Source organism: Hemiscyllium ocellatum, chromosome 4 (assembly GCF_020745735.1).
Source record: "Hemiscyllium ocellatum isolate sHemOce1 chromosome 4, sHemOce1.pat.X.cur, whole genome shotgun sequence".
Lineage (NCBI taxonomy): Eukaryota > Metazoa > Chordata > Chondrichthyes > Orectolobiformes > Hemiscylliidae > Hemiscyllium > Hemiscyllium ocellatum.
The window spans coordinates 129,081,858-129,142,805 of record NC_083404.1 but is presented as its reverse complement, the minus strand read 5'-3'; the positions used below and the strand labels follow the sequence as shown (position 1 = coordinate 129,142,805).

At 43.4% G+C, this 60,948-nt stretch overlaps 1 protein-coding gene across 2 annotated transcripts; it reads left to right on the top strand.

Moving 5' to 3' along the window:
• The first annotated feature begins 1,909 nt into the window (after positions 1-1,909).
• On the top strand, positions 1,910-52,422 carry mppe1 (metallophosphoesterase 1). 2 transcript variants are annotated; one of them, XM_060824489.1, is made up of 9 exons: positions 1,910-2,487; positions 8,557-8,665; positions 14,245-14,348; positions 29,309-29,389; positions 35,762-35,870; positions 41,679-41,753; positions 46,926-47,048; positions 49,404-49,544; positions 51,741-52,422. In XM_060824489.1, the coding sequence occupies exons 1-9, from the start codon at positions 2,096-2,098 to the stop codon at positions 51,792-51,794; spliced, it is 1,188 nt and encodes a 395-aa protein (XP_060680472.1). In that variant the 5' UTR covers positions 1,910-2,095; the 3' UTR covers positions 51,795-52,422. The 2 variants fall into 2 exon arrangements, with proteins under 2 accessions (XP_060680472.1, XP_060680471.1); XM_060824488.1 differs by having other exon boundaries at positions 51,656-52,422.
• The last annotated feature ends 8,526 nt before the right edge of the window (positions 52,423-60,948 follow it).

Sequence of the window (60,948 nt, the reverse complement as noted above, 5' to 3'; positions counted from 1 at the left end):
ATATTAACTCAAATTCCCAGACATTGCAGAGAGCTAAAGTCCTCAAGTCACTGAAAGTACAGAAATGTAACACTATTTCTCAACAATTTTCATCATTTCTTTTGTAAAAGATATCAAGTTGGATTGTCTTACAGACTGTAAAGAGATGTTTCACACAGCAGCCGCCAAAGCTGTATTTGGTCTCTGTCATGTCAAGGAGACTGCAATGCTAAACATTGTGACTGAAAGAAGTACAAATGGTTTGCTGTTTCATCTAAATGGAGTATTTTGGGCCACGGAGGGTGAAGGTAAAAGAGCAGATGTTTAACCTGCACTTGCCTGTTGGGGTGATTGAGAAATGGACCAGGGAATTCAGAGGGAACAGTCCTTTCAGAATACTTAAAGAGCAAGAAACGTGAAGGTGTGTTCGCAAGAAAATGATTCACCAAACAGGAGGCTGGTGGACTAGAAGATGAAAACAAAGGAAGCCCTGTTATAGATCTGAATGGGGAGAGGGGGCCGTGTTGAGAGTGGAAGTGCAGGAAATGGAACAGTCATGATACTGTCAGTCTCAGTGGAAGAGATACTGGTTGAAGAAAAAAGAATGAGTATCAAGAGCGATTGTAATGGAAGCAGGTGAAGCTCCCCAAATCCTGAAAGACTTGAACCCAGAGATTGTGATGCAGAGGTACAGATGTTCCATTGTGCTGTGATGTTCAGGCAGTGATAGGAGCACTGTCTGGCACCAATGCCAATGCACTCGCATCTCAGTATTCATGCTTATCACCCTTCTCCTCCATCAAAGTATGAGCATAATCAGCAAAGCTGGTTTCTGACCTTACCCTCTGGAGAATTGGCACATAAATCCTGCTTTCTTCTTGGCTTGTCTGCTGCCCAGTAATGCCCAATGACAGCACATGTTAATGGGTACCCAATGCAACTCGTTAAAGTTTATGTGGCACAGTATCTGAGCTAGTGACTGGGTTTGCCAGGTAAAGTGATAGTGTGTGTTTATTCATGCATTCTCCATGGCTGAGCAGGCCCTGTACTTGGCTATCTGAGAGTAGAAAATGCGAAGGGAAAGGCTCATTTGAAGGAAATGGACAAGTTGGAAAACAAGAGGTCATACCACCTGCAGGTTTCCAGAAAGCTGGATGAAATGGGAGCTGAGATGGTGTACACTGTCATCCAAAATGTTCCTGCTGATGCTGGAAACAATTGATTCTGTTACTGCTGAAGACATAACATAGAGTGCCATCTCTTTGACAGGGCTCAGCGATTGTAGTTTCGCCTGTTCCCTACTGTTTCTGTTTCTGATCTTGGCCACCTGTATAAGCTTATTGAAACTGTTGTGGGTGCTGTTGGCATATCCTTGGTACCCTGAAGTGACCTGCTCTTCAATTTGCTCGCATTCCCTTTGGAGGTCTTGCATTGAGGGCTTCCTGACATCCCTTCCTCCTGCATCTTTTCCTCCCAGGGCCGTGCAATTTTAAAAAAACCCTGGTGTTCCCTCTGCTCTGGGCGCCCTCATGTCTGCCCTACATCTCAATCTCCTTTTATTTACAATTGCCTTCTCTCATTCCATCGGCAGCAACTTGCTCTGAGCCGGTGTAGCTCCCCTTTAAGAGAGGTAGGATATATCCTCGAGAAGTGGACCCCTGCATTCCCCTCGCTTTCTGTGAGTCTCTTTATTGATTCTCACTGAAGACTGCAACCAAGGGGGAGGTGGGTGTGAAGTTTGTGAACACTCTGCCCGGATTGGAGCAGACATGAGGGGAGGGGGTGGGGGCGAGATTGTGGGGAAAACGTGTGCAGATCAATGTTCAGACCAGAGTCCGTGAGTTCGGAGACACAAACCAGGCGTGAAAGAAATGCAGTTTCATTCTTACACCAGCCCAAATCTCTAAACGTCAAATGAACGAAAGGAGGTGACAGAATAAATCGACTGTGACTGCGAGTCTTTTGTAATATATTGGGGCTTTCTTTGCACACCGAATCTGGACGGATCTCTCCAAATCTCAAGTTCATTTCGTCTTTGCTTTGCATTTTAGCAAACTTGATTCTTATCCCCGTTGCAAGGGATTTGCTTTAATCCGTGTGATTTAATTTGAATTGAATGGTGCGTGGGAGAGAGAGAGAGAGAAGGGGGCAAGGAAGGCAGCCAGAGAGCGGAGCCAGCGCCGGCCTTGCTGGGGTGCTCTGTCCCAGTGGAGTTGGTCACCGAGTGATGTTCGGGCTGTCTGTCCATCCCATATGGACTCGGACATTGGTCAGGAGGTGGCTGCACCAGGAGGTGCTGCTGTGGCCCTTCCTCAAGCTGCTGGCTCTGGGGAGCGTGGTGGCCTTGTTCTGTGAGCTGGGCATTTACTATGCAGTGATCCTGAGATGTGACTGGCCTCCGCTTCAAGAACCGCAAGGATCCTCCGCACCAGTGCTGAAGGCTTTGTTTCTGGCTGACACACATCTCCTGGGAGCTCTGAGAGGACACTGGTTCGACAAACTGAGAAGGTGAGGCACGCACGCAGTGAAATCAAACGTGCCAAATTTCAATTTTATATCAGAGGCTGGCCAGAGAGGATCAAAAAGTGGGTTTGAACCCCCTTTGCTTGAAGTTGAGCATTGCAATGGTCAGAAATGTGCCTGGCTTCAATCTTGATTAACAAGCTTTGTTGCCAGGGTTGGAGGATCTGAGCTACAGGGAGAGGCTGAACAGGCTGGGGCTGTTTTCCCTAGTGCGTAGGGGGCTGAGGGGTGACCTTATTGAGGTTTACAAAATCATGAGGGGCATGGATAGGAGAAATAGACAAGGTCTTTTCCCTGGGGTCAGGGAGTCCAGAACTAGAGGGGAAAGATATAAAAGAGACCTAAGGGGCAACTTTTTCATGTAGACGGTGCGTGTATGGGATGAGCTGCCGGAGGAAGTGGTGGTGTAATTGCAACATTTAAAAGGCATCTGGATGGATATATAAATAGAAAGGGTTTGGAGGTACTGGCAAATGGGAGTAGATTATGTCAGGGTATCTGGCTAGCATGGACAAGTTGGATCGAAGGGTCTGCTTCTGTGCTGTACATCTCTATGATCCAAAAACAGAAATTGCTGAAAACACTCAGCAGATCTGGCAGGATCTGTGAAGAGAAATCAAGGGTTCAGAATTTCTGCTTTTGTTTCTGTTTTCCACCATCTGCAGTTCTTTCTAAACTATAGAATCAAACTAGGCAGCGTTTCAGATACATCCTATTTGAGATGGTAGTGTGAGCAGTAATGCCACTAATAATCCAGGACCCCAGGTTTATGTTCTGGGGACAAGGGTTCAAATCCTCATCCCCCACCACCACAGATGGTGAAATTTGAATTCGGTTTAAAATGGAATAAGTAGCTCATCTAATTCATGTTCATTGGAGTAAAGAAAAAGACATTAGTTCACTAATAGAGAAGGAAATCTGCCATCCTTACCTGGTCCGGTCAGGTCTGCACGTGACACCAGACCCGCAGCAACGTCTCTTAGTTGCCCTGAAGACAGCCAATAACTACTGGCCTAGTTAGTGACATCCACATCGCATACACAAATCAAAAAAGTCAGAGGTCACACCAGATTATACCCCAACAGTTTCGTTTGAAATCACAAAGGTTTTGGAACGCTGTTCCTTCATCAAGTGACTTTGTCCACCCCAGTCAACACCAGCACCTCCACATCAGGAATGAAAAAAAAACATTGTTAAGAAGAAACAGCAAGGGTCTTGCACAGAAAAGGTATGGAAATAAGAAGCAGATTGCTGTTCCCGCTTTAAATAAAGATGGAGATGTTTTAATTTATGTAGACTGTTGGAGCTAAGGAATGTCATGTCAGCCATAGGAAAGAGCCAATGAGTGGTGAACTCAGAAGATATTATTAAACTGGAGTTTACTGGTGGAAATGAACCTGCAAACTGACATGAACATATTGATTGTTGATCGCAATGTATTCCCTCACAGCAGGTGGGGGGGTGGATTGAGGTGAGGTTTAGGTTTCCATTAGTAACATAAATGCATTCTGGTCAGAGTCAGGGAACTTTTAATGGAAGTTTACACTCAAAACTATTTGCTGCCTGGTTTCTACTATCTGACAGAACTGGTCATATTCTCAGGCTCACTTTGTGGATTTAACCTGGTTCAAATTGTGATCATTTCCTGAGACACACAGGAAGTAGTCAGCACATTTTGGAATTCATTTCATTCCCCCAAAAAAGAAACTGACTCTAAAGGAGCACTGTTTTCTCCCTCTGTAACGTTGCTCAACTTTGCCTCTGTCTCAGCTCATCTGCTTCAGAAACCCTCATTGATGCCTTCAGACTTAACCACTGGCTGGTTCACTCCATGCTTTCATTCCATAATGTATGCTGCATAACCTTGAGGTCATCCAAAACTCTGCCAATGTCCAAACTCCCAGCAGCTCCATTTCCCTGCCATTCATGCTAATTAAGTGCTGACCTACACTGGCTCCTGATCAACAAGTCCTTTGATTTTGAAAATCTCAATTTGTTTTGGAAACGATTTGCAATCATGTAACCATTCTAGCACAGGCTAAACAGAGACACGCGTGAGAATTCCTTGAAGCCTGGCACTCTGACTCCATGCACGTTGAACTGGACCCCATATACAAACCACTCAGATACAGAACAGGAAGTACCAAAAATCAGAGATGCATAAATAGCAGGTGGGGGCAGACCACCAACACCGTATTGAAGACGCACTGATGATGCCACCTAGCGAGGCGATGAAATGTCTGCAGAAAATCACACCAGCTCGGCAAACAAATCTACAACCTAATCTCATCTTGTTTGAACCATCTATGTTAACAACGCCAGCAACCACCCCCACCCTCAACCGAGGTTAATGGGGGAATAATCATACCTTGCTTTGCTAACGTGGTCATTGTTGAGCATGGACAAGGCATCTCAAATCACATTCATTGATTCAGGGTTTAGCAGGTTTGATGTCTGCACCCAGAGGGCATTGCTGACAGAGATCACAGTTTGCCAGCCCATTATAGAAACAGAGTGCTATAGGCAGCTGGTGCTTCTTCACAGTGATGCTTTCATAGCTCACACAGTGTGGATCTCGACACAGATCAGTCATTTAAATGCATTACTGATATTTCTTGACTATCCTATCGCTATAAATAGTTGCATGGGGTAACTTATTTAGGAAGATCCCTCTGTTTTAGAGAAAAGCTAATGTACTTTGACCAGGTACTGGACAAGATTTGAAACCCAGTTAATAGCACTCGCAGGCAAAGACCTTCTTCCAGTGTCACTGGTGTCATGCTTCGAAAAGCAGCTTACATAATAAGAAATGGCTGCATTTTGCCAGTTAGCTCAGTGAGAAAGCCTTGCATTTGTAAAGTGCCTTTCACAGCCTCAGCGCGCAAGCACTATATCGCTGATTAATTACTTCTGAAGTGCAGTAGCTATTGTAACGTAGGAAGCGTGGTAACCAATTTGAACATAGCAAGTGGCCACCAACAGTAATCTGATAATGGCTGGATAATCTATTTTTTATAATGACATTGACTTAAGGATAAATATTGGCTGGAATACTTCTGCTGTTTGCAAATACCCCACCAGGGGATTTCTTTTACATACAACTGAGAGAGCAGAAGGGATTTGTGATGCATTCCTTCGGTACTCCACAGGAGAGTGTTATGCTGAGGGGGGTGAATGTTTAAATCTTTTAATTTAATACAATCCTGCAGACAGAATCTATCAGGCTACTTCATGTTTCCCACTGTTCTCTAGGCACGCCAGCGTGCGACACTGTTGGAGCTGCTGCTAAGGTTACTAACACAATCATGTTTAGATGTAGCAAACTACAGGGTCCAGTGTGCTGCGGAAGACCACTTCTAAAGAAGGGAAGAATCTCCCAAATCTCCTGTATTTAACAAAACCTATTGCATTCTTAACAGTTAATTACAGGCTACGTTAGATATTGTACCAGAGACCTCCGGCGAGCTCACCCCTTTGTGATCCTGAACTATTCTGCCCACAAGTCCATACAACGTCACCATCGTGGGTGGAACTTAAGGCAGTCCTCAGTATTAGACCCTTTTAGACACATAGAACATCAGACCCTTAGTCTCAGCTGTTTGGAAGCTGCTAACTCTCCATTTTATTGCTGGTTTGCAGAATAATGTTTATCTTTTTAATTATTGACCTATTTTTCTAATGAATCTGTTCAGACATGTTATTATACACCTCTGGAGCCGGTGGGACTTGAACCCAGACCTCTAGGTGCAGGGGTAGGGACACTTCCACTGTGCCACAAGAGGTCCACTCATATTTACATCGTGTCACAGAGCTGTACAGCACGGAAACAGACCCTTCGGTCCAACTTATCCATGCCGACCAGATATCCTAATCTAATCTAGTCCAATTTGCCATCGGTTCGCCCATACCCATCTAACCCCATTCATAAACCCATCCAGATGCGTGCAATTCTGGTCTCCCTCCTATCAGAAAGATGTTGTAAAACTTGAAAGGGTTCAGAAAAGATTTACAGGGATGTTGCCAGTGTTGGAGGATTTGAGCTATAAGAGAGGCTGAACAGGCTGGGGCTGTTTTCCCTGGAGCATCAGAAGCTGAAGGGTGACCTTATAGAGGTTTATAAAATAATGAAGGGCCTGGATAGGGTAAATAGACAAAGTCTTTTCCCAAGGATTTGGAGTACTGTGTGCAGATCTGGTCTCCTCACTTTAGGAAAGATGTGGAAGCTTTGGAGAGGGTGCAGAGGAGATTTACCAGCATATTGCCTGGAATGGAGAATAGGATGTATGAGGATAGGTTGAGAGTGAAGGATGAGGGGTGACTTGATAGAGGTTTATAAGATGAACAGGGGAATAGATAGAGTAGATAGTCAGAGACTTCTTCCCCGGGTACAACAGAGTGTTACAAGGGGACATAAATTTAAGGTGAAGGGTGGAAGGGATAGGGGGGATGTCAGGGGTAGGTTCTTTACCCAGAGAGTGGTGGGGGCATGGAATGCGCTGCCTGTGGGAGTGGCAGAGTCAGAATCATTGGTGACCTTTAAGCGGCAATTGGATAGGTACATGGATAGGTGCTTAAGCTAGGACAAATGTTCGGCACAACATCGTGGGCCGAAGGGCCTGTTCTGTGCTGTATTGTTCTATGTTCTATGTTCTAGGTCAGGGAGTCCAGAACAGAGGGCACAGGTTCAGGGTGAGAGGGAAAAGATATCAAAGGGACCTAAGGGGCAACTTTTTCACACAGAGGGTGGTACGTGTATGGAATGAGCTGCCAGAGGAAGTGTTGGAGGCTGGTACAATTGCAGCATTTATAAAGCATCTGGATGGGTATATGAATAGGAAGGGTTTGGAAGGATATGGGCTGGGTGCTGGCAAGTGGGACTAGATTGGGTTGGGATATCTGGTTGGCATGGACGAGTTGGACCGAAGGGTCTGTTTCCGTGCTTTACATCTCTATGACTTTTGTAATTTTGTAATTCTACCAGCCTCCACTGCTTTCTCTGGTAGTTCATTCCATACATGTACCATTCTCTGCGAGAAAACATTGCCCCTTAGGTCTCTTCCAACTCTTTTCCCTCTCACCTTAAACCAATACCCTCTAGTTTTGGACTCCCCTACTCTGGGGAAAAAGGACCTTAGCTATTCACCCTATCCATGCACCTCATGATTCTGTAAACCTCTGTAGGTCACCCCTCAGCATCTGACATTCCAGGCTAAATAGCGCCAGCCTATTCAGCCACTCCCTACACCTTTAGGAGATAAACGGTCAGCATTTAAAGAAAATACATCCTACATGGTGGCATATCCTGATTTCAAAATTGTAATAATCACCTCATGAACAAAATTTATTTGTGTTCTTAGCATTGGAGCAAATTGTCACGATGAGTTCTGATCAGAATGCAAACATGCAGTGGTGCAAAATTAAATTTTATCCAATGCAGCAGTGCAGGAGGTGATGAAATGCAAGCAGCAAGTTCAACAGCATTTGGAAAATCAAACGTCAGGCTTATGTTTTGGTGCAGATTGCTTCCTCAGAATTTCCTGTAATCTCAAAGCTAGTTTTTCTCTTCACATCTAGTCATGCAAGTTCAGCAATTTTCACTCAGCACTAAAACTGCCACAATGCATCAAAGCAGAAATCATATGGTCAAAACTCTAGCCGTAAGTAAATCTGCAGTCTACAGATCAGTCATTTGTAAAATATGGAAAAAGACTAAATAAAATTGACATCCTGCGAAATGGAATGGTAAATGCAAAGTTAATCTGACATCAGTGTTGTACTCAGGAGAGGATTAAATTGAATTCCTTCCTGGTGGAGTTGAACTTTGGAGAGGTTCTGGAGCAGGAATAACCTCTGTTAGTTTTCCTTCAATCCTGCAGTTCCAATTAACATCCCCTTATTTTGCACGTCACCAAGTATTTAAGCGTTTGACCTACTCTGAGGTTCACTGGCTGCAGTTATGTAAGACTGGGGGGACAAGTTACAAATTTGTAACATTTCTTGCACAATGCTGCAAACAGTAATGCTAGAAATTCGTGCTGTTCTGTTCACCTCCAGGGAATGGCAAATGGAGCGGGCTTTTCAGACTGCTTCATGGTTATTTCAACCGGATGTGGTATTCGTTCTTGGTGACCTGTTTGACGAGGGCAAGTGGAGCTCACCAGAGGTACTGTGTTCTGATTTGTACGTCCCTCCACTTTTGATAAAATGCCTGGGATATGCACAAAAAAAAAGTCTTTCTCAAACCGTGGTGCACTGAAAGCAGTACAGGTCTATATGTTTCTGCAGAAATGTATGCTGAGAACAACAACCTATTTACAATGTGGAGGAGCCGGTGTTGGACTGGGGTGGACAAAGTTAAAACTCACATTGCCAAGTTATAGTCCATCAGGTTCCAAAAAACCTATTGGACTGTAAGCTGGTGTTGTGTGATTTTTAATCTATTGACAGTATGTTCCCCCACTTCACTCACACACTGTTAGCAGAATATGTACCTTTAGTGGCTTTGGGAGAATCCTGCGCACTATACTTTGCTGAAACTCAGTTTATTAAAACAGTATGAACATCCTGTTAACAAATCATTAAATAAAAACTGGAAGAACTGTTGGATGCTGCAAATCAGACCCAAAACAAGAGAGAGATTGCTGAAAAGCTCACAGAACTGAAAAACGTGGCGCTGGATAAAGCACAGTATTACAAGATAATACATGGCTTGGAAAGGGTGGACGCTAGGAAATTGTTTCAGTTAGGCGAGGAGACTAGGACCCGTGGACACAGCCTTAAAATTAGAGGGGGTCAATTCAGAACAGAAATGCGGAGACATTTCTTCAGCCAGAGAGTGGTGGGCCTGTGGAATTCATTGCCACAGAGTGCAGTGGAGGCCGGGACGCTAAATGTCTTCAAGGCAGAGATTGATAGATTCTTGATGTCTCGAGGAATTAAGGGCTACGGGGAGAATGTGGGTAAGTAGAGTTGAAATGCCCATAAGCCATGATTGAATGGTGGAGTGGACTCGAAGGGCCGAATGGCCTTACTTCCACTCCTATGTCTTATGGTCTTATGGTCTTAGGTCAGGCAGCATCTGAGGAGCAGGAGAATCAATGTTTTCGGACATAAGCCCTTCATCATGAATGGCATCGGGAAAGGAATCAAAGTTAACGATTCCGCTCAAGTGACCCTTCATCAGAACTGAGTTTGAGTTCCGAGGAAGGGTCACTAGACTCGAAATGTTAACTCTGATTTCTCTCCACATGTGCTGCCAGACTGGCTGAGCTTTTCCAGCAAGCTCTATTTTTGTAATAAATCATTATGTGGTCTCTTTTAGAGTCATACAGCACAGGAACAGGCCTTTCAGTCCAACTTATCCGTGCCGACCAGATATCCTAAATTAATCCAGTCCCATTTGCAAGCATTTAGCCCATATTCTTCTAAACCCCTCTTATTCATCTACCCGTTCAGATGCCTTTTAAATGTTGTAATTGTACTCGCCTCCATCACTTCCTCTGGTGGAACACAGCAGGTCAGGCAGCATCCAAGGAGCAGGAGAATCGATGTTTTGGACAAAAGCCCTATCCTTGTACCAGTCTAAACATAGAGAATGACATAAACAGAAACCAAAATTGCTGCAAAGATTCAGCAGGTATGGCAACATCTGTGGAGAGAAAGCAGAGTTAACATTTCAGAACCAGTGACCTTCTTCAGAACTAATTGTAGCTAGGAAAAGGTTGGGCTATCTGCTGAAGATGGGGTGGGAGAAGGAAGTGACAGGTGGAGTTAAAGCCCAAAGAGAGAGAAAAGCACTGGGCAGATTGGGGTGGAAAAGTGTGGGGCTGGAAAATCACATCCAGTCAGGCAGCATCTGAGGAGCAGGAGAATCACATTTCGGGCAAAAGCTCTTCATCAGGCATCCTATAATCCTAGTTGATTATAACCTTACTGCGAAGCCTTTTCCAAGGATACATCAGCTCTAATCACCAGCATCTACAGTCCTCACATTGTCTTAGTCAGAGGAATAGGTAAAGGTCAGTCTGGGAGAATCAATAGAGGCTAATAGGGACAATTAGTGACTGACAATGGGTTGTTTGTAGTAGCAGCCCATATGATGACAAGGCCTGGTGCATGGGTGTTGGGGTAAGGACATGGGAGATGCTGCTCAGGCCCTAAAATTATTGACAAAAACAGAAATTGTTGAAAAAGCTCAGGAGTTCTGGCAGTATCTGCTGTGCTTTTCCAGTTATTTCTGTTTTTGTTTCTGATTTACACCATCTGCAGGTCTTTTGGTTTTTACCTAAAACTATTGAACTCTATATTGAGTCCCGGAGGCTGCAGGGTCCCCAAACGGAGTACTTTCTCCCATGATTTGTTCCTCTACATCCTTTCCACTAGTTGATGATCAATAGGCTACACCTAACAATCTAATTGCACCTTCCTTTGCTCCTTAGCTCTGTCCTCGTTAATTCTGTGTTTGAACTATCTGAGACACATTCTTTCCCCAACACCGCAATGCTCTCCTTAACCAATACAGACACCCCTCCATTCCTTCCTTTTCTAAATACCTTGTCCCCAGAAATATGTAATACCAAGTCTAGCCCTTCATTGAGTGAAGTCTCTGTCACTCCCACATTATAATTCCACATGGCAGTCTGTGTCTGTTACACCCCAACCTTGCAAGAACTTTAACAAACACTGCATTGAACAAACAGGCAGAAAACTAGCCACCAGGATACATGAATATCAATTAGACACAAAAAGACATGACCCTCTCTCACTAGTATCCTTACATACAGATGAGGAAGGACACTACTTTGACTGGGATAGCACATCCATCCTAGGACAAGCCAAACAGAGACATGCACGACAATTCCTTGAAGTATAGCATTCCAACCGGAACTCTATCAACAAACACATTGACTTGGATCCCATTTACCACCTCTTGAGAAAAAGAACAGGAAATGACATCACCATTGTAATCATGTCACCACAGGAAATGATATCACCAAACCAAGGAAACCTAAATACATAAATAGAAAGTGGGCTACACCACCAATGCTTCATCTGAAGGCTCACTGAAGGTGTTACCTAGTATGGTGACGCAACATCTGAAAACGAATCTTCCAGCTCAGCGAACAAACCTACATCCAGAACCCCAACTTTATTTACTGTGTGCATTCAACTGGCTGCACTGTAGTAACCCTGATTTAGAATTCACTACTTTCTCCCACACTCTGACTATTCTCTCTGCTAGTGCTACCTATCTTTCCAAGTATTTTTTGAACCTCTTGTCTAATATTTTCTCTTGGTTCCTACACCCCTGTCAAATTAGTTTAAAATCTATCCAATGGCAGTAGCTTTCAGAAAGCCCCACAAGGAACTCAGTCCCAGGCCTGTTCAGATACGACTGGTCCTCCAGCAACTCCAGATGCTATAAGTTAGTCCCAGGAATCTAAAACTCTCCCTTCTACTGTATCTTTTGAGCTACACATTCATTTGCCTTATGTTTGTATAGTTACTTGCACGTGATTGGGAGTAATCCGGAGTTTATTGCATTTGAGGTACCTGCTTGCCAAGTTTCTACCTAGCTCCCTAAATTCAGATTGCAGTGCCCACTTCCTAACTAAGCTATTGGTAGCGACATAGACCATGACCACTGGCTGTATACCCCTCCTATCTCCTGCCAGTCTCCTGCAGCAACTTTGTCACATCCTTAATCTTGAGATCAGAAATAAAACATGCCAATGTGGAGCTGTGACTGTCTTTTCCCCTCACTAATGAATTCCCGATCAGTATCGCTCTTCCTCCTCTCCTGGTCGGCTGAATTGCTCATGGTGCCTTAAAGATGGCTCTGAATGCATTCCCTTGAGGAATCAGCACCTGCTCAGCTTTTAAAAACGAAAGTCGATTTGTGAGTGGGATCCCCGGGGATTCCAGCACAACCCGACTGTTTCTTGCGGCCTGCCCTTCAGCTGCAAAGTGACTACCTCTCTGAAAATGTAACCCACATAGCCCTTGGCCTTGTGGACGTGCTACAGTGTGCCCTGCCACCATTTGAGCTCCAAAAACTCAGAGCTCGGGTTTCTGCACATGTGATCACCTAGAGGATCCTGGTAGGGTCCATGACTTGCCACATATCAGAGGCACATCCTTCAGGCTAGGTATTCCACTTGACCAAGCTGTGCTGCCATGTCTTAACTTTACTTGCCTTACATTAACCTTATTCTGCTTTAGATTACTTATGTTGGGATACAGCAGCAGAGACTTGTGTGAGACCAAGTTTGTGGAGAAGGTAATGACGGAGATTGATCAATGGAGCACTGGGCCACTTGGCTTGATGTCACTGCAGCGTAGGGCCGCTGATTTGACAGGCAGTGCGTTCATATGAAACAAAGCTCCACGTCTTAAGTTGCTGCTGTTCGCATCTCAGTCACATTTCCATGAGGGCGAGCTCTGCAGAGACTGGGTAGTTCGCAGTGGGAGTCCTGCCACAGTGTTCCAAAGCATCAGGAGCCACATTCCACGTAAATGAAGCAAAAGAGTTTGAGATGAATTCGGCTTCAGCACTGTCTCAGAATCCTGCTTTGATTCGCTCTCCCGATGCTTCACTGGATGGCTTAGGTAACCAGTTGCTGAATAGAATGACATGAGAGAAGAAGATGCAGGAAGTTACTGAACAGATCAGACATCCTCCTCGGAATGAGAACCAGAGTTCACTCTCAGACTAACTGCGCCCAGTTGCTGCTTGCCCTCCTCTGTATTTTCAGCACCTTCAGTTCAGATGTGCAGCATTCACAATTCTTTACCTCTTAAGTAAGAATACTGTGGATAAATCTTTGAAATAATACAATACATTATGCCTTGTAGTTTTGAAATAAATATATTCTTTAAGAAATATTCAGCTGTTTAAATCCTTGTTGCCAGAATTTGTAGTAAGCAAAATTGTTTGGAAATAGTTTTCACTTTGTCTTGTAATTCACTGCAAAGAAATCTCTGAAATTATCCAAGGTCAGTATTCTTCATCACCTCCCCCCTACCTCCCACCATCCCAGAAAAATACTGGCAAGAGTGCAGATGTCCTGAGGAATGGTTCAACTGCTTTGAGGACATTTTGGTTGTCCTGATCTGAATTAAGACCAAAAATGTCTCGGCAAATAGACAAGGCTGCAGGAAGAGGAAAACGGATTTAATTTGGCAGTGTTCTTAGGGTTGAGGGTTCAAGTCCTAATTCAGGATTTGAGTGCAAAGATCAAGACTGATTTTCTGGTGCGGTATTGCGAAATGCTGCACTTTGGACGTGGTTGGCTATTCAGAGAAGATATTAAATTGAGGCCTCTCTTGTTCTCTCAAGTGGTGATAAAAGATCCCATGACACTGTTTTGAAGAAGAATGGGGAAATTCTAACTGGTGTTCTGGCCAATATTGGTTCCTCAATTAACATCATAAAAACAGATTTTATGGCCTTTTGTGACACGGGATCTTGCTTACCTACCACATTTCCAACATTCCAATGCAGTCTGTGCTTTGTTTGTAAGATATTTTGAGATGTCCTGATTTGTGAAAGGTGCTATATAAAGGCCAGTCCTCCTTTCTTTTCGGGCAATGATTGTCTTGTGAGTTATAGAAATTGTCAGGGGTATTTCTGTTGTTTAGGGGAAGGATTGTGTAGTCTGTTTCCTTTGAATAGATGGATATTCAAAGACTTAATAAGAACCAGCTAAACTATAAATCACTAATGCTGTGAATCTTTAATAGGACTTCAGAGATGATGTGAAGCGTTTTCAGATGATGTTCAGGCACTCGTCCAGCACAGAGTTGTTTGTGGTAGTTGGGAATCATGATATTGGCTTCCATCATGAGTAAGTACCCCTTCATATGATGATTCCAGCTTTGCCTGATTAAGGTGGGGCTGTCGCAATCAATCATTCTGCCTGTTGATCGACTATGTAGCAATTTGGAAATACTTCATCCAGTTATGCTAAGTTTCTTAAATTAGGTCCAAGTGGTAAATGCCTCAAACCAATCTCAAATATTGTTGATCTGAATCTAACCCCATCAGAAGATTCAGACTACTCACCACATTCTGGCTTCTCATGTCTTTCAGAAATAACTCACCCTCTGACAGTGACTATCTCTTTAAAGAGAAACTTTCTTACCTTTAAATTTCTTTAAAAGCTCTATTTTGAGAGGTTTTTAAAAGTTACTTAAGTAAAATACAGTGGAATTCCTGGAGGGAATCAGCCAGGGGACGGTTGCAAGAATGTGAGGAAGTAGAGCAGCGTATTATCTCGTGAATTCCCAAACTTTTAAACTCGTCAAATAAAACTCCAACCTCAGAGGGTGAGGGAACACTGTGACAATTGGAGGTAATTTGCTGTACGTCTTTCAAATAATAACTCTCAGCTTTAGGGTGAACCAATATGAATGACATTAATTGAGATTAAACCTTAAAAGTAACTTTATTCAGAAAGTAAAGATTTGTTTGTGATAGACGTGATTGTGTCATTTAGCAATTAGAGAACAGGAAGAGGTCATTCAGCTCCTTGAACTTGTTTTGGTTTTAACATTTTCAGGTGACCCTCATTCTCAGTGAGAGAGTTCACTCAAAAACTCCATCCTTTGTATTGAAAGTTTCATCTTCTTGTTCTGGAATTGTCTCTAGAATCGAGTTATCTTTCAATAATTTGATCCAACAAATGAGGGATTAAATTATAATTTATTTAATTGTAGTCAGTGGAAGGTGCTGTTGTTAGGACTCAGAGTAGATAGATATAAACTATCGTATTCTTTAATCATTTTAAGACACCTCAATGTGAATGTCCTTGGTCCTCCAGTGACAGAAATGTTTGTGCAATCTGTCCTCACAGTTTAACCCTTTAGACCCGGGTTTAGATTTCTTTTTAGATTACTTACAGTGTGGAAACAGGCCCTTCGGCCCAACAAGTCCACACTGACCAGCCGAAGCGCAACTCACCCAGACCAATTCCCCTACACCTAACACTACGGGCAATTTAGCATGGCCAATTCACCTAACCTGCACATCTTTGGACTGTGGGAGGAAACCGGAGCACCCGGAGGAAACCCACGCAGACACGGGTAGAATGTGCAAATTCCACACAGACAGTTGTCCGAGGCTGGAATCGAACCTGGGACCCTGGTGCTGTGAGGCAGCAGTGCTAACCACTGAGCCACCGTGCCACCCTCTGGGTGTCGCTTTGATGAATCTGAACTGCACACCTTCCGTGCCTGTACGTCCTCCCTGAGAGCTGGTGCCCGGGACAGAACGCAGTTCTCAGTCAGGCTAATATTTGAATGTTAAAACTGCAGTGTTCCTTTTTATTCACGTGTGGGACTTGGGTATCGCTGGCTGGGCCAGCATTTACTGCCCTTCCCAATTTGATCTTAAGAAGATGGTGGCGAGCTGCCTCCTGAACCGCTGCAGTCCATACGCTGTAGGTAGACCCACAATGCTGATCATGATCTTGATTTGGAGATGCTGGTGTTGGACTGGGGTATACAAAGTTAAAAAGCACACAACACCAGGTTATAGTCCAACAGGTTTAATTGGAAGCACTAGCTTTCGGAGCGACACTCCTTCATCAGGTGGTCGTGGAGGGCTCAATCCTAACACACAGAATTTATAGCAAACATTTACAGTGTGATGTAACTGAAATTATACATTGAAAAATTGATTGTCTGTTAAGCCTTTCATCTATTAGAATACAGTGATAATTTCACTTCTTTCATGTGTAAATCACAACACTTTTATTAAAATAAAAAAGTTGCATTCTCGGATTAGCTTTAACAATGGTGATAGCTAGACAATATGTTGAAGGTGTTAGCCCCCTGTGTTCTCTGTCTATGCCACGATGTTTAGATTGATTCTAATCTTAAAAAGTGAGATAACGGAGTTTTACATGAATTCATGCAGTTTTTGAGCAAAGTACAAGCATAGACAGAGAACACAGGGGGCTAACACCTTTAACGTATTGTCTAGCTGTCGCCATTGTTAACAGCTAATCCGAGAATGCAACTTTTTTTTAAAGTTTTGTGATTTACACATGAAAGAAGTGAAACTATCATGGTATTCAAACAGCTGAAAGGCTTAACAGACAGTCAATTTTTCAATGTATAATTTCAGTTACATAACACTGAAAATGTTTGCTATAAGTTCTGTATGTTAGGATTGAGCCCTCCACTATCACTTGATGAAGGAGCGTCGCTCCGAAAGCTAGTGCTTCCAATTAAACCTGTTGGACTGTAACCTGGTGTTGTGTGATTTTTAACTTTGATCATGATCTTTACCCAGAGATAGCGAAAGAACAGCAACATATTTCCGAGTCAGGATGGTGAGTGGCTTGGATGGGAATAGCATATATCTATTGTCCTTCTGGATGGAAGTCGTGAGTTTGCAAAGTGCTGTCTAAGGATCTTTGGTGAATTTCTGCAGTACATCTTGCAGCTAGTACACATTGCTGCATCTGTGTGTTGGTAGTGAGTGGCAAGAGCAGATGTGGGCTGCTTTATCCTGGATGATGTCACGCTTCGGAGTGTTGTTGGAGCTCCACCCATCCAGGCAAGTGGAGGGTATTCCATCACATCCCTGACTTGTGCCTTGTAAATGGTGGAATTCTGTGGGAATTCAAGATGTGGGTTATTCACTGCAGTATCCCTGGCCTCTGGCCTGCTCTTGGAATAACTATTTATGTAGCTGGTCCAGTTCAGTTTCTGGTCAGTGGTAACCCCTGGATTAATGGGGATAATAGTTAATAGTGGGGATTCATTAATGGCAACTCCATTGAAATTTTTTTAGACTAGATTAGATTCCCTTCAACCCAACAAGTCTACACCGACCCTCCGAAGAGCAACCCACCTAGAACCATTCCCATATATTCACCTCAGCACTAATACTGTGTGCAATTTATAATGGCCAATTCACCTAACCTGCACATCTTTGTCACTGTGGGAGGAAACCGGAGCACCCAGAGGAAACCCACGCAGACACGGGGAGAATGCGCAAACTCCACACAGACAGTTGCCCGAGGCGAGAATTGAACCCGGGTCCCTGGCGCTGTGAGGCAGCAGTGCTAACCGCTAAGTCACTGAGCCGCCCGAATGTCAAGTGGCGATGGTTAGATCGTCTCCAATAAGAGATGATTATTGCCTAGCATTTCTGTGGCCAGAATATAATTCGCCACAAATCTGGATATTGTCCGGATCTTGCTGTGTTTGGATCTGGACTGCTTCAGTATCTGAAGAATCACAAATAGTGGTGAACAATGAATGACAAAGCCAGGAATTGCAGTTTTTGTGAACAATCTCCTGACAGAATCCACCTTCGTTAAGATCGAGGTGCAGACTCTAAACGGGAAGTGTAATTCATGATACTCAACTGAAACCTGAACAGAATGAATGTAATATGAGAATGAGATTAAAAGTAACAAAGACAAAGTTTAGTACAGGATTTAAATAAGCATTTTAAAATAGTTTAAAATGCCAGAGACGTTGTTTGGAATAGTTAACACTTATTGTGCCAGTGAAAAGTCAATTGCAGATGAAGAGCCAAAGAGTACCCTTCTCTCGAGTGATAGCTGAGTGTATGCGAGGTACCAGTGTTAAGAAGCCTGGAGAGGCCAACTTATAGCATCAATGCCCTGATTTCCACGTCTGATTATGTATTGGTGATAGGATGTTGCTATCTCTAAGAATGGTCAGTATTGGTAATCTCAGCATTTATTTTCCCGACTGAAAAATCTGGGCTATTGTTCCAAAGAATACACACAAAATATTCACTCTGTTTGGAACTTGGCCCATTCTCATTCTCTGAATTCATGCAAAACTAAAGCTTCCCGCCATTGTAACTAAACCTAAATCACGGCACTAAATTATAGTGGGCTCTTGAGATTGACAACCCATCCGAAGGCGAGGACTGGCACTGAAATATAAACTCAGGTACAGCAGAAAATTTAAAATCCTGTGGTATCTGTACATTGAGATATTTGAGAATTTCAACTGGATTTAAAAAATAAAATTCATGGGATGAGGGCGTTGTTGGCTAGGCTGTTTATTGCCCACTCCTCATAGCCCAGAGGGCAGTTAAGAGTCGACCACATTGCTCTGGGTCTGGGACAAAAATAGATGTGGCTGGAAAAACTCAGCGGGTCTGGCAGGATCTGTGGAGAGAAATCAGAGTTAGTGTTTCAGGTCTCGTGAGCTGTCGTCAGAATGCAGGGTTCTGAGGAAGGGTCACTCGACCCGAAACATTAGCTCTGATTTCTCTCCACAGATGCTGCCAGACCCGCTGAGTTTTTCCAACCACTTCTATCTTTGTCTCTAATTTACAGCATCCACATCTTTTGGTTTTTTTACTGTAGATCTGGAGTCACATGTCAGCCAGAACAAAATGAATTCAAATTTCACTACCTGCTGTGGTGAAATTCAGACCAAGATCATTAGCACATTATCCTGGTTCTCTGGAGTATTACGAAACAAATTAATGAACATGATCAGGCAGTGGAGAAGGTTACGACCGGCAATTCCAAAATATTCAATGGAGTCATTTGTTTGTTTGTACTGCTTGAGGTCTTGGTGATTTTAGTTGTAATACTCACCAGTGCATTAACCTGAATCCAATCTGTTAGTATTGATAACACAGGTTAATGGAGGGATGGAATTCCATTCTCTGCAGAGCACAAATAAACACAATTTGATCCCTGGCTCCCCACCCATCCCTAACAAACCAGGTAGGATAGGTAGAGAAAAATACTTGTGCAATCTTGGCCAGATCAAATAGTTTCTTAAACCTATTTCACCATAATAACTATGTTCTCAGGTTGTATTCATTGACCTGTGAAATGGTATTATGTTGTGGAATGACATAATTAAGTTGAAGCCAAGCTGTAAGAATGTGCCTCAACCTGTCAGGGTTGATGATATAAAAGCAGCCTATCTCTAACCCCATCTTGAACTGAGGGAGGTGTAGTGTAAATGTTAGTGGACCAATTTGACTGAACTATCAAGTTTCTGACCGGGAATTGCATTTTGAGTTGTTTTTGTAGTTTTTATCTTAAGCTTTTCTCTGCTGGTTGGTGAGGAGATACAATCTATCAGTGTCATAATAATTCCTCTTTTAGGTTACCTGTAACTCTTTGCAGCTTTAATGGAAAGATCCCAAACTAATAATCTCTTCCTCCATCTCTGGTGCCACCTGCAATATACCTTTCCTTTGGCTTTCTATAATATGGTCCCCAGAAATAAATAAAATACATATTGGCTTGAAATGGTGTAAGTTCTTTACAAGTTCAAATCTCCACCTGTTTTAAGCCAATTCAGTTTACCTCTCATGTGGCTTCATCCATCGGTCATAAGGAGGCCGTTGGACTCACTGAGTACATGCTGGAAAGGGCGGACCAGCTGGAGTTGGGATTACCTGGGTCTGTGAGGAAAGGGGAGGCAACTGCATTTAAAATTGCTGGAAATTCCTTTGGAATCTTTGGAAGCAGCTAAAATGTAATTGTAAATGAAGCAGCTTGAATTAGAGGCAAAGGGAAAGGAAAGAATAGCTCTGGCAGAACAAAAAGAAAGAGAAAAGAAAATGTAACAGTTTCAATTGTGATTAAAAGCAGAGGAAAACGAGAAGGAGGGGATACCCTTGGCAGGAGAAAGAGGGAGAAGGAAAACAGAAAGAGAGAGAGAGTTTGAACTTCAGAAGTAGGGTGAAGGTAGAAGGTAGGCTTAATGAGAAGGATAGTGACGATGAGCAAACCCGACATAGTGAAAGACCTGGCGGGGATCTATCTAAATCTGTCCAACATTGCCTAATTTCGACGAGAGAGATGTAGAAGCTTTTTTTAAAATTTCATTTGAGAAAGTGGCTAAACAAATGAAGTGGCAAGTGGCCGTGTGGGTTTGTTAATCCATACAAAGTCGGTAGGTAGAGCTAGTTTTTGCATCACTATCAGAGGAGGAATCTGGGGCGTATGAGGAGGTGAAGAAAGCCAGCTTAAGTGCAAATGAGTTAGTACCAGAGGCCTACATACAAAGTTTCAGGAATCTAAGGAGGGACTCTACATTGAGCTAGAAATGATCCGGTAAAGTAATTTTGGTAGATGGATAGGGGCATTGAAAATAGATCAAACATAAGCTGTTCTTAAAGAGATGATTATTTTGCAGGGGTTCAAAAATTCACTCCCTAAGGTAGTGAGAACTCATGTGGAAGAGCAGAGAGTTAAAACGGCAAGATTAGCCCCTGAAATGGCCAATCATTATGAGTTGGTTCATAAATTAAAGTTTGACTTCCAGCAACAATTTCAATCCATGAGGGATAGAAATTGGGGAAAAGAAAACTCAGGTGGTGAGGGAAAAGTCGATCTCCTTGAAGATAGTAAAGAAGCTTTCCCCAGGGTAAAAAGGAAACCCATGATGGGGAAGGAGAAGTAAAAAAGCTGTGTTTATTTTCACTGCAGTAAAGTAGGCCACATGTAGTCGACAGTGTTGGTGGTTTAGAAAAAGCACAGGGAAGGTGGATGCAGGAAACAGGAGAAGCCAGTGAATTTTGTTGAAGTGGTAAAGGAAAGTGCAGTAGAAACTAAAAAGCTGCACCAGAATGTACAATCTGCTCAGGTGTTGGTTGAGAACAAAGTACCAGATCCTCTTTAACCCTTTATTTGCGTGGTAAGGTTTGCTCAGCGGGAGGAGCAGGTAACGAAATTATCATTTTAAGGGATGCGGGAGCATGTCAGTCTTTGTTGTTGAGAATTGGGCTAGCTTCTTAACACATTGAGGGAGTCGGGTCTGCTCCATAACAGCTATTGCAATGTTAACCATGTTCTCATTGATTGTATTCATTGATCTGTGAAATGGTATTATGTTGTGGAATGACATAATTAAATTGAAGCCAAGCTGTAAGAATGTGCCTTAACCTGTCAGGGTAGATGATATAAAAGCAGCCTATCTCTAACCCCATCTTGGACTGAGGGAGGTGTAGTGTAAATGTTAGTGGGCCAATTTGACTGAACCGGGAAATGCATTTTAACCACTCGATATCAAGATTATTTTCTAAACCTTTCCTGAGTTGTTTTTGTAGTTTTTATCTTAAGCTTTTCACTGCTGGTTGGTGAGGAGACACAATCTGTGTCATAATAATTCCTCTTTTAGGTTACCTGTAACCCTTTGCAGCTTTAATGGATAAATTCGTAACTAATAATCTCTTCCTCCATCTCTGGTGCCACCTGCAATGTACCTTTGGCTTTCTATAATATGACCCCCAGAAATAAATAAAATACACCATTTCAAGCCAATATGTAAGCTCTTTACAAGTTCAACTCTCCACCTGTTTTTAAGCCATTTCAGTTTACCTCTCATGAGGCTTCTTCTATTAGTCATAAGGAGGCCATTGGGCTCACTGAGTCCACCTTGGTGCCCAGTAGAGCAGTGTGGTCAGTCTTAACCTTGTGGCCTGTTGGTTCTATTTCTGCCAAATGTACATCGTTTCCTTTCTAAATTATTCTGGCAATAGTTACTTTCTAATGACATTTAACTGCATCAGCACCTGTTTGCTCTTCCGCAGTTAACACAGCGATGCAGATTCAGTTATTCCATTTTAATATAGAACCAGGTCAGCCTTGACGCTGCTGCCAGTTGAATTATCTAACACCCATACAGGCACCTCCTGTCCTCCTTTCAACCCTGAGCACTGACAGCCTTCAGTGTGAAATCCTAAAAAATGGTACAAAGCCCTTCGATTTGTCTCTAATAAATTGAAACTGTGTTGGAATTGGAAAGTCTTACTAAGAACTTGAAATTTTTTATAATGTGTGGTCTTCGAAACAATCTATGTCTCCTGAAATGTGGCTCCCCCCCCCCATTGTGATGTACTGCAGCCTGAGTTTGGCTGCTTTCCATCATGTCCTCCAGTAACCATTCGATCCAAGGTTCGTTCCCCCTACTGAGGCGTTCTGGAGCAGGGTGGAACTTTATATTCTCCAAAAAATATCATTCATTTTGAGTTTTTGAATTGTCTTCTCCTTCTTTGAAATAGTGTATTTTATCCATGAGGGATAGAAATTGGGGAAAAGAAAACTCAGGTGGTGAGGGAAAAGTCGATCTCCTTGAAGATAGTAAAGAAGCTTTCCCCAGGGTAAAAAGGAAACCCATGATGGGGAAGGAGAAGTAAAAAAGCTGTGTTTATTTTCACTGCAGTAAAGTAGGCCACATGTAGTCGACAGTGTTGGTGGTTTAGAAAAAGCACAGGGAAGGTGGATGCAGGAAACAGGAGAAGCCAGTGAATTTTGTTGAAGTGGTAAAGGAAAGTGCAGTAGAAACTAAAAAGCTGCACCAGAATGTACAATCTGCTCAGGTGTTGGTTGAGAACAAAGTACCAGATCCTCTTAAACCTTTATTTGTGTGGTAAGGTTTGCTCAGCGGGAGGAGCAGGTAACGAAATTATAATTTTAAGGGATGCGGGAGCATGTCAGTCTTTGATGTTGAGAATTGGGCTAGCTTCTTAACACATTGAGGGAGTCGGGTCTGCTCCATAACAGCTATTGCAATGTTTTTGCTTGACGGTTTTCAAACTTCTGCTCAGATGTGTAGGTCTATTGTTCTCTTTGTAAAAAAAGTGAATGAGCCAAGTCCTTTGAAACTTTTGTGCTTGTCAGTTATAACTGTGCACTCCCATTGGAGATGTGCTTCTAAATTCTTTGTGCTTTTTATTTATATGAAACAAATTTCATATTTATACTGAATAATCATGACTGGTTGCTAGCACACATTTAAACCCAAGGTCTTTGGGTTTTTAACTAATTCAGGAATGACTTAGGATGAGAGGCACACTTGTCTCTTTCTCCTGGAGTGTCGGAGACTGTGGAGTGACCTTATAGAGGTTTATAAAATCATGAGGGGCATGGATAGAGGAAACAGACAAGGTCTTTTATCTAGAGTGGGGGAGTCCAAAATGAGAGAGCACAAGTTTAAGGTGAGAGGGGAAAGATTTTAAAAGTGACTTGAGGGGTAACATTTTCATGCAGAAGGTAGTGCATGTATGGAATGAGCTGCCAGAAGACATGGTGGAGGCTGGTACAATTACAACATTTAAAAGGCATCTGGATGGCTATATGAATAGGAAGGATTTGGAGGGATATGGGCCAAATGCTGGCAAATGGAACGAGGTCAAATTGAGATGTTTAGTCGGCGCGGATGCGTTGGACTGAAGAATCTTTTTTCTGTGCTGTTTGACTCTATTCTGTTAGCTGATTAGAGGTTCGATTTTATTTCTCAATTGCTGATGGCTATTCTCCTCAGCTGGACAGCCCAGCAGCTATCTAGGGGTCACAGAATTGGGAGATGGGTCATTTAGGTCTAAGATGAGGATGTATTTCTTCATTGAGAGGATGCTGAATCTTTGGAATTCTAGACCCAGAGGGCTGGTTATTCAGTTATTGAGAACCTTTAACACTGAGGTTGCTGGATTTTTGCACAGAAAAGGAATCTGGGAATATGAAGACAGGGTGGTAACAGGGAGCTGAGGTAAAAGGTTAGCCATGTCCATATTCAACATTACCGCAGGCTAAAGGCCTGTGTGGTGTATTCCTGCTTCTGTTTTTTATGTCATAGAGTCTCAATCATAGAGATGTACAACACAGAAACAGACCCTTCGGTCCAATTCGTCTATGCTGACCAGATATCCCAACCCAATCTAGTCCCACCCGACAGCGCCCGGCCCATATTCCTCCAAACCCTTCCTATTTATATACCCATCCAGATGCCTTTTAAATGCTGCAATTGTACCTGCCTCCACCACTTCCTCTGGCAGCTCATTCCATACACGTACCACCCTCTGTGTGAAAATGTTGCCTCTTAGGTCTCTTTTATATCTTTTCCGTCTCACCCTAAACCTATGCCCTCTAGTTTTGGACTCCTCCACCCCAGGTAAAAGACTTTGTCTATTTATCCTATCCATGCCTCTCATGATTTTATAAACTTCTATAAGGTCACCCCTCAATCTCCGATGCTCCAGGGAAAACAGCTCTAGCCTATTCAGCCTCTCCCTATAGCTCAAATCCTCCAACCCTGGCAACATCCTTTTAAATATTTTCTGAACCCTTTCAAGCTTCACAACATCTTTCCAATAGGAAGGAGACCAGAATTGCACGCAATATTCCAACAATGGCCTAACCAATGTCCTGTACAGCTGTAACATGACCTCCCAATGCCTGTACTCAATACTCTGACCAATAAAGGAAAGCATACCAAACGCTTTTTCACTATCCTATCTACCTGTGATTCCACTTTCAAGGAGCTATGAACCTGCACTCCAAGGTCTCTTTGTTCAGCAGCACTCCCTAGGACCTTACCATTAAGCGTATAAATTCTGCTAAGATTTGCTTTCCCAAAATGCAGCACCTCACATTTATGTCGATTAAACTCCATCTGCCACTTCTCAGCCCATTGGCCATCTTATCAAGATCCTGTTGTAATCTAAGGTGACCTTCTCCGTTGTCCACTACACTTCCAATTTTTGTGTCATCTGCAAACTTACTAACTGTTCCTCTTATGCTTGCATCCAAATCATTTATATAAATGTTGAAAAGTAGAGAACCCAGCACCGATCCTTGTGGCACTCCACTGGTCACAGGCTTCCAGTCTGAAAAACAACTCTCCACCACCACCCTCTGTCTTCTACCTCTGAGCCAGTTCTGTATCTAAATGGCGAGTTCTCCTTGTATTCCATAAGATCTAACCTTGCTAACCAGTCTCCCATGGCGAACCTTGTCGAATGCCTTACTGAAGTCCATATAGATCACATCCAAGTGGTTAGGTTCCTGCTTTCTTTTGACCTCCGGAAGTCATTGACTCATGCACACATGTGCATGTGCACAAACACACGTGCACACAAATACATGCACACTAATGTGCTCACATGCATGCATGTGCATGCACCCACACCCTCACGCAGACACCCACGTGTACAATCTCATACGCACAGAGTCACACACCATTACTTAACGTGGGAGTGCTGGATAAATTGTTCTCATTCTCAATGATTGAACTTTGAATTATAACACGGTGCATTAGAGCTGCCATTTGGCTCGTTAGAACTGAGGCCCTTCTTTGAACAAGCTATCCAGTTAGTCTGAATCCTTCACTTGTCCATCATCGTGCAGCAACAATTCAGTTCGTCATGATTGGCTAAGGACAACAGTTTCTGGAAATCAAAAGTAAACTTCAAACCTTTAATCGGTGAGAAACAAAATAAATTGATGTAAGGAATTTTGACATTTGTGGAAAGGGTTTATTCTTTTCCTGATATTAGGCCTAAAACAAGTTGGATGTTGGGTGGGTGATGGGCTGTCTGGTGGCCTGGTATTTAAGAAGCTGGCTTGAAGGTAGATGACAGAGGGTGTTGGTGGAGAGTTGGTTTTCAGACTGGAGGCCTGTGACCAGTGGTGTGCCACAAGGATCGGTGCTAGGTCCACTGCTTTTCATCATTTATCTATATGAGTTGTATCAGACCTGGGCATTTTACGGCCCACGGGCCATATTCAGCCCTTTCATCGTTCCTGTCCGGCCCGCATGAAGTCAATCTTAAATTAGAACATAAATGAAAACATATTTACGCCATGCACGCAATACAACTATGTTGCTTTTGTTTTGAAAAGGGTGCTTTTTTTATTTACGTATGGACACACCTGCGCGGCATGTGTGAACAGCTAAAAGTGATGCTTGGTGGCTAGCCCTCAAAATGTCAGCTCACACCAAGACAAGTTATGTCATATCCCACAAAAGTGCCAGAAACTGTAAACCGTTTTCTGATGGAGAGTTTATTAAGGAATGCTTGTTGGACTCTGCAGAACTAATATGCCCGTAGAAAAAGAAGGCATTTAAGAATGTGTCCCTCTCCCGACGCATTGTAACGAGAAGGATTGGGGACATCGTGAGAAATCTGGAGCTTCAGCTGCAGCACAGAGCGGTCAACTTTGACTTTTTTTCCTTAGCTTTGGATGAGAGCTGTGACATACATGACACAGCCCAACTGCTCATCTCCGTATGTGGGATAACTACGGACTTTAAAATCACAGAGGAGCGGGCAGCCATGCAGTCAATGAAAGTAACAACAACTGGTAATGATTTGTTCACGGAGGTAAATGCATGTTTGGACACATTGGGCTAAAATGGGACAAGCTGGTGGGTGTGACAACGGATGGTTGTCCAAATCTAACGGGAAAAAATGTTGGACTCTTAAATGGATTGCAGGATAAAGTGACCCTGAACAGAAATTGGTATTTTTGCATTGTATCAGGAAATGTTGTGTAAGTCAGTGTTAAAGATTAACCATGTGGTTGATGTTGTAACTAAAATAGTTCACTTCATCAGGGCAAGAGCTTTGAATCACAGGCAGATGGTTGCACTTTTGGAGGAAAATGAGACTGAACATCGTGGCATAGGCTACCACACAGCTGTCAGGTGGCTCAGCCTGGGCAAAATGCTGAAAAGTGTATGGGACCTGAGAGAAGAGATTCAAGATTTGTGTGTGAAGAAAGAGAATGGCATTCCCCAGCTTTCAGATGCAGACTGGATTGCAGACCTTGGCTTTGCTGTTGATGTGACTGCACTTATGAATGAACTAAATGTGAAACTGCAGTGCAAGGGCCTTTTTGTGCATGAAATGTACAACTTGGTGAAGGCTTTTATGAGAAAGTTGCAGCTTCTCTCAAGCCAAATGGAGGACAACATTCTCACCCACTTGCCAACACTGAAGGAAGCCACACCTTCAGCTGATCACCCCCACAGGTACTCATCTATGTTAGAAGCACTGCATGGTGGATCTTCAAGGCGATTTCAAGACTTCAAGACGGTTGAGAATGAAATGCACATGATTTTTTTCCCCATTTACATGCAAAGTGGAGAATGCACCTAGTGATGTTCAGCTTGAACTCATTGACCTGCAGTCTGACACACTTCTGGCAGAGTACTTTAGGTCAGTCTCACTGCTTGATTTTTACTCTTCCCTCAAAGAGGAGAACTTTCCACACGTGAGGAGGAATGCTCAGAAGATTCTAGTCCTCTTTGGATCTACCTATCTATGCGAACAGACATTCTCAGTGGTGAAGTTCAACAAATCCAAATACAGATCCTCTGTCACTGGTGATCACCTCTCAGCTGTCCTTCGCATATCCACCTTTCAACCAGATTTCAGTGCACTTGTTCAAGCCCAAAACAGACTGGATTTTTCTCACTAAACAAGTAAAATGAACTGAAAAACATCAGAAGTACTTATTGCTTTTTATATTGAGTTGTTTGTTGTTTGTAATACTGAACAATAATGAAACAACTTTTCGTTATTGGTTTGTGAAATTAACATGTTAAAAATAAAATGAAATACTGAAATTATTGTTTTTACTGTTTATTTCTTCTATATTTGACCTACTCCACAATTTCATATCTTTATTATAACAGAATATCCTTATTCTTTTGATTATAAGTTTGAGTGCAAAACCATATAATTTAGTACTTTTTTACAATGGGAGAAAATTAATTCTGAACAGAATTCCGTTCAATTTATTGTTGGTTCGGCCCTCCAACACAACTCAGATTTCTCACGTGGCCCCTTGGAAGATGTAATTGCCTATCCCTGAGTTGGATGTTAATGTAGGAGGTATGGTTAGTATACTTTCAGATGACACCAAAATTGGAGGTGTAGTGGACAGCAAAGAAGGTTACTTCAGAATCCAACGGGGCCTTGATCAGATGATCCAATGGGCTGAGGAGTGGCAGATAGAGTTTAACTTCGATAAATGTGAGGAGCTGCATTTTTGAAAGGCAAATCATGGCAGGACTTATACACTTAATGGTAAGGTCTTGGGGAGTGTTGCTGAACAAAACGACCTTGGGGTGCAGGTTCATAGCTCCTTGAAAGTCAAGTCTCAGGTGGATAGGATAGTGAAGAAGGCATTTGATATGCTTGCCTTTATTAATCAGTGCAATGAGTATATGAGTTGGGAACTCATTTTGTGGCTGTACAGGATGTTGGTTAGACCACCTTTTGAATACTGTGTGCAGTTCTAGTCTCCTTCCTATCGGAAGGATATTTTGGGAACTTGAAAGGGTTCAGAAAAGATTTACAAGGATGTTGCCAGGGTTGGAGGATTTGAGCTATAGGGTAAGGCTGAATAGGCTGAGGCTGTTTTCCCTGGAGCATCAGAGGCTGAGGGGTGACCTTATAGAGGTTTATAAAATCATGAGGTGCATGGATAGAGTAAATAGACAAAGTCTTTTCCTGGAGTGGGGGGGGTTCCAAAACTATAAGTTTAAGGTGAGAGAGGAATGACTTAAAAGAGACCTAAGGAGCAATGTTTTCACACAGATGTTGGTGTGTAAATGGAATGAGCTGGCAGAGGAAGTGGTGGAGGCTGGTACAATTACAACATCCGAATGGGTATATGAATAGGAAGCATTTAGAGGGATATGGGCCAAATGCTGGCAATTGGGAATAGATTAGGTTAGGTTATCTGGTCGGCATGGACGAGTCGGACTGAATAGTCTGTTTCCCTGCTGTACATTGCTGTGACTGTACGCTTGGACAATGAATACTGGTTATGAGCTGGTCAAGGTATGAGTCTGAAGGATTTCTTTCTTGACTGATGTGCTTGTGACAGTGAGGGCCTATCTGTATTAGTTTTGTACTGAGCTGAAGTGATAAATATTCTGTTTTCACACTGTTTGGCTAATTTTTATTGTGAGTATATTTTAAGCTTGCAAAACAGTTGTTGAGCTTTTTCTAAGTAAAACTGAGTCATTTAATTTTTTTTAACTTTTATAGAATGGACTGGTATAAACTGCAGAGATTTGAGGGGGTGTTTAACTTCACTTCTGCAAAAGTGGTGACGAGGAAAGGAATAAAGTAAGTGAATGCGGTTTTTACTCACTCTAAGGGGAACCTCACACACACACGTTTCCTGTCTCTTGTTGTACTGAATGATTTAAACAGAAGTCGATACTCCATTAGGATACTGGGGAGTGAGGTGAGGGGAGATGTTCCCAATTTGACTTGCTAGGATTTGGAACATGGTTGCTTGGAAGCAGTAACACTGGTGTGAGCCTGTGGCTGATAGGTAATTTTCCCACTCTAAGTAGTCTTCATCAGTGGAACGGGAAGTCCCACTCACTGATTGAGGTCTGACAAAATACTTGCACCAAGTGAGTTTGGGTTTCCCACACACATTGACCCCATCCCTGGATTCTGAGGAGACTGCTACTTAATACTATGAATGTCATGATCCTGTGAATGTGTGGTATAGTGAATAAGTTCCTACCTTGAGACCATAGAATGGAGGTGGACTTTGTTTAATTCAGGAACGATGCAAGACCTGGATATGTGTAGCTTCTACCAGCTACAAGAGAGCTACATTGTTTAATTCTAAAGTGTCAGCTCACAAAAGTCATGGTGTATTCTCCATGACAATATGGTGACCCATTAGTGTTGTCAATGAGCAGAGGCATTTGGTCAGTCCTGTTGGTTAGAAGTTACGACAGAGTGAATATGAAAACTGATAACCCTGTAGCAGAAAGATGAGGAGCAGGCAACGCAACCCCTTCACCCATAAGATCATGACTGACCTGTTTACTCTACATTCTTGCTTATCTCCTATAACCTATAAGCCCCTTATTTATCAAGGATTTATTGATCTCTGCCTTAAAAATATTCAAAGGCTTTGCTTCTACCATCTTTGAGCTAAGGAGTTCCAAAGAGACTCTGAAAGAAAAGCTCTCCTTACCTCTGCCTTCACTGGGTGAGTGCAGATTTTTCACCAATATCTCCTTAATCTGGATCCACCCACAAGGGTAAACGTGCTCCCTGTCAGAACTCCACAGGAGTTTATATGTTTCGATCAAAACGCCTATTGGTGTTGTAAACTTTCGTGGATATCAGCCTAGCCTGTGCAACCTTTCCTCGTGAGGCAACCTGCCCATTCCAGGTATTAGTGTGGTAAAATTCAGAACTGCTTCCAACAAATTGACAACCTTCCTTAAATAAGGAGACCAGTGTTGTACACAGCACTCTAGATTTGGTCTCACTAATGCTTTGTGGAATGGAAGCATATTGTCCCTACTTTGGTGCTCCATTCCACCTACAGTAAATGATAACATTGTATTAGCGTTGCTGATTACTGCTGTCCTTCCATGCATTAGAACACTCAGATCCCTCTGCAGCTTAGAGCTCTGCAATCTCTCACCATTTAGATATTGAGCTACTGTTTTATGCTTCTTGCCTAAGTGAACAATTTCACAAATTGCCAGTTATATTTCATTTCCTTATGACCTCATTGCAACTTGACTTCCCACCTATCTTTAACTCACCAGCTGGTTTAGCCACCATGCAGGTAAATAGACTGTAAAAAGTTGAGGCCCAGGCATTGGTCCCTGTGGCCCACCACTCGTTACCAGCCACTGCCTCATTGTTTCTCAGATGGATTTCCTTTCAGGGCTGGTTGTAGTCAGACACTGCACTCAGTCAGGGAAATATTCCAAACGATGGCTTACTCTTGCAATTTGCAAATGATTGGATTCTGAACTTTGAGCTGTGCTGGAAAGTATTTCTAATAGTTCATTCCGAGATCTGCTGATGGAGCTGACAATACAGTCTAGGAGCAGGTTGCATTATGGTGCCACTGTGCCCACTTCTCTCTCTTATGCTTTATATATTCCAAACGAGCTCACAGATCTCCTTTACTTCCAGCTCCATAGGGATTCTTTATGGACGGCACGGTGGCACAGTGGTTAGCACTGCTGCCTCACAGCGCCTGAGACCCGGGTTCAGTTCCCGACTCAGGCGACTGACTGTGTGGAGTTTGCACATTCTCCCCGTGTCTGTGTGGGTTTCCTCCGGTTTCCTCCCACAGTCCAAAGATGTGCAGGTCAGGTGAATTGGCCATGGGTGGGTGTCGGGTCGGTGTGGACTTGTTGGGCCGAAGGGCCTGTTTCCACACTGTAAATAATCTAATCTAAAAAAAAACATTTTATAACTATGGTGCATTCTGACTAATCCCCACAACCTTATTGTCAGGATTGGCTTTGTATAGACAGGCTTGAAAATGGCTTTTGCAGCACCCTTGCTATCATCAGACATCTTTTAATGAAAATAAGCCCTAGCTACCTTACAGTGACAGTTCTCAGGATAGATTAAGATGTTGGGGGATGAGAGACCGTCAGGAATGCAGCACAATCTTCCTTCACCTTGTAGCCCCCTGTACCATCCCCATCTAATGGGTAGCATTATCATCCACTCTTGAGTAAAGGAATCATAACAAAAATAGCTTCACTTCTTTATGTTGGCTCCTCGAAATAGTATCACTTTACATTGCCATTCCCCTCTCCTTAAAGAACAGAAACTACCAATCTCAGTCTTCATCAGGTAACAGCTTCAGCAGCCATAGAGGGAGTTGTAAATTTCCATTGCTTTTTTAAGTGAAGTAATTGTTGTTTTGGGTGGGGTACCACTGACCAGAAACTGAACTGGACTAGCCATAGTGAGTACATGAGCAGGTCAGATACTGGGAATTTTATAGCAAGTAGCTCATTTCCCGAATCCCCAAAGCCTGACCACCATCTATAGGTACAATTCAAGAGTGTGATGGGAAACTCCCACCTGCCTAACAACACAGCTCTAACAACACACAAGAACTTTGACACAGTCCAGGACAAACAGCACGTTTGACTGGGACCTCATCTGGCACTTTCAACATCCACTCCTTCCACCACTGATGCTCCATAACAGTAGTGTGTACCATTTACAAGATGCCTTAAAGAAAGTCACCTTTGACGGCACCTTCTAAATCCATGACCTTTACCACTAAAAGGACAAGGGCAACAGATCCATGGACACAATACCACCTGCAAGTTCCCCTCCGAGCTGAACACTATCCTGATCTGGAAATGTGGAGAATGTTTTTGTGAAAAATGTAAGTGTTGCTTCTACAAGAAGCTTATGATAGAAGATTTGTAAAAAAAATAAGGCTAACTTATGAAAAAGGATTTGTGAAAAACATAAAGCTCAGTATGGGTGGAGAAGTATTGCTTTCGCAAGCACGTACAGAAACCACAATCAACGGTCATTAGGCTCAGGGTGGGCTATCAGGAGGAAAAATCTGCATTAGCAGAAGCCACAATGCAGAAATCCCAGAGACATGTGTTAAAACGCTGAAAATGTGTGGCTGGAAAACCGCAGCAGGTCAGGCAGCATCCAAGGAGCAGGAGAATCGACATTTCGGGCATAAGCCCTTCTTCAGGAATCGCTCATGCCGATACGTCGATTCTCCTGCTCCTTGGATGCTGCCTGACCTGCTGTGCTTTTCCAGCAACACATTTTCAGCTCTGATCTCCAGCATCTGCAGTCCTCACTTTCTCCTAGATGTGGTAAAACGGTCAAGCTGACACCAGGAATTCGTCACAAAGAAAGAACTGGATAAGCCAAGTGAGGCAAGAAACAAACAAGAGTAAGGGGCGACAGGTTTAGAGTAGTGGGAGAAGTAAACAAAGGCAGAGGGTTAATAATATTTGTAATAGGTTTGATGCTTTGCATGCTAAGCCAATAAAGTAAAAGGGGAAGAACCGAGAGACTCAAAGAAATTGTATAAAAATGTGCTACTTTAATTCTGGGGTGTGTCTTCTTGTCTGACACCCATTCTTATACGAATGCTTCAATAAATACCTGCTTCGGAATTTAACTCAGACTGAAATTGTTGAAGAGTGAGTGGCATTTCTCACAGAAATATATCGCGGTTCCTTCAGTGCGGCTGGGAAATCCTGTAACTTTGTCCGTCATACCGTAGTGGGCGAACCTTGCTCAATAGAGATTGCAGTGATTCTAAAAGAGGATTCAACCTTTCCTGGGCAATTCCTTTTGTCATCTCCTTACCATCTTTTCACCGTTTGATGTCCTGCCTATCCTTAAGTCATCAACAAGTTTAGCTACCATATAAATACTGGTGTAGCATCCCTCACATCCTGTCACCAAATACATCTTAAAACATTATTTAAGAACAAACTGATCTTGCAGAACGAGAAATGAAGAAATGAACTATCTGCTCGATAAAATATCTGTTTCATTAATTTCAGAAATATGGTTTAATTAAGATATTTTGTAAGGAAACCATGCCAGTAATGTCCAGCAAATGAAAACAGTTTTTACTGTACTAAGATGAAACCATACAGATGTCTGAACCCTTTCATTGACAGAAAGAGCCCTTCTTTTGACTAAATGGGCCATTACTGGGATTCTTTCACTAAGGATTTTGATGGAGCCCTGTCTCCATACTGTAAATAAAGACAGGACACCACAAAAGAGAACCTCCTTGAAATAACTCCCGTCACCAAGTCATCCTTTATTTACACCGATCCAGCTCCCTCAGAGCCAGCTCTCAGAGTGAACTGAACCTCTGATGCTCCTGTTTATATCTGTCAGCCAGGTCTCCCTGATTGGACCAGATTCCCAATCAAGGAGCTTATATTCTATGAGATTGACCTGGTTGACCTTGTTATAGTTCTTACAACATAAAGTAAACCCCTCTCCTAATTTAAACTAGCCACACCGAAAATGTTCACCTCGTGTTGTAATCCGTTAAAATTTAAGATGCAAAGAACTATCACGATTTAAAGCAAAAATTAACAATTTTGTACTTTAAGTCCAACAGCGAATATTAAAGCCAACAACTATTTACACCTCTTTTCTTTTAAACCTATATTTTAACTCTCACTCTACAATACTGGTCCCCAAAAAAAATCCCAATTGAAATTTACAAAAAAAAAATCATGTTTCAAAAACCAGTCAGCTTTTCGATTGATCTTTATAGATTTTCCTCTGTAGACTTTCTCTTGGTCAGTTTTGATGTTCTGCTGCACAAACTTCTTATAGACAGGTCCCTTTCAGAGAACTCTTCAATTAGCAGTCCATTTGTTGGTGTCTTTGGCAGTTCTTTCTTCTAACTGTTCAAAATGTCTGATAATTATACCCCAAAACATTAGATCGTTTCATTGGTTTTAATATTCTCAAAATACTAAATTCAAACTTGATTGGATTTTGGTATCTTGTGGCATAATTTAAAGTGATTGGTCGGATTTGAATTTGTTTTTGTTCCATGGCAACTCAGCTGCAGCTATTTGTTTCGACCAAGTGTTACATCGTTACTTTGTTCAGGACTCTCCGTGCTTTGTCAGTTCTTGCTTGCTTTTCAACTCTCTTAAAGGTACAGTACATCTCTGCACCTTCATAACACAGTCACAATACCTTTCAAACCCTTTGTGACAATCCTTACGCCCCAGTGCTTCCTGAGCTCGAAGCAGAATAAATGCAGGGGAAGGGGAAAAGAGGTGGGTTATGGACAAATGAATGGACCGAATGGCTTTCTGTGCTCTGATGATATTCCAAATGGATGCACAGAAATAAACTGCTGAATAAGAATATTCAAAATTTGAATTTTATGAAGTGCTAGGGTAACATTTTAGGTAGTTTTAGTCAGTTTCAGTGGGCCTGAACTGGTAAGAGGATGCACAGTCGTTTCAGCGATAATGCAGTTGTTCTGTTCTCGAGCAATCTCGTGTTAAAGGAAAATCGCGTAATAACATCACCATTTAAATTAATGGGGCTGGAATCACATTATAACCAAGACACGCTTTAAAAGTTCCTGCTTTAGAAACAGTGTCCCCAGTTCGTTAATTATGTTATACGAAATTCGCATGAGTGAAATGTGCGTTATAGCAGACTGACCTGTGTTATAAAGACAGCTGATGGAACAATGGCAGCACCAAGTAGAGGTGAAATGCAAAATGCAGTGAGACTGCTGTGATTGAGGTGGGTTTGTTTTGGGATAGAATAGTGTTCCGATAGACTTCTGGATGTCTGAGGAAAACTGTCCATTAAAACATGGACGGCACGGTGACACAGTGATTAGCACTGCTGCCTCACAGTGCCAGAGACCCGGGTTCAATTCCCACCTCAGGCGACTGACTGTGTGGAGTTTGCACATTCTCCCCGTGTCTGCGTGGGTTTGCTCCGGTTTTCTCCCACAGTCCAAAGATGTGCGGGTCAGGTGGATTGACCATACTAAATTACCCGTAGTGTTAGTTAAGGGGTAAATGTAGGGATATGGGTGGGTTGCGCTTCGGCGGGTCAGTGTAGACTTGTTGGGCCAAAGGGCCTGTTTCCACACTGTAAGTAATCTAATCTAAAAAAAACCAGAACTACTGACGCGTTATTCTGCTGTTTGTGTATTTGCAGCTTTGTTCTGGTGAATAGCATTGCTTTACAAGGAGACGGGTGTTCCATCTGCTCGCAAGTAGAGAATGATCTTCAACAACTCTCCTTGGCGTTAAACTGCTCCCGACAGGCAAGTTAAACACCTTTCGCAAAATAACCAGGATGTTGGGTGATGCTAATTGCAATTTCAAGTTTCCCCAAACCTATTGCACTGTGAGTTCTTTCAATCTGAAAAAACACTGCCTGAGAAAACAGATGGATCAGTAACTTCCAGGGAGGAACTGGCAGGCGGGGGTGTAATTAATTTCATAGATCTGGAGGGGAGGGTGGAAACCTGAGGATGGAGAAACACCGATACAAATGAAAGACAAGAAAGTAAGAAGCAAAAATGGAAGGCAGAAAAAAAATGTGGGAGTAAAACAAGTTAACGCCAAAGGCTTTGTGTCATAATGCGGATACCACAATAAGAGTAATGAATTAGCAGCACAAGTAGATATACACAGTTCCAATATAGTTACGATTATGGAGATCTGGCTGCAAGGTGATCAAGACTGGGAACTGAACATCCAGATGTATTCATTATTTAGGAAGGACAGACAAAAAGGAAAGAAGGCGACATGGCATTATTTGTAAAGGAGAATTCCTGTGGGGAGAGAATGTGTCTGTATTCACTCGAGTTTAGAAGGACCAAAGGGATGTGATTGAAACGTATTCAGTTCTAACAGGACTGGACAGATTAGATCTGGGGAAGGATGTCTTCCCTGGCTGGGGAGTCTAGGCCAGGGCAGTGGAGGCTGAGGCTCTGAATATATTTGAGAATTTTTTGTTTTGTTGAACTTGGATGTTATGAGTAATCCTGAAGCCTTCTCTTTCGTAGCCTGTTTTTATTGTTTAAAAGTTTCAAAGGATTGGGGAAGAAAGTGGCAATATGACATTGAGGTAGAGGCTCAGCCATGATCAGATTGAATGGCAGAGCAAGCTCAAAGGGCCGAATGGCCTCTGCCCACTCCGAGGAGTCAGTGAGGTCTGCAGGTGCTGGAGATCAGAGTTGAGAGTGTGTTGCTGGAAAAGCACAGTCAGGTAGCATCCAAGGAACAGGAAAATCGGCTTTTCTGGCTGGTTCACTCAGGCCATTCATTCCCGATGAAGGGCTCCGGCCCGAATTGTTGATTCTCCTGCTCCTCGGATGCTGCCTGACCTGCTGCGCTTTTCCAGCAACACACTCTCAACTATGCCCACTCCTAGTTTGGAAGAAAGGCTGAATGGCCTCTTGTGTTGTATAATCTTACCATTGCCACAAACTGTAATTCCTGTTCAATAGACCATTTACTTTCAATTCTAGCCTGATAAGCATTAAATGTTTAATCTCAGCGTTGTTGGTGTTGATGAAATTGATTTATTCATTGATTTTTGCAATGTTTAAAAGAAGATATTTAGTTTAAGTAAAACCTCCGATTACTTCCTATCTGGTGTAAGTGGTTTGTGGTGTTTTATCTTCTCTGAAACTCTCGATCACTTCTGATCCATTACACCTTCTCACCTTTTCCTTTATGGCCTGATGTCACTACCTTCGAGTGTCGCTTACACGGCTTCCATTGGTCACATCTTCCCCATATTCACCCCGAGCATGTTTGACTATCCATTCCCTGTTTCTCTGCATTTCTCAAACCTTTTAGGACTGAGATGAGGAGAAATGTCTTCGCCCAGAGACGGTGAGTCTGTGGAATTCATTACCACAGAAAGTGGTTGAGGCCAAAACATTGTTAATTCAAAAGGAGAATAGCCCTGGTGACTAAAGGGATTAGGTTATTGAGCTCAATCATCAGCCCTGATCATCTTGATTGGCAGAACAGGTTCAAGGGGTCGAATGGCCTACTCCTGTTCCTATCTTCTGTTTCCATATTATAAGTAAAACATGGTGAGATTTAGAAGAAAATACAATGCTGAGCAACGTCACGATCATTAAGAGATGAACGAGATGTGGTTGCCAGAGGGAATGATGGAATGGTGTAAAGACAAAATGAATGCTTTGCGTGTTTTGCACAATATCTCTTGGTGATATTGTGTTTGAGCATGGGGTCAAAGAGCAAATGTTGTTCAGTGACACCTCGCTCGACAGTGTTCCTTGACTTGGATTGGCTGTGGATCACGCTAATAGCATACAGAAACAAACTCACTCTAAATGAGCATCTGCTTTGGGCTGGCTTGATGTTTGTCAGGAACTCTATATATTTTCTCCAGTGTTGACTCCTGAATTAGGCTGAACCCACGAGTTGAGAGTGTGGTGCTGAAAAAACACAGCAGATCAGGCATCCGAACAGCAGGAGCATCAACACTTCAGGGATAAGCTCTTCATCAGGAATGGGCTCTCCTGATGAAGGGCTTACGCCCGAAACGTCAATTCTCCTGCTCCTCGGATGCTGCCTGACCTGCTGTGCTTTTCCAGCATCACACTCTTGACTCTGATCTCCAGCATCTGCAGTCCTCATTTTCTCCTAGTTTATTTGAACCCACGGGTTCGTAATGTGTGTTTTTTTTACATTGAGTTGATCATCAGTTTGTGGAGCCACCTGGACTCAGTGTATTAACTGCAAAATTCCAACTCCCCTCTGCCACAGAACTGTCATGTCCTTTCTGTTAATAATCCCCTATGATACCCCTAGCCCTAAATTTTATTTGGCTGTATTTTGCAAATATCTGTTCAGTGTTTTATAGCTTGCCTCCTACTAATGTATTACCTTCTCCTCTTTGGAACACTGCTCTTTATTTCATGTTCTCATTTATTGTTGAAAATCCTTTCTGTCTACTGCCCTGTCCAAACTCTCCTGAGTGTTCCTCAGTGAGATTGTTGACGTCAAATATCTCAGTTCTAGAACATCACTACCAGAGCTCCTCATTGTAATGTCCTCACCCCAACTATCTTAGGCTGCTTTATGACCATGCTGCCATTATAAGGTTGGGAGGGGGCATGTTCACCAATGATTACTTAGTGTTGAATACAGTTTACTGCTCCTCAGATACTGAAGCAGTTCCTGTCCAAATGTAGCAAGACCTAGGCAATATTCTGTACAGGGCTGACAACTCATAAGCAACATTCAAGATACAAAAGTGCCAGGCACTGAGACAATCTATTTCCGCATGACCCTGGTTGGGAATGCCATAGCTGAATGCCCCTATTATCAGCAAACCAAGGGGCTTGGCCAGCTGTATGAATATTGTGACTGTATACAGGAGCAGGTCAGAGGTTAGGAATACTGCAGCAAGTAACTCCCCAAAGCCTGCCCACCGTCTACAAGGCACAAGTCAGGAGTGTGCCTGGAGGGATGCAACTCTAACAACATTCAAGAAGCTTGACACCATCCAGGACAAGGCACCTCACATGGTGACACCAAAACCAACGCTTTAATTTTCACTCCCTTCACCAGTAAGTCTCTCTGTACTATCTGCAAGATGTCCTGCAGGAATTTACCAAGGCTCGTCAGACAGCACCTTCCAAACCCACAGCCACCTCCCTCCAGAAGGTTAAGGGCCACCTGTCCGTTCCCCTCCAAGCCACTCACCATTCCTTCACTGTTACTGAGTCAAAACCCTGGAATTGTCTCCTGAAGGCTGATGTGGGGTGTAACCCACACCAAATGGTTCGAAGTGGTTGAAGCATGCAACTCATCCCCACCACCTCGAGAATAATTAGGGACGTAGAGTAAATGCTGGCCTAGCTAGCCACACCCACAGCCTGGACATTTGTCCCATTAATTAATTCTGGAAATCTATCCTTTTGTTCTCTCAGTCTTTACTCCGAGAGCTTCCTTACACTCAGTGATTTCAGTTTCCATCTCTCACTTACTGTCTGTGCTGTCAGTTATTGGTCCTCTTGCCTCTCCCTCCTGGTCAGTTCTCCTGTTTTGACCTTCCTACATCCCCTGTCCTCCGTATTCCTGTGGACCCCGTTATCACTGCTCAACACCGATCACATTTCTCAGTGCTTCCCCTCTCTGCTGTACCCATTCTGCGTTGTCAGAGTTGGCAGGGTGTTTTTGTTTGTGCTGGACTTCTCTCCCAGTTTGAGATCAGTTGTAAGTCCACCCACACACTGACGTAACGCTCGGTGGGGCATTATTTGGTTCAGGGTGAGACACTGGCATTTGGGTGGAGGGTGGAGGCAAGGGCATTGGGTGAAAATGGCATGGGAAGACCATAGTTGTATGACCTTCTGGTGGACACAGAGTGGCAGTAAAATAAGCTGCCCTGCCCTCCCTGCTCTTCCAACCAAGTGGCCAGGGAGTGAGCTGGTGAACTTCTAACCTGGCTCTGGCCCCCACCCACTAGGATATAAATATCCTGGATCTGGAGAGGCCCTCATAATACTGATTTCAAACAGGAATAGGGGATGCCACCTGTGCCACATTTAAACTGGCAGTGAGGTCAGATGAAGGAGATTGGCACTGGGTCCATAGCATTATTCCCACTTTTCTGTCCCTTGTCCACCTGCTAACCTCTTCCCAGACCTGGGAATGGGGTTGGCAAGGTGATTGGGAGAGAGTTTCAGCTCTCACTATGTGAGCATCGACCTCGTCCAATACCACTGTTGCCAATGAGTTACGAATCACCTTTCCCCATTCACACTGATCTTTGCAGTTTATCACCTGGAGAGAGCAGACAGCAGTGTATCTGGCAAACAGCTGGGTCTGCTATCTGTCTTCAGCTTCCGATGGATCAGATAAAACTGTACCCAGTGTCACTCTTCTCTGTAAGAAATATCACCCACTCTAACAGCTATCCTGGTCTGTCTACTATGGGAAAGACATTGTTAATCTTAAAACGGTGCAGAAAAGATTTGCAAGGTTGTTGTTGGTGTAGGAGCTTATCAATGTATGGAGAGGCTGAATAGGCTGGGGCTATTTTCCCTGGAGCGTCGGGAGGCTGAGGGGTGACCACATAGAGGTTTATAAAATCATGAGGGGCAAGGATAGGGTAATTAGCCAAAGTCTTTTCCCTGGGGTAGGGGAGTCCAGAACTAGAGGGCATAGGTTTAAAGTGAGAGGGGAAAGATATAAAAGGAATCTAAGGGGCAACTTTTTCACGCAGAGGGTGGTATGTGTATGGAATGAGCTGCCAAAGGGAGTGGTGGAGGCTGGTATAATTATAGCATTTCAAAGTCATCTGGATGAGTATATGAATAGGAAGGATTTACAGGGATATGGGCCAAGTGCTGGCAAATGGAACTAGATTAATTTAGGATATCTGGTTGGCACGGATGAGTTGGACCGAGGACTCTGTTTCTGTGCTGTATAGCTGTATAACTCTGAGAGTTAACCCCCACCTCCCTCTGACTTCCCTCCTCCTCCTCAAACCTATTAACCCTGTCGACTGTATTATCATCTCATATAAAGGGCTCGTTGTCAGTTGTCAAAGGGATTTCTTTGTTCAGCTGCCTGTGCTGCTACCTCACAAATTGCTTGCTCCTTCTACCCATCTCAATCACTTTCTGGGCAATCAGGCTCCCTTCCTTGCACCCCCACATCTGACCACCCTCAGGCGAGTTGCCATTGGAAACCGTTGCATCGCTATCACCGTTCCTACCTCCTTCAAGGAAAGCCCATTGATGAGGCCTCTGTCCTTGCAAATGGCTTCCCCTCTGCCCCCATGTCCAAGTTCTGTGTTCCTGTCTGTGCCCCTTCCACTGCACAGATCCGTGACCATTCCTTTTCCAAATTCCCTGCTCCAAATGTGAGAAAATGTTTGGCAGGTGGTTGGAGATTTTGATCCTCGTTGGGATGGACCATATAAGAAACGCGAGTTTGATGTCTATCTTCTGGGGCAGAGGATACTCTGCAGCTAATCATTTTCCCATGAATATTGTATTCTTTAATTGCGAAGGTATAAAATTACCTTGAAAAGGTGATGGACAAGATTGACATAACAATCTATTTGTCAACAGCTGGATCCAAGCCATTCCAGTGAGAACTGTAAAGGAAAGGAGATATTCCCACCATCTGCTCCCATCTTACTCCAGGTAGGAATCTGAGTTCATTCAAAGTTTTGACTTATTTTTGTTAAAGTGGAGAGTACCAATTAGTATTTGACCTCCTCCACGGTGAGTAGATATACTTGGGCAGTGGATGACCCAAGTTAGATGAGAAGTTGGCTGAAAAAGAGGCCTTGCATAGAAACATGGAGAACAGGAGTAGGAGTATGCCATTCTGCTCTTCAAATCTACCATGTTGTTTAGTATGACGGTGGTTGATCATCCAACTCAGCCCCCTCTTCCTGCTTTCTCCCAATATCCTTTGATCTCTTTAGTCTTAAGAATTATGTCTAAACTCCTTCTTGAAAAGATTCAGCGTTTAGCCTCGGCCGCTTTCTGTGGTAGAGAATTCCTCAGACTCGCCACTTTCTGGATGAAGAAGTTTCTCCTCATCTCAGTCGGAAATAGCCTACTCCATATCTTTACACAGTGACTCGTGGTTCTGGACACTGGTCATCACGAATATCCTTCCTACGTTTACCTTGTCTAGTCCTGCTAGAATTGTATAGGTTTCTATGAGATTCTCCCTCATTCTTGTCAGTTCCAGTGAATATAATCCTAATAGATCCAGCCTCCCTTCATACGGCAGCCCTACCACCTCAGGAATCAGTCTGGTAAAGCTAGGGTGGGTTAGGGAGTGAGGTGAACAGAGTTGAATGGCTCTGTTCTGAGGGAGGGTCACCAGACCTGAAAGGTTAACTCTGATTCTCTCCACAGATGCTGCTGAGATTTTACAGCAATTTCTGTTTTCGTTAGGGGCTACGAATGTTAGCAAATTTTGCAAGTGATATAGCCATTTGGATACAGAACTGGCTCAAAGGTAGAAGACAGAGTGTGGTGGTGGAGGGTTGTTTTTCTGACTGGAGGCCTGTGACTAGTGGAGTGCCATAAGGATCAGTGCTGGGCCCTCTACTTTTTGTCATTTACATAAATGATTTGGATGCGAGCATAAGAAGTACAGTTAGTAAGTTTGCAGATGACACCAAAATTGGAGGTGTAGTGGACAGTGAAGAGGGTTACCTCAGATTACAACAGGATCTGGACCAGATGGGCCAATGGGCTGAGAAGTAGCAGATGGAGTTAAATTCAGATAAATGCAAGGTACTGCATTTTGGGAAAGCATTTTTTAGCAGGACTTCTACACTTAATAGTAAGGTCCTAGGAAGTGTTGCTGAACAAAGAGACCTTGGAGTGCAGGTTCATAGCTCCTTGAAAGTAGAGTCGCAGGTAGATAGGATAGTGAAGGCGGCGTTTGGTATGCTTTCCTTTATTGGTCAGAGTATTGAGTACAGGAGTTGGGAGGTCATGTTGCGGCTGTACAGGACATTGGTTAGGCCACTGTTGGAATACTGCGTGCAATTCTGGTCTCCTTCCTATCAGAAAGATGTTGTGAAACTTGAAAGGGTTCAGAAAAGATTTACAAGGATGTTGCCAGGGTTGGAGGATCTGAGCTACAGGGAGAGGCTGAACAGGCTGGGGCTGTTTTCCCTGGAGCGTCGGAGGTTGAGGGGTGACCTTATAGAGGTTTACAAAATTGAGGGCATGGATAGCATAAATAGACAAAGTCTTTTCCCTGGGGTTGGGGAGTCCATAACTAGAGGGCATAGATTTAGGGTGAGAGAGGAAAGATATAAAACAGACCTAAGGGGCAACTTTTACACGCAGAGGGTGGTTCGTGTATGGAATGAGCTGCCAGCAGATGTGGTGGAGGCTGGTACAATTGCAACATTTAAGAGGCATTTGGATGGGTATATGAATAGGAAGGGTTTGGAGGGATATGGGCCGGGTGCTGGCAGGTGGGACTAGATTGGATTGGGATATCTGGTCGGCATGGACGGGTTGACCGAAGGGTCTGTTTCCATGCTATACATCTCTATGACTCTATGACTTTATATGATTACAATGTGCGTGGGTCAGTTTGCTAACACTATGCTGAAGGAGCTGGAGAATATGATAAAGCTGCTAAGGAACTGGAAACAGATTCAGGCAGTTTGTGCCAATGGGCCTGAGCTATGGAACGTGAAATCACAGTAGCTAAGTTGTATGGTCTTGTAGTTTGGAAACACAGGCTATAGTTTCTGAATAGTGCTGAGCCAGGGAACAATTTAAATGAGAAGGCAAATACTGCAGATGCTGGAGATCTGAACTACAAATAAATAAAGTGCTAGAGTGGCTCTGTGGTTAGCATTGCTGCCTCACAGTCCCAGGTTCGATTCCAGCCTTGGGTGACTGTCTGAGCGGAGTTTGCACATTCTCCCCGTGTCTGTGTGGGTTTCCTCCGGTTTCCTCCCACAGTCCAAAGATGTGCAGGCCAGCTGAATTGGCCATGTTATATTGCCCATAGTGACAGGTGCATTAGTCAGAGTGAAATGGGTCTGGGTGGGTTACTCTTTACGGGGTCGGTGTGGACTTGTTGGCTAAAGGGCCTGTTTCCTCACTGTAGGGAATCTAATCTAGAGAAGCTCAGCAGGTCTAGCAGCATCTGTGGAAAGAGTAACAGTGCTAATAGTTCCAATCTAGAATGACTAGGAAGTGTGCAGGTAGATAGGATAGTGAAGAAGGTATTTGGAATGCTTTCCTTTATTGGTCAGAGTATTGAGTACAGGAGTTGGGAGGTCATGTTTCGGCTGTACTGGACATTGTTTAGGCCGCTGTTGGAATATTGCGTGCAATTCTGGTCTCCTTCCTATCGGAAAGATGTTGTGAAACTTGAAAGGATTCAGAAAAGATTTAGAAGGAAGTTGCTAGGGTTGGAGGATTTGAGCTATAGGGAGAGGCTGAACAGGCTGGGGCTGTTTTCCCTGGAGCATCGGAGACTGAGGGGTGACCTTATTGAAGTTTACAAAATTGAGGGGCATGGATAGGGTAAATAGACAAAGTCTTTTCCCTGGGGTTGGAGAGTCCAGAACTAGAGGGCATAGGTTAAGGGTGAGAGGGGAAAGATATAAAAGAGATCTACGGGGCAACCTTTTCACACAGAGGGTGGTATGTGTATGGAATGAGCTGCCAGAGGAAGTGGGGGAGGTTGCAACATTTAAAAGGCATTTGGATGGGTATATGAATAGGAAGGGTTTGGAGGGATATGGGCCGGGTGCTGGCAGGTGGGACTAGATTGTATTGGGATATCTGGTCGGCATGGACGGGTTGGACCGAAAAGTCTGTTTCCATGCTGTACATCTCTATGACTCTGTGACTGGAGTTGAAACATTAACTACAGTCCACACAGATGCTGTGTTTTGGGGTTGATGATGCATTTGTAGAATCATGGAATACTCCAACACAGGAACAGGCCATCAGCTCATCACATCTTTGTTGGCATTTTTTATCCAGGCACCATCTATAATAACCCAAATCCTGCCCCTGTTCCCTTTTATTATTGCATTTTCTGTCCTAGAACTGAACTTGAGCAGTTCCACTCTGTAGAAATTAATAAAACAATTCTATTGATGATAAATTAACAGGTAATCCATCAATCTGAGGCTGAGGCACTGATTAATTTACACCCTCAATACTGCATTCCCTATAGTCACCAAGGCGTAAGAAACACATTCAACACGTTTACAGTGTAGAGCAGAGCCACAGGATAGAATTATAAATAAAGTACAGGAAAACCTGCCACTTCAGCCTCAAGAGAAGGTAAATGGGAGGGGAGCTCTGTGGATATACCAAGTAGAATAGAAAAGGTTGTTCCAGTGTTGTCTCTCAAATTGAAAGGATTTGCATATGAATAGGTCAAAGGAAAGTTAAGGAGAGATAAAGAAAATAAATAATGATGTGTGATTAATGACGAGAGAACACAGACTTAAAATCAGTAACAAAAGACACAAGAGTGGTATGTGCAACAACCCAGCAGATAGTTAAATCCACAGGCAGAGGCAGTGTGTTGGAGGCAGGTTTGTTCAAGGCACTCACAATAGAACTAGCCTGTTCACTCCAAAGGAAGAATGTGTAGGGTTGTGGAAAGAGCAAGTAGCTCATTTGAAAAGCCGGTGTGGACATGATGAGTGGGCTGAATGGCATCCTGTGCTGGAATCATTCTGTGAAGTTCAGAGGAGAGAGTTTCTCTTTGCTGACTCGTGTTTCATATCGAGGACACCTTCAGTGGCAGGTGGGCAGACTCTCTCACACCTTTAACCATCAGCCTCAGGGCACCGTGGCACAGTGCAGGGCACTGTCAGTGCTGACAGATGGGTTTTGTGGCAGTGTACCTTTCAAGGTTGTTGATCACTGCTGACTGTGGAGTCGAGCTAATACAAAGCTATCTGTCACTCGATGCTGAAACCAATCCGTACGTCACAAGAACTGCAGCCATTAGGTCTAAACAGAACAGGAGAGTGAGAAGCAACATCACCTGCCCAGGAGCAGCGAGCTGTGAGGGTACCAACCCTGTGGGCTCAATACTCTCCTGGGGAGCTGGGAGAGGGTATGGGCTAGGCCAGAGAAAGACCTTCCATGTGGAAACTGTATCCTGGTCTCACCTCTTGGAAGGACAAGGTCACTAATGGGTCTTGGATTGTGCTGATCCCACTGGCTGTCCCTCCTTGCTGAGCCCAGTGTGTTTACACTGGCTCACTCACCTTGTGGACAGTGAGCTGGCCACTGGTGGGTGGCTTCCTGGGTGTCAGTACCTCCTGTACAAGCGAGATGTCAAGGTGGTAGACATTGACTCTGACCTCTGGGAGAGAGTTGCCAATGGTTGCATCTGGGGGCTCTTTGGAGATGAAGCAGAAACCAGAGGACACAGAGGCCAATGAATTATGCACCTTCTCAGCTGCTGTTCATCCTCTGTGGGGAACATGCTTGTCACTGCTGTGCCAGGCAGTGGTTCACTTGCAGTAGACCACCATGATAAACTGTCACCTTACAGAATGACAGGCTGCCCCCAGCACAGCACTGAAGCAGGCCACTCAGCCCACTGAATCTACGATAGTGCTGATGCTCCACACCAGTCTCCTCCCATGTCATCTCAGCCCTTCCACACCTTCATCCCTGGAATTTGGCGAAGTTCCTTTGGAAAGCTGCTCAGGTTCTTTACCCGGCCGTTCCTATTCTAACCACTCTGTTACGTCCGCAGCGTCTCCTATCTTTACCAGTTTGATCAATAACTCTGGTAGAAACATGGAAGTTGTTGTATTAACAGTTTGTATTGCACTCTGCCAGCATTATCCTCTCTATCGTGTCAGCGATGAGGAGTGTACGGGCGAAGACTCTGCATCTCCTGAGGAGAAGCAGCTGCTGTTCCGGGAGAAGTATGACACACTGTCTCTTGAAGCTTCCAAAAAGGTACAGAAAGCATCACCTGTCTGTTTGGTAAATGTCACTGGTAAACCAGGGCATCTGGTGTGGCTCACTCCCCGATGTACAGCTCAGTGGGTAGCTCTCTGCCCTCTGAGGTGAAGGTTGTGGGTACACGAGAGACACGAGAAGCTGATGGCCCCGGTGTGGCACTGAGGGAGTGCTCACTGCCAGATTCAGTCTCTTTCGGATGTGACGTTAAGCTGTCCTCTGGGGTGGATTTAAAAGATTGCAGGGTGTGATCACAAAGAACAGTGGCAAAGATCTGCTGATCGTCATTTTTCTCTCACCAGAAACAGACTGAGGGCCGTTATGGAATTGATAGCTCTGAAATCTTGCCTTGATCCTACATTTCAGAAGTAGCTGGACTTTGTTGGCTGATAGATGGCCTGAACTTATAGCATTATTTTCTCATTGCCTTTCATGTGATAATTCAATAAAATCCTGTATCTTCACAACTAGCCACCAGAAATGTGTAAGAAAGCCAAACAGAAATACGTGGTTAGGAACCAAACAAAGACTTAATTCTATCCTTTAACTCCTGACTGTGGGACTATCTGGAATTCTGTTTCCCAATACCTCTACGTGATTCAGAAATACAAACTGGTTTGCATCTAACTCTGTTCCAATCTGTTAGGCTCCCCTTCACTCGGAGAATAGAGAAACTAATTCTTTCTTGCCAGATAATCGAGTCAGAAACCACACTACTAGTCATACACTGCATGTACTTTACCTCATTGGGAAACTCTTCTCAAACATGCCCAGTAGATTTATTTCATGATAGGCATAAAATTTGTTACTTAACAACTTAACTGGATGGCGGCAGCTCCAGCAACACTTCAGAAAACTTGACATCTTCCAGGACAAAGCTACCCACTTGATTGGCATCACATCCACAAGCATCCACTCCCTCTGCCACTGATGCTCAGTAGCAGCAGTACCGTCAACAAGGTATACTGCTGAAATTCACCAAAGCTCCTTAGACAGCACCTTCATGACCATCATCATTTAGAAGGGCCAGGGCATCAGATACATGGGAAGACCATGACCTTGCAAAGTGCCCAGTCTACTTCAGAGATAAGTCATCGCGCTTATCATTCTGACTTGGAAATATATTGTTGAATCTTTAGTGTTGCTGCGTCAAATTCCTGGAATTAACTGCAGCAGAATCTCTTGTTGTGTCCAGCTGCCCTTGGTCATCCTGCTGTCTCTGAGATTCGATCAGGTTTTATTGTCACATATACCCAAGTACAGGAGGATAGTGAAAGGTGTATAGAATCGCCACTGTCTGGTGCCATCTTATAATGCAATAGTTAGAATTAAAACCAAGAGTTGAAATTCAAGAAAGAGGCACAAAATAAGGTCCAACAAGCTCTTTATACAATTTTGAGCCTGGGCCTTGTGCCATATCATATGAAAGTTCTAAGTCACTGGATTGGCCGTTGCCTCTCCATGGAAGATTGATATGGCCCACACTATTGCCACTGTACATCACCAATACAGAGAGAGTGGGTGGGAGCCAGTCAGGTGGGTCAGCCTTTTTTGGCATCATATAGAACTTGGATGTTGTTGGAAAGAGACATATTTTGTTTTTAAATTTATCTTATACCATGGGCAGAAAATGCCGATTTTATGGCTGTTGGCCTCAGACTGAGGCGTTGCCATGGAGAGTTTATCAGTTAATGATGATAGACAGTTAACTGCCCAGCTCTGTTTAGATTTTAAACAAGACAATTGACTGTGATTGGTGAAGGCATTGCCCTGAAAAATAAGCCAGCGAATGGCTGTTTCCGATTGTATTGGGTTGAAATGGGCACAAAGTGTGTGCTTGTTGTTTGTGTCTGTGGAGCTCTTTAATAAATTAGCTTCTGGTCCCCGCCCCCCAGACCGCAAACCTGACTGACAATCCTGATTTGGTCATTTTTCATGCACACAATTATCCAGCAAGTATTGTCCAATTGCAGATTCCCATCCAATATTGAGACTGCATCATGGGTTTTGCAGGGGGTTGGGATGGCTGAGGACAGTCAGTATAATGCTTGTGATAAACAGCTGAAGGGATATGATGTTCGATACAACCCACCAGTCTTTGGCACATATAGCCTACACAGCTGGGCATCGCACTGGCACTGAAATCCTGTTTGCGGTGAACACCGCTCGTGTTGTTACTGTAGCTTCAGCCATTGCTCAAACGTTTCCGATGACTTATCTGAAGTAGACTGGGCACTTTGCAAGACCTGGAGTTTTAGCCTAAGAGCCATTCATGATTTTCTGTGATATAGCACAGTGCCTCCCACATGTTGAGGTGCTGGTGGTGAGTAACCTCCACCTGTTTATTTCCAGCTGCTTTGGTGGTTCTGTCCTCGGCTGATCCTCAGTGGCCACACCCACAGCAGCTGTACGGTGCTACATAATGGACTGCTTCCAGAGATCAGTGTCCCGTCCTTTAACTGGAGGAACCGAGACAACCCCAGCTTCCTTCTGGTAACCTGCAAGTTCAGTCTGTTTTATTCTGGTTTCAACAGCTGGTGAATCACTCAGCGGCCCTGGGACAGCATCTGTGGAGAGAGAAGCTGAATTAATGTTTCTGCTCAATGACTTCCGTCAGAGGCGGGAGAAATTAGAGATTGAACAGGGTTTAAGCAAGTGCAGGGAGCTGGAGTGCAGGATGTACATCTGAAACTAGGGGGTATAGGTTTAAGATGAGGGGGCAAGATTTAAAAGGGACCTAAAGGGCAACTTTTTCACACAGAGGGTAGTGTGTATGGAATGAGCTGCCAGAGGAAGTGGTGGAGGCTGGTACAATTGCAACATTTAAAAGGTGTCTGGATGGGTATATGAATAGGAAGGGTTTGGAGGGATATGGGCCAAATGCTGGCAAGTGGGATTAATTTAGGATATCTGGTCGGCATGGATGAGTTGGACTGAAGGGCCTGTTTCTGTGCTGTACATCTCTTTCCTCCATATCCCACATTCCCTCTGGGTAAATGCAAATCTACCAACTCGGCTTTAAAGTGAGTAATTGATCCAGAACAAATTGCCATTTGCGGAATCCCAGTCAAGAAAATCAAAATCCGCTAACCAGTTCTTATTCCAGCATTCCAGCCAGGAATGTGTGCAGACCCTGTGGAAATTCTGATAGAGCAGCTTCTAAGACTCCAGTGGGCAATTCCCCAAGCCTGGAATCATTTGAAAGTCCTGTTAAATTGGAGAATTCAAAAGATGCTTATGAAACTTTTAAACAGATACTTTAACTGTAATGTAACATAGTATTCAACAGATTCCTGAACGACATCTTTACCAGACCATTTACAATTATCCAGACACTGAACTGAAACCCCAGCCCTGAACACTCTACCCCCAGGGATCTGAGTGCCTCTTTCCTGACCATTCCCAACCCGATACCTCTCCCCACAGGCTTGCCATCCACCACGATCCATTGTAGATGCTGCATCACCTTTCTGCCCTTCTGCCGTCTTGCACCCATAGCACTCTACCCAGTTGGCACCGTACCCCTTTCCCCAACCCACCTGGCAACCCATATAGCTGTCATTCACCCCCCACAAAACTGGCATCCCATTCAGCGGAGCCGGGAATCCCCTCTTGAAAGTGCAGAGCTACCTTCTTTCGTTTATGAAAATGTAGGGTGGAGAGATGGTCACCCTGGAAAAGTTGGCCCAATATTTCTACAGTTTTAAGATATACAGGTTCGAAATCCTTTATCTGAAAACTGAAAAGACCTAAAAGCTCAAGATCTTTTTGAAAGTGCACCCAAGCTGACCTGAAGATGCACTTAGTTTGTGTCCTTTGGTAAACTGAACGGACCTTAAAGCAAAGATTTTTCCACTCAATGTGTGTATGGGTCTGTTCAGGTTCAGTGAGGTCGTTTCATTCTGAAGGGGCCAAAGAGCCCAGTAGTGATCCTGATGTATCCTGGGAAGTCTAAGTCTTTTGGTGATTGGTTAGTGCTTGACACGTTTCCTCAGTAAATAGTTGTTTATACCTTATACAAACCGATGCACCCCATGTGATCTCGAGCTGGGTACAGCCATTAACAGGAGGTTGCAGCCATTCTGAATTATTTAACTGATTCATGAGACAAGGTGACAAAGATTTCCCCACACAGCCGACAGGTTCTGGAATTCCAGCAGATACTGAGGCCTTGATTTTAGAGTAAAAAATGAGGTCTGCAGATGCCGGAGATCAGAGCTGAAAATGTGTTGCTGGTTAAAGTGCAGCAGGTCAGGCAGCATCCAAGGAACAGGAAATTCGACGTTTCGGGCATAAAGGGCTTATGCCCGAAACGTTGAATTTCCTGTTCTTTGGATGCTGCCTGACCTGCTGCGCTTTAACCAGCAACACATTTTCAGACCTTGATTTTAACCTTATTTGGAACAAGTGATTAAAACTGTGGAAATCCCTGCCTTGTTTCCAAATGCAGAACAGCAGTAGGAGCTGAAGTTTTCGGATGAAGGTTTTCTAACCTGTACTTGCACTGTCACGTGAGCCATCTTTGCTAACTGTCCTATTGTGATAAATGTTTTTGAGCTCAGTTAACACTAACTTGGAATCTGTCTTTTTTTTTTCCCCTCCAGGCTAGTATAACTGCGACAGACTTTACACTTGCTAAGTGTTTTATGCCACGTGAAAGCACTGTAATTACCATTTATCTCGCTGCAGGTGTTCTGGCCATCAATCTCCTGTTGTTTCACTTCCATTTCTGGCAGTGGCTGATGCACTATTTAATTGACAAGCACAAATCTACTTGATAGAAGAGAACTGGCCTGAGTACCAGCTATGTTTTAGTTGTGGAGCTTTCCAGATCTCCAGATTTCATGGGAGATGATATATGGATATTCTTAGCATTTTGAGGAAAAGCAACTATTTTTGAACATTTTTGGATATAATATGAATTTCTTTGAAGGTAACATGTTAGAATCTACATCTTAATGATGAGAAACTGTTCCCGGTTAAGTAAGTTGAAATTAAAAGTGCCCAGGAGCAAGTTAATGCGAACGCTGACATGGCAGATCCATCCCGAGTAGCAGCACTTTGTGGAATCAGTGTCTTTCCCATTGAACTGACTCCGTGATCCAATATAGGGAGAGCAGGAGCCTGCAATATCTTCGTACTGTCACACCAGCTTCACTTGAAGTGTTTACAAAGATAAATTATTTAATTTATTAGAATCTCAGCATAAGAATTCATGTGAAGCCAATTTCTGACGTTTTTATTTATACTCGAGGGAGTTAGATCTCGCTTTGAACTGTAGCCATAACACAGCAGATTGTATTTAAAGTGCGGCAGTGGTTCATTTATTAGACTGTGGGAGAGTGAATGAATGTTTCCAATATATAGAATAACTGAGTGCTTACTATTACATTTTTGCCAAAGTGTAAATTGATTGTATAAAATCACGGTTAGAATCATCAGAGTTGACATTAGATGTGGTTAAATGAGCTGTCCTGCTCAGATATTGTTGTTGATCACAAGTTCCAAAAGTCAAAAAGTGTGGTGCTGGAAAAGCACAGCTGGTCAGGCAGCATCTGAAGAGCAGGAGAACCACCATTTCGCGCATCAGCTCTTCATTCCTGACTCTCCTGCTCCTCGGATGCTGCCTGACCTGCTGTGCTTTTCCAGCATCACACTCTCGACTCCGATCGCTAGCATCTGCAGTCCTCGCTTTCTCTCAGAAGTTACAAATAAACAGTTTGCAGATAAAACTTTACATATTACAGGTGGCACGGTGGCTCAGTGGTTAGCACTGCTGCCTCACAGCACTAGGGACCCGGGTTCAATTCCTGCCTCAGGCAACTGTCTGTGTGGAGTTTGCACATTCTCCCCGTGTCTGCATGGGTTTCCTCCAGGTGCTCCGGTTTCCTCCTACAGTCCAAAGATGTACAGGTCAGGTGAATTGGCTATGCTAAATTGACCGTAGTCTTGGATGTAGAGGAGTGGGTCTGGGTGGGTTGCTCTTTGGAGGGTCGGTGTGGACTTGTTGGGCTGAAGGGCCTGTTTCTACACTGTAGGGAATCTAAATCTAATCTAATCTCTATTCAAAGTTCTATGATAGCAGGCCCAGTAACGGGACATTCAGCGATGACTGCAGCTGCAACCTTTTACACACACTCTCTCACCCAGCCAAATATAGTATCGAGAGCACAAGAAACATGTATTAGGCCTCCCTAGTCTCTGCCATAACTCCATCATCATAGAATGCCCACATTTGGCCAATTTAGTCCACACTGACCTGCCTCCCAACTTCCTACCCTGTCCCTGTAACCCTGTAATTATACTTCACCCAAGTTTTGTACTCCTAAACTTCATCTAAGACTATCGTTCTGTTCCTTTCTCCCTCACGTTTATGTCTGTTTCCCCTTAAATATGTCTGGTAATGAGTTCCACATGCTAACCCCTCTTTTAAATAGAGAAACTTTTCCCAAATTCCCGGTTAGGTCCATTAGTGATCGTCTTCTATTTAGGGCCCCAAGTTCAGGTCTTCTGCTGAATCAGAGACACTCTGTCTTCCCTGTGAAACCTTTTAATCATTCCCAGCGGTATGGAATGTGGAATGGACGTTGGTGTCTCCGGCTCGCACAGACCTCAATAGCATACAGTGATAGGAATCAAGGTGAGATCATTCATTGTTCACTGTCCCATGGTTTTCATTTTATTATTTGCGTTAACTGCAGAAATCCTGAGGGCAAAGATTTAAAGAGACACGATATGTTTTTATCATCATTGTTCTTGTTTCGGGCAAACCCAGCAGCATGGAGTGATGCTGGGCAGGAGATTGCTTGCTGTTCCCCACCTCAGTAAACTCTGGCTTAGCGAATGTCGAAAGAAATCTCAAAGCACAATTCCAATCTCTTTCCAGTCCAAGGGAGGAAACTCTGCATTTTACTTTGCCCCAGACACCTGTATTCCTTTTAATTGGTTACCAGTGAGTTCATAACTGACCTGTAGCCCTTTTACTTTGTAAGGATTGTTTTAACCTGACTCGTCTAGTCCTTTTTAGACCTTACATTAGCAGGACAGCTTCTTTAATGTAGAATGGTTCTAACCTTCCATTGAATAACTGTGTTCGATAAGAGTATATTGCTGACTCTTAAATGTTTTGAGTTTGGCTTTTATGAAAAGCACACTTTTTAAAGTTGTGGTGTAATATTTGAGCAGCTGTATTATAGGATCCAAATTGGTGGCCTTTGGTAAATCTCTGTTCATGACATCCGAGCTGCACATTGGACGCTGAAAACTAACAGCTTTGAGCCAAGAGGCCAAGCACTTTGTAAAAGTGATTTGCCAAATCAAATTCCATTCCAAATGTCGTTTCCTTTTAAACCGTGTGCCAATGTCTGTGGTGTATAGGAGCTAGTTTGCGGGATGAGGTTGTTTAGGTATCCAGGCCGTGTACTATGATTTTCTGGTCAACGATGGCTCAGTTCCCGGCCCCTCTGATGTCATTTCCTGATGCTGGGTAACAGTTCCATCGTGATGGCGTCCTCTTGTTTTCGCTAGTGGCCATTCTGCTAGTCTGTCGAGTGCTGCACAGGTCGGCCAGCCCTTAACTGTATTGTTTTAAAGATTGGGAGACTCGTAGCAGCAGGAAGTTAGCGAATCCACCCCGTCCCTCAACGATTGCCTACAGAGCATGGAGCTGATTGTCATCATCTAGGTCCAACTGAGTATCAGTTGAGATCTGGAGCCCAGGGCTCAGCACTGACCTATGCACGACATTTGTTAACTAAACCCATCATGGACATTCCTGTTTATTTGGAATCGGCTATTGTGACACTTTGAGAAGCACAATGTACCAATGTTTTTATTCAGTAGGAATACACCAGCACCAGCGTACAATGAAATATGTGCTCAGCTAGTTAACAGGAAAGAGAGTTTCCAACATCCTGCTGAGTGCTGTATTGATGTCCAATTCCAATGTAACAAAGTACTAAAGTCTGCATTGATATTTGGTGAAATAAATAATTATCCGGAAACAAAATTGTCTTTTTTGAACACGAAGTATGTGACAAACATCAGAGGAACTGTGTAGATGTACCTGTTGCACTGATTCATCCTCTTACCCCTTTGCGTTTCCTGTGGAGCGATAGAGATATCTGAAGGTTACTAGTTTTCACATCCTACTAACTAACTTTCAACTTTGCTACCAAAATTCTGACTGCCGGCCCACATCCTTCCTACCCAATGTCACTGGTACCAAGTGGACCACAATCTCTGGGGCTGTTCAGCCCCTCTCAGAATAACAATGTTCCGTAGATGCTCAGTGATAGAAGGAGCTCTCGTGGTCCAGTGGGTGATGTCTCTGGCTTGGAACCACAAGCTCTGCATCCTGGTCTGACTGCTGGACTTCAATGACCAAATAGTTTCTCCAGCGGAGTGCAGAAAAACTGGGCAGCCCAGTTGGACGGGAGGGAAAGATGAAGAGCGACAATGCAGTACTGTCGAGGGGCTCATTAAGGGGAACAGACAGACCTTTCTGCAGCCAGAGATGTGACTCCAGGATGGTATGTCACTTCTCTGTTGCCAGGGTCAAGGATGTCTCAAGTACAAGAGGTCACAGACTGAAAATGATTAGCCTGGGATGTGTGGTGGAGGTAGATTCATATGCGGCATTCAAAAGGGTGTTAGATATTTACTTAAATGGGAACAGTGTGTGGTGAAGGGTGGGAGAATGGTACTTTCCTGCTGTGACAATTCTGGGGGTAGGGATCAAGTAAGGAATGATCAAACTGTCCCAGGTAATATATCCCAGGCTCAAAACAAGCTGTTTTGTTTGTATTCATCATTATTCACTTTTGAACTGATATGAAAATTTTTCTCTGATATGAACATTTTTTTGGTGATTTTCCAATCACGTAAGAACCAACCGGGAGATCCACTGTTCAATGCAAAGACAATTTGGGGCTTTGCTTGCAACATTTAGAATGAGATTACTGTTGTCTAGTCTTAACCAAACATGTGCCATTTTATAGCATGCTATGTTAGAAATGTATATTTGTAGTAGGTATGATAAAGTCAAGGTCATCATAGCAACAACGGAATGGAAGGCTGCTCTCCCATTAGAGACGATTGGTGGTGGTTTAATCTGAGAGTCCCACACCTCAGTAGAGGGGAGAAGTTGAGAAGGAGAGTCCTTATTGGTAACTTCAGCTAGTACTGGAAGTGAACTCACATTATCCATGATTTGGAAATGCCAGTGTTAGACAGGGGTGTACAAAGTTAAAAATCACACAACACCAGGTTATAGTCCAACTGGTTTAGTTGCAAGCACTAGCTTTTGGAGCGCTGCTGTGGTGCTCAGGTACAGGCTGAAGGAGCAGTGTTCCAAAAGCTAATGCTTCCAATTAAACCTGTTGGACTATAACCTGGTTTCTGATTTTTAACTTCAAATTATCTAATTAATGTCAGAGGGCTTAATTCTACTATCTGCATTCTCTTCAATTTGTGAGCTGCATACTTTTAATTATGGAAGAAAGAGCTTGTATTTAGTCAAAAGCAACAAATATACAGAACTGATACTTAAAAACTTTCCACGTGCACAAACATTTCATTGACGTCCATAGTGGATTTCGTACATTCGCCAAATGCTCCTTTCTGACTGTGTCTTTCTGCCAGCTCTCCCCAGTCCCTTCAAACTAACTATTCATCTGCTGCATCTTTTTCAGACACAAATTCCCTTGTTAAAAGTTCAACTGAAGTCCTTTGTGTGTGTGTGTGTGTCTGTCTGTCTGTCTGGAGATGGGGATTACCACTTTTCACATCCTACGCGCTCACTTTCAGCTTTGCTTCCTAAAGTCTGATTGCTGGAGCACATCCCTCATTCCTACTCAATGTCACTGGTACCAAGTGGATCACAATCTCTGGGGCTGTTCAGCCTCTCTCAGAACAAGAATGATCTGTAGCTGCTCAGTGATAGAAGGAGCTCTCGTGGTACAGTGGCTGATGTCTCTGGCTCAGCTTGACAGGTAGAGAGGTTGATAATCAGAATGCTCCAATCTGAGCACTTGGTGGCTTCCCAAACCCAAGTCAGTTAAAGAGTCCAAGTGATATGCAGATTTTTTAAAAAATTCTTTCTTGGGATGTGGCTTTGTCAGTAAGGCCATCCTTACAGAATTATCCTGGAAACTGCATCATTATCAGGAGGCTGTTTCCAAGCAACCCCAATATTGTGGGGCTAGAGACACCTATAGGCCAGATCAGGTAAGGACAGACAATTCCATTCTTCAAAGGAATTAGTAATGCTAAATATTAATTTTTCTACTAAATTGACACAATAAGCTACCATTGCTGAGAACAGCTTTGTTCCAGATTTTTGTGAATCAAATTCATATCTCACCAGTTGCTTTGTCCTCACAATGTTCGCCTCTAGGCTTTTGGGTCATAGTGACCTTATGGTAATGCCACCATCCTGCCCTCAACGGTAGGATTTATCATGACTCCCTGTCCTTTTCAATTTAATGATAAGTTGCCAGCAAAAGGCTTATAACCAATTGTGCTCCATTGATTGTGAGACACGATGGTGTTTTTCCCATACCCTGCTGTCCCCAGTTCATTTTTTGAGATCAAAATCTCTAACTTACTGCTACCAACAGTAGTTGACTAATGCTTAACATGTACATATGACCTACCTTGTTGCAATAATCTTTAAACAGGTTTGTACTAACCTATTTAAAGATCTTACTTTTACTTGTTCTCAGGATGTAGATAACTCTGGTATGATGGTATTTCATGCCAATTGCAGCTGTCCTGAGAAGATATTGGGGCATTTCGCTGTCAAATACAATATGGGACTGAAATGAAATCAAATTGCAGAATAGTACTAGCATAGATAAGGCCATTTTGCTCATTCTATCCAGGTTAGCTCTCCAAGAGCAATTCACCTCATCCCACTATTCCCCCACAACCTTGTAATTATTTCTCTTCTTTTGATCAAGACCTACTTCTCTTTTCTGTCCTTCAAATTTTGAACTTCTCTAATGTGTTATATTTTGTTTTCCAAAGGCAGCAGCCTCAGCTTCTCCAATCTCTTCACATCAGTCCCACTTCCTTCAGCCAGTTTCATTTTTACAGTGACCCAGCACTGGTTCATGGTCATTTCCAATGATCAACAAGATTAATTTCTGAATATTGCACAATTTACGCACCAGCAGATGTGGACCTATAATTTAGGATTAGAACAGAAGGAAATATCTTACTGATATGGGTATCCGGGACTACAGAGTCAAGTACAATCCATTAAACATTACTGAATAGTTTCCCAAAATAGACAATTCACTTCATATTCTGGATCAGTGGTGCTGGAAGAGCACAGCAGTTCAGGCAGCATCCAAAGTGCAGCAAAATCGATGTTTTGGGAAAAAGCCCTTCATCAGGAATAAAGGCAGTGAGCCTGAAGCGTGGAGAGATAAGCTAGAGGAGGGTGGGGGTGGGGAGAGAGTATCATAGAGTATAATAGTTGAGTGGGGGAGGGGATGAAGGTGATAGGCAGGGAGGAGAGGGTGGAGTGGATAGGTGGAAAAGGAGCTTGGCAGGTCGGACAAGTCCGCACAAGTCAGGGGGACAGTGCTGAGCTGGGGGAAGGGGAAATGAGGAAATTCACTTTATATAGTTGTCAGTCCATTTGATTTAATATTTGATCTAAGGGCTACATCAAAATGCTCAGAAATACACTAAATAAGAAGCCCACATCTGTCAATATGCATCTGAATCCCTATTGATGACTCCGATTGGGTGAACTCAGTCGCACTTTGCTTTCCAGGGGTTTCTATCTGAATGGGCAGAGCAGCTGCCGCAATGCAGTCCAGTACAGGAAGCCAGGGAGGGCAGCAGGGGATTGGTGCTGAATCTATACCCACATTTTGTTTTCTGCAGTAGCTGCTGTACTCTGTGGTTTGTTGATCCATGAGCTACTGAGAGAAGCCACATGGGTAAGTTACTCAAGGTGGTAGTTTGCAAGTGTTAGGGTGGCAGTAGTAAGATGGCAGGTGTTATGGACCAGACCAAACCCCCTCAAAATACATTAAGAAGAGAACCTAAATCCATCTCTTTCTTATTTTAAAGGCAAGCACAAGGTATCGCGTTCCAGATGCCATTTGATTGGTCAAACTACCAGGCCTGAAGCAAAACACACTTTAATCATACACTATGGTTAAAATACAACAAAAGAAAGAACTTGGAATAACAACTCTATTGGAAAACTTGACACAGTAATAGATTATTGAACTACTAAACAGTAACTGTTCAAATATAGGAACATCCCATAAACACACCCATGGCATTGGCAGCTTCAGTAAAATAGATTGTCTCATATGGAATTCTCCAGTCTAGGAGGAAAACACATCAAGAGAAAACAGAGAGAGAGAGAGAGAGAGTAGCAGGGAGAGATGGACTGCAGCTTCAAGACCCCAGCAACAACGGATACTGAAAGCTGAAACTAAAACTCCTGGTTCTGTGGGAGTTTGACCCGGCCCATTGAGGCTGCTTCTGTTGTTCAAACTTTAAACAAAAGCCCCCAAGCCTAACAAGCTGTTTATTGGCTGTGGCCAGACTGCCCGATGCCTCTGTCACAACGTGCCTTCGTTAAAAAAAACAGGTCAAAACACACATCTTAAAGCCATAGTATAGTCACACAGGTGAAGGGGGGGGAATGTTGGTAAGTGAGTGAGGCCTGAGGATACGATGGGCTAGAAAGGGAGATTAGTTTGTTAGAATAAAAATTGGGTCAATGTGAGGGGATGTCATGGAGACACAGAGATTCCGATCAACGCAAGGCTGGGTTGTATGGTAAGGTTGGGGTGAGGGAAGGAAGGGTCACTAGAAGTGAGTTTTATGGTTAGCCAGAAGTTATAGCAGGGATTAACTGCTTGGAAGTGTCCTAACTGGTCAGGTAAATCAATGGGAGCTGTCTCAAGTCTCTGACTCTAATTCAGAGTTGGGGACTTTTCTGCAAGGTTCCAGGTGTTAAATGATTGGCCTTTGGGAAGTTTAAAGTTTCTAGGCCATTCATCGGCAGATCTGTAATAAACGTGTTTTTTTGCCTAAAGCATACTGGCACCCCCACAAAATAAAAGACTCAACTTCTAAAATACCTACCAGCTGAGTAAATCTCAAACTTTTAGGCAAAAGTGAGGACTGCAGATGCTGGAGATCATAGTCTAGTTCAGAGTGGTGCTGGAAAAGCACAGCAGGTCAGGCAGCATCCGAGGAGCAGGAAAATCGACATTTCAGGCAGAAGCTCTTTACCGGAAATGAAGGCCTCATTCCTGATGAAGGGCTTTGGCCTGAAATGTCGATTTTCCTACTCCATTCTCAAACTTTTGTTTAGTGAAGGTTCCCATTTTAAATGGGTTGTAAAGTTTAAAGAAAAAATGTCAATATCTTGTTATATGAACATTTATGAACCTGTGAATTCCTCACCTCAGGACACCCCTTGTTCTTCCTGGAGTGCGTTTAGGCTCAGGATGTTCTGATGGGAGTCTCAGTTTTTGCTGAGAGTCTCGATGCCCAGTTGCTGAGTATTTTAGTTTTTTCCCTCTCTCTCCATCTCATTTTTAAAAAAAAACTAGCCTGTACAGCAATCTTTGTTGCCATGGCTACAGGTGCTTTAACTCACTGATCTGGCATCTGACTCCTCACTCTTCCAGGTGACTAGATCAGGGTAGTGTGGTGGATGTGGTCTACATAGATTTTGGTAAGGCTTTTAACAGGATCACATATGGGAGACTGCTCAGGAAGGTAAGCGCCCCTAGGATTCAGGGCTATTTGACAAATTGGATCCAAAATTAGCTCAGTGGCAGGAGGCAGAGGGTGATGGTCAAATGAAACCAGAATTTGCTGCAGAGATGGTTCCTAAGTTTGCAGGTGACACCAA

Bases quoted from the DNA above. Each gene is read 5' to 3' on its own strand.
- mppe1 (XM_060824488.1), top strand. From the start codon at position 2,096: ATGGTGCGTGGGAGAGAGAGAGAGAGAAGGGGGCAAGGAAGGCAGCCA. The intron at 8,666-14,244 runs GTACTGTGTTCT...AATCTTTAATAG, and splicing joins GCAAGTGGAGCTCACCAGAG to GACTTCAGAGATGATGTGAA. The intron at 14,349-29,308 runs GTAAGTACCCCT...TAACTTTTATAG, and splicing joins GATATTGGCTTCCATCATGA to AATGGACTGGTATAAACTGC.